Here is a 61,497-nt window from a genome sequence, read left to right on the forward strand (position 1 = left end):
TCAACAGTGCAAAGCTGAGTCTCGTGAGGTGGATGCTACAGAAGCCTCCTCTCTCTGCCGTTTTTTCTAATTCTGACACCAACTGTCTCTCACACAGCACTCTCTACTTCTCTTCTGGGTTCAATAATTCATTGCAATGGCCACACAGAACTCATAGACAGTACTCACAATTATGGGGTTTATTAGGGAAGTAACAGTTACAATTCAGGCTCAGGAGCACTCAAGATACAGTTCTTCCATCAGGACAACCTCTTCCCAACCGTGCTCACGGGCACACCTGGCCCTGGCCCAAAGGCACTCAGCTTTCTCTCTTCATGGGCCAGGAAGCCCACAGCACTGCCTCCTGCTGCCAGGTCTCTCCTGCCACCGCTTCTTACCATCTTCAGGGTTACAGCTTGCTCGCTTCCTCTCGTTCTCCTGCTTTCAGGATCTTCTCAGCACAAGGATTCTGGACCCAAAGGACGCACTCTCCGCTCCTGGCTCTTCTTCCTTGGTAGTGGTAGGATCCTCCTCTCTGCTCTGGAATTGACTCTCTTTTAAGGCACAGCTGACCAGTCGCCTTGGTGAGCGGCAATTACCCTATCACACAGTCCCATCCAATCACCTGGGTAGGAGTTATAAGACCATGGGTAGAAAGGCCACACAAAAGTAATCAATCACGCTGCAGCTGGATACAAAACCAGTTTTCAAATATCAATTACATTTCCACATGCAAGCAGATACTGTTAGAAAATAAAAATTTTAGACCAGGCTCTGGGAAGATGGTGACGTAAACAGACCATTGTTTCAATCTTCACAAATACAACAAGGACTCAGTGCTCAGGATTGAGAGACTCTGAATCAGGGAGCAGAGGAAAGCCAGTGGGGAAGAATCAACAAATCAATAATTTGTTACATTATGAATCACATATGGTAGGAAAATTGCTTTTCCCACCGTCCCTGTCCCTCCCCTAGCCATGCAGGCCACCAACTGCTGTAAACTGGGTAAGTGGCCCCAGCAAAAGAGCCTGCTTCCCTAACCACCACACTCTCTGCCTGTACAAAGAGACAGGATCCCAAGCTTCTGCTCTAAAATCAAAAAGGCAGACCTCCCTGGAGGTCTGTTTGGAGTGTGCCAGCACCTCTCCTACCTGGACACTGTCAGCTGCAAGTCTACTGTGAATTGCTACAGAAGGCCCCTGCATTGGAGTCTGATCCCATAGTCAACACTCTACCTGCCCCCGCCCCCCCCCAACCACCGTGCACCATATAGCTCAGGCCTCTGAAACCAACAGGACAGACCTTGTGGGGAATCAGTTTTAGTCTGTCTGCTCCACTTTCTTGTCAGCACTGAGAACTGCTGACTGACTCTGCTGTGTGATAGGAAGCATATATACTGAGTGGAGCCTATACCCACAGCCAACATACTACAGAGGGATTCTGATAGCAACAAGGCAGATCCTCCCTTGGGGTCCATTCTGGGTGTGACAACCCCTCCCCCACCCGGACACTGACACCCGCAAGCCATCTGTGAATTGCTACAGAAGGCCCCTGGAGTGGAGTCTGCTCCCATAGTCAGCACTCTACCTGTCTCCCTGTGCACCCCAGAGCTGAGACCTCTGAAACCAACAGGACAAACTTCCTGGGGGGTCAATTTGGGTTAGTCTGTCCTCAATTCTGGTTGGCACTGAGGACTGTTGATGGAAGCTAGGCTGCTAGGAAGCAGGCATCTTGAGTGAAGGGTACACTCACAGCCAACAGTCTATTGGGTGGGGCTCTAATAGCAATAAGGCAGACCCATGTGGGATCCTGGAAACCCTGGCAGTGTAGTGGTTAAGAGCTACGGCTGCTAACCAAAACATTGGCAGTTCGAATCCACCAGGCGCTCTTTGGAAACTCTATGGGGCAGTTCTACTCTGTCCTATAGGGTCTCTATGAGTCAGAATCGACTCAACGGCAACGGGTATGTGGGGTTCTGACCAGATAGTGGCACCCCCTCCACCACTTGGTAACTGTTGATTGACAGGCTGTTGCAAACTACTACAGAAGGTCCCTACAGTGGAGTCTGCTCCCACAGTTAGCACTCTGCCTATCTCCCTGTGCACCCCATAGCTCAGGCCTCTGAAATCAACAGGACAGACCTCCCTGGGGGTCAGTTTGGGTCTGTCTGCTCTTCCTTCTGGTCAGTGCTAAGGACTTCTGAGTGAGGCTGTTGTGTGCTAGGAAGCAGGCACCTTGAGTGGAGGCTACATCCACAGCCAACATACTATGGGATGGGCTCTGATAGCAGTAAGGCAGACCTCCCTGGGGGTCTGTTCGGAGCATGACAACCCCTCCCCCACCCGGTAACTGTCAGCTGCTGGACTGATACGGACTCCTACAGGAGATTTCCTACAGTGGAGCCAAAAGGTGGGTCACCTAAGTGGAGACTACTCCCTCCACCTCCACAGGGCTGCTGGAGCTCTGAAACCAAAAACACAGATCTCTTGGAGATCCTTCTTGGGAATGCCAGCCCCTTCTCCTCCAAAATAGAGGCAAGTCTGCCTCTGCTTCCCCTGAATGCCAGTTCAGTTATATTCAGCCCCTACAAAGCAAGGAAGAAAGCCTCAGGCAAAACTGGAAGGCAACACCCAGCCCCAAAGGGAGCTTGCTGGATGTGGGTTTTCCGACTCAAAACATAATTGCAGAAACAGAGAAGGGAAGGGAGTAGCAACCAGAAAGAGGTGATTGCACCACCTGGTGGGCAGATTAGTACACAATATCTTGCCTGAGTGACAGTACCCACTGGTGGACATATTGACCACAGTGTGTTCTCTGGTGTGTTTGGGAGACAGTTGAAAACTAAGATGTGGAACTTTCAAATCTTAATTAAAACAGGGAGGGAGAGGGAATTATCACAGAGAAGGAGAGGAAACAATAAGCAAAGGCCAGAGGCTCTGCCTGCCTAAGATTTTATTGCTAAAAGTAGTGCAGGCAAAAACACCAAACAATGGGGAGAACTGAGAAAGTTAACACCCTTGAAGATTCCAATGCCCCAACAAAAAAATCACAAGACACCCAAAGAAAAGATAAACATCCCATCAAATAAACATGATGAAGGGAGCGAAAGCAAATCTAGGGAAGACCAAATAATAAAAAAAAAATGGAAGAATATAACACAACAACAAACACTTAAGGGAAAACAGACAAAGAGCTAGAAGAAATAAGGGAAACAATGCAAGGACAAAATGAGGATCTAAAAAAAGAGATATTGCAACTGAAAGGGACAATAACTGAAACAAGAAACACAATAGGAGTTACCAACAGATTTAATGAGGAAGAAAAAAGAATCAGCAAGTTAAAGTATAAGACAGTCAAAATTACAGAGGCTGAAGAGCAAGAAGAACAAAGGCTTAAGAAGGCTGAGCACATTTTAATGGAATTATGGGAGAACAAGAGACCTAATGTACGCATCATGGGAATTCCAGAGGAGATAAGAGAAAGGGATGGAAAGAATATTCGAAGAAATAATGACAGAAAATTTCCCCAACCTGACAAAAGACATGAATCTACAAATCCAAGAAGCTCAAAGAACTCAAAGCAGGATAAATCCAAAGAGATCTACACTGAGACATCATAGGCTCTCAAAAGGTAAGGATAAAGAGAGAATCCTGAAAGCAGTGGGAGAGAAGCAAACAGTCACATATGAGGATTCCAATAAGATTAAGTGCCAATTTCTCCTCTGAAACATTGGGGGTCAGAAGGCAATGGAATGATATATTTAAATTGCTAAAAAAAAAAAAAAAGAACTGTCAACCAAGAATACTATAGCTTCTTGGTTCTTCAAGAATGAGGCTGAAATTAAAATATTCCCAGACAAACAGAAGCTGAGAGAGTTCATATCCACCAGCCCAACCCTAAAAAAAAAATAAAAATAGTGAGCAGAGTTCTGCAGATGGAAGGGAAAAGACACTAGAAAGTAATTCAAAGCCAAACATAAAAAAGAAAAATTCCCAATAAAGGAGATTTCATTGACGATTATAAGGGCTAATTTAAGGCATACATGCTTGATAATTCTAATTGTTTTGTCCTTAATGTTTTTTAACAACAAATGTATAAAAAGCAAGGATAAAATTATGTTACAGGGCACATGAAATATAAAGATGTAATCGGTGATAACAACAACAAAAGCAAGGGGAGAGGAATGATATAGGTATGTTACTGAAGTTAAGTTGATACCAACTTATCCTAGGATTTTATAATTAACCAAAAAAAAAAAAAAAACCCACTGCCGTCAAGTCAATTCCGACTCATAGCAACCCTATAGGACAGAGTAGAACTGCCCCATAGAGTTTCCAAGGAGAGCCTGTCGGATTCGAACTGCAGACCTCATAATTAGCAGCCGTAGTTTTATAATTACAAGCTGTTAAATATAATATTCATGGTAACCACTAAATGTAATATTCATGATAACCAATAACAAAATATCTAAAAATCATATACAAAAGGAAAGGAGAAGATAACCAAAATATCTCACTAAAATAAACCAACAAAACACAAAAGCAGGTAGTACTAAAGGAAAAAAGAAAAAGAAGGCTTAAGACACACAAAACACAAATGACAAAATGCCAGAAGTAAGCCACTTCTTCTTGGTAATCAAATGAATGTAAATGGACTAAGTGCTTCAAGAAAAGGCAGAGAGTGGCAGAATGGATTAAAAAAAAAACATGATCCAACTATATACTGTTTACAAGATACACACCTTAGACTCAAGGACACAAATAAGTTGCAAGTGAACAGATGGGAAAAAAAATATTCCATTCAAATAATAACCAAAAGAGCTGGGGTGGTGATCTTAATATCAGATGAAGTAAACTTTAAGACTAAATCTGTTAGAAGATATAAAAATGGGCATTATGTAGTGATAAAAGGGTCAAATAATCAAGATTTAACAATCATGAATATATATGCACCCAACATTGGAGCACCTAAATATATAAAGCAAACACTGATAGAATCGAAAGGAGAAATAGATAGCACTACAATAATAGTAGGAGACTTCAAAACATTGCTTTTGATATTGTACAGAACATCTGGAAAGATCAAAAAGGAAACTGAATGACACTATAAACCAACTAGACATAACAGACGTATATAAAACACTCCACCCAACAACAGCACAATATACATTCTACTTCAGTGCACATGTATTATTCACCAGGACAGACTACATGTTATGTCGCAAAGCAAGTGTTGATAAGTTTAAAAAGATTGAAATCATACAAAGTGTTTTCTCTGACTGCAATGCAGTAAAGCTAAATAAAATATAATATATTTTGCAGTAAAGCTAGAAATCAATAAAAACAAAAAGCCTGGAAAAGACCCAAAAGTATGGAAATTAAACAACACGCTGTTACAAATTTGTCAAGGAAGAAATAAAAAAAGAAATCACAAATTTCTTAGAGTCAAATGAAAATGAAAGCACAACATACCAAAACTTATGGGTTGCAGCAAAGGAAGTACTCAGAGGGAAACTTACAGCAATAAATGCCTACATGAAAAAAGAAGAAAGACCTCAAATCGACAGCCTAACTCGACAACTCCAGTAACTAGGAAGAGAAGAGCAAAGTAAGTGCCATGGATTGAATTATGTCCTCCCAAAAATGTGTGTATCAACTTGGTTAGATCATGATTCCCAGTATTGTGTAGTTGTCCTCCATTTTGTGATTATAATTTTATGTTAAGAGGATTAGGGTGGGATTGTAACATCACCCTTACTCAGGTCACCTCCCTGATCCAATGTAAAGGGAGTTTCCCTGGGGTGTGGCCTGCACCACCTTTTATCTCTTAAGAGATAAAAGGAAAGAGAAGCAAGCAGAGAGCTGAGGACCTCATACCACCAAGAAAGCAGTGCCAGGAGCAGAGCACATCCTTTGGACCCAGGGTTCCTGCACAAAGAAGCTCCTAGTCCTCGGGAAGACTGATCAGAAGGCCGACGGAGAGAGAAAGCCTTCACCTGGAGCTGACAGCCCGAATTTGGACTTTTAGCCTACTTTTCTGTGAAGAAATAAATTTCTCTTTGTTAAAGCAATCCACTTGTGATATTTCTGTTATAGCAGCACTAGATGACTCAGACAGTAAGCTTAAACCTATAGAAGTAACTAAAGATCAGAAGAGAAATAAAATTGAAAACAGAAAAACAATAGAGTGAAACAACAAAACCAGAAGTTGGTTCTTTGAAAAGATCAATAAAATTGACAGACCTTTAGCTAGACTGACAAAGAAAAAAGGAGAAAAAATTCAGTTAACCAAGACAAGTAATGAAAAAGGGACATTACAGATGACCTGATAGAAATAAAGAGAATTATGACGGAATATTATGAACAGCTCTTCAGCAACAAACTGGATAACTTAGATGAAATGGACGAATTCTTAGACTCACACGACCTACCCAGATTGACGTAAGAGGAAATAGAAAGTCTCAACAGACCCATAACAAGTGAAGAGATTGAATCAGTGATCAAAAACCACCCCAAGAAAATAAGTCCTGAGAGGGTCCAGGAAAGAGCAGGAGAAAAATGTAGAACAAAATTCAGACTCACAAAAAAGACCAGACTTACTAGTCTACAAAAACTGGAGGAATCCCTGAGACTATGGCCCTGCTAACTCAGAACTGAAGCCACTCCCAAAGTCCACCTTTCAGCCAAAGATTAGACAGGCCTATAAAACAAATGATAACACACATGAAGAATGTGCTTCTTAGTTCAATCAAGTATATGAGACCAAATGGGTAACACCTTCCCAAAAGCAAAGAAGGCAGGAAAGGACAAGAAAATTGGACAAATGGATACGGGGAACCCGGGGCGTAAAGATAAAGGGGGAGAGTGCTGACACATTGCAGAGATTGCAACCAATGTCACAAAACAATTTGTGTACACATTTTTAAATGAGAAAATAATTTATGCTGTAAACTTTCACCTAAAGCACAAAAAATGAAAAAAGGAAGATTCCTGGACCAGATGGTAGAATTATACCAAGCATTTAGAGAAGAATTGATACCAATACTGTATAAACTCTTTGAAAAGATGAAGAAAGAAGCAATACTCCCTAATTTATTTTATAAAGCAAACATAGCCCTGATACCAAAACCAGACAAAGACATCACAACAAAAGAACACTATAGGCCAATTATCTCTTATGAGTATAGGTGCAAGAATCCTCAAACAAAATATCAGTGGATAAAATCCAACAACATATTAAAAGTCATACACCATGATAAGTGGAATTTATTCCAGGAATGCAGAAATGGTTCAACAGAAGAAAATCAATCAAAGTAATACACCACATCAATAGAACAAAGGAAAAGAACCATGTGATTAACTCTACGGATGCAGAAAAAAAACCTTTGACAAAATCCAACACCTACTCTTGATGAAAACTCTAAAGAAGATTGGAATAGAAGTTCCTCAATATGATTCAGACATACATGAAAAGCTAACACCCAGCATTATACTTAATGGAGAAAGATTGAGAACTTTCCCATTTGAAATCGGGAACAAGACAAGGGTGCCTGCTCTCACCACTTCTATTCAATATTGTATTAGAAGTGCTAGCCAGAGCAATAAGACAAGAAAAAGAAATAAAAGTTTTCCAGATTGGAAAAGAAGTAAAATTATCTCTATTTGCAGTTGTCATGGTCCTATATATAGAAAATCCCAGAGATTCCACAAGAAAGATTCTCAAGCTAATAGAGGAATTTGGCAAAATTTCAGGGTACAAGGTCAATGAACAAAAATCAGCTGGGTTTCTATACACCAGCTATGAGTAATCTGAAAGGGAAATTAGGGAAACAATTCCATTTATAATAGCATCTAAGAGAAAAAAAAATACCTAGGAATAAATTTAACCAGGGATGTGAAGGACTTATACAATCAAAATTATAAAACACTGCTGAAAGAGATTAAAGAAGACTTAAATAAATGGAAAGATATTCCATGTTCATGAGTTGGAAGACAATATTGTTAAGGTGTCAATAGTACCCCAAGTGACCTAGATTCAACACGATCTCGATCAAAATTCCAAAAGCCTTCTTTACAGAAATGTAAAAACCAGACTTGAACTTTATATGGAATGGCAGGAAGCCCTGAATAGTTAAAGCAATGTTGAAAGAGAAGAACAAAGTAGGAGGACTCACGCTTCCTGATTTTAAAACATGCCACACAGCTACAGTAATCAAAACAGCCTGGTACTGTAGACTCATAGACCAATGGAATAGAATTGAGAGTCCAGAAATAAACCCATACTTCTGTTGTCAACTGATCTTTGACAAGGATGCTAAGTCCATTCAATGGGGAAAGAAGAGTCTCTCCAATAAATGGTGTTAGGAAAATTGGATTTCCACATGCAGAAAAATGAAATAGGATCCATGCTTCACACCATACACAAAAACAAATTCAAAAAGGACCTAAATGTGGAAACCCAAACCATAAAACTCTTGAACACAAAATAAATAAATGGGACTTCATAAAAATTAAAAACTTTTGTTCATCAAAAGGCTTTACCAAAAAAACAAGCTACCCACTGGGAGAATATCTTCGGAAACCATATACCCAATCAGAATCTACTAACCAAAACATATGTAAAACTTTGACAACTTAACAACAAAAAGACAAATAGCCCAATCATAAAATGGGCAAAGAACTTGAATAGACATTTCACCAAAGAGGACATTCAAATGGCCACCAAACACATGAAAAGATGCTCAGAGTCATTAGCCATCAGAGAGCTGCAAATCGAAACCACATTGTACTTATACAAGAAAATGGCTTTCTTTTTGAGATGCATACTTAAGTTCTTAGTGTCCACCTACATTTTCGGACTCTCATTTTTATTGGGAAGCTATGTGCCACCAGCAGGCTAGGGCCTGTATAACTGTTTGAAATGAAAGAAACTGGTGTGTGCCACTAATTACTGTTTTATAGGGTATTTATTGTATGAGGTGGTGCATCCTGGAGATGTGGTTGTGCAAAACTTTTGTCTCTTTTGTCTTTTCTACGATGAGCTAGACCTTGTAAGTATATTTCCAGGTTCCTGTGTGTTATTTGGAAGTTGCGTTTCTCACGATGATTCTGTCTTTGCATGACTACCTCATTTTCAGGCGCCATACAATGTATGTGCCTGTAGGGATCTAGAAGTTGATGCAGAGAATGCAGCACTAAGAAGATGAAGACTCGAACCACAATTATGTGCCAGCATTGCAAGGTGGCTTTATGTGTTATCCCATGTTTTGAAAAGTTTCACCAAATAAAATAAAATTGCTAAGATAACAAGATGACACAGTGGCTGCAACGCTGGGCTCAAGCATAGCAAGTATTGTGAGAATGGCGCAGGGCCGGGCAGTGTTTTGTTCTGTTGTACATAGGGTTGCTATGAGTTGGAACTGACTCGACAGCACCTAACAACAACAAGATAACATGATATTTTTCCTTGCCGTATCCCCCGCCTCTACCACCCCCCAGAGTCCAGAGGGACATTTGTCTCCCACATAATATGTGTCAAAACCTACCAAAAATTCAGACACACTCAGTGATTCAGCATGCATTCCATTAATGAAAAAACATTATATCAACAAAAAATTAAGAGCAGAAAATAATTTGGTCATGAAAGGGTTAAAATATTCCAAGAAAGAGGAGGAGGGAGGAAGAGGCATAGAAAGGAGGAGGAAGGGATGGGGAGGGAGAAAAAGATGTGAAACAAATATGGGAAAACACATTCATGGTTTTTGAAGCTTGATGATGGATACATTGGGGTTTTGTAGCCTGTAATTTTGATTACATTTAGAAATTTTCATAATAAAACATTTATAAAGAGAAAAAAGCTAGGAAGTCATTAATTCTGGTCCGGGGGAGGGAGTTGTCATCAGGAAAGGGCATGTGGGCAGTTTCTTCAGTTTTGGTAATTTTCTATTTCTTGACAGGAGTGGTGGTTACACAGATGTTTGCTTTTTTTGTGTTTGTTTACACATAGCCTTTGTGATGGTTAAGGTTCTGTGTCAGCTTGGCTGGGCCATAATTCTTAGTGGTTTGGCAGTTATGTAATGATCTAGTTTAGCAGTTATGTAATGATGTAGTTTGCAGTTATGTAATGTAGTCATGCTCCATTATGTGATCTCATGTGATCAGCCAATCAGTTGTAAGGGGAGTTTCCTCAGGCGTGTGGCCTGCATCTAAAATAGATATGGACGTTCTAGCAAAGCTCACTTGCTTGCTGTTAGGGATTGAATTATGTCTCCCAAAATGTGTGTCAGCTTGGCTAGGCCATGATTCCCATTGTTATGTGATTTCCATCATTTTGTGATCTGATGTGATTATCCTATGTGTTGTAAAACCTAGCCTCTATTGGTTTTATGATGTTAATGAGGCAGAACTCAATCTACAGGATTAGGTTGTATCTTGAGTCGATCTCTTTTGAGATATAAAACAGAGAATCCAGCAGAGAGGAGAGGGACCTCTTACCACCAAGAAAGAAGAGCTGGGAGCGGAGTCTATCCTTTGGACCCAGGGTTCCAGTGCTGAGAAGCTCCTATACAAGGGGAAGATTGATGACAAGGATCACCCCTTAGAGCCGACAGAGAGAGAAAGCCTTCCCCTGGAGTTGGCGCCCTGAATTCGGACTTCTAGACTGTGAGAGAATAAATTTCTCTTTGTTAAAGTCATCCACTTGTGGTACGTCTGTTATAGCAGCACTAGAAAACTAAGACACTTTTTTTGATCCTGCATCTGGCTCGACATCATCTGACCTCTGCTTCTTGGGTCAGAGCCAGTGACCTGCCATATTACCTGCCCATCTTGGGATTTGTTAGCCTCCACAGCCTGTGATCCAGTGGCCTGTCGTCTTACCTGCCAATCTTGAATTCGTCAGCCCCTGCAGCTATGTGAGTCAGGAGAAGCCTCCAGCCTGACCCCTGACCCCCAGACATGGGACTTGCCAGCCTCTACAACTGTGTGAGCCATTTCCTTGAGATAAATCTCTCTCTTTCTATATATATATTTTTATATATATATGTATATACCATACCCGTTGCCGTCGAGTAGATTCCGACTCATAGCGACCCTAAAAGACAGAGTGAACTGCCCCATAGAGTTTCCGAGGAGCACCTGGTGGATTTGAACTGCCAACCTTTTGGTTAGCAGCCGTAGCATCTAACCACTACACCACCAGGGTTTCCATATATGTGTGTGTGTGTGTGTGTGTATTTATATACACACACACACACACACATATGTATACATAAAAACCAGTAATTTTGCTTTTCTAGAGAACCCAGTCTAAGACATTTGATATTGAGAATGGTTCTAGACAAACAAAATCATAAAGATAAGTTTTCTAAATTGGTTCTCAAGCCTGACTAGTCTTGAAGACACGGATGACTCTGTTAGTAAAGAAAAAACACCAACCTTGTTGCCGTTGAGTCGATTCCAACTCATAGCGACCCTATAGAACAGAGTAGAACTGCCTGGAGTGCCTGGTGGATTCAAACTGCCAACCTTTTGGTTAGCAGCTGAACTCTTAACCACTACACCACCACTGCTAATCCATGGCATGAGGTGCCAATATTAATATGCAAAATATCACCACCACCATCAATAGATCAAGTATTGGTGAGAAGCGAGGCTCTGGGTGATCACATGTTTTATACTTTTCTACAATTTTGTCAGAATGAGAATTATTAGGAAGCTGGTTGGTTGGTCCTACTTTTGCTAGACAAAATGGTGAAAGGGGTGAGCTCAGGGATTGGACTATAAGACAGATAATGATACTGGTGAGGTGTGAGCTTCTTGGCTCAGTAGACACATGAGACTATGTGGGCAACGCCTGTCTGAAGGCAAGATTAGAAGGAAGAGGGGGACAGGAGCTGGTTGAATGGACATGGGGAATACAAGGGGGAGAGGAGGAATGTGCTGTCTTATTAGGGGGAGAGCAGCTAGGAGTACATAGCAAGGTGTATATAAATTTTTGTATGAGAGATTGACTTGATTTGTAAACTTTCACTTAAAGCACAAAAATATTAAATAATTTTTAAAAAGTGTGGAATAGTGGTTCAAGTTACAAAGTTGGATCAGTCTGAGTTTATTGATATGGGCCCACTAAGCACAGATTCTTCATTCAGTGTTTCAGCTCGAGAGGTTAGGAAAGGATCTAATAGTTTATTCAATTGGTTTGCTGAAGTATGGATTACATGGTGGCCTACACTAAATCAAGTTGAAGTATCAGACCTGCCTGGGTATACTTAGAAGAAGGTATCACCAAAGGCTTAGGGAAATTGTCATCGAGTGGATTTATCAGTTTAAACCCACAGACCCACACATGGAGTGCCCAGAGGACACACCTTTTACCACAATGGTAAGGAACAAATTTGTGACGGGAGCCCAAGCTACCTTGAAGACTGCTATAATTATTTTATGTAAATCAGATTTGACAGTGGGAACTGCCCTAACTGAATTAGGACACCCAACTACAATGGGGCTGATTGGACCTCATTGTAGTAGGGACCAAGTGGCAGCACTCAATTGACAGAGACATGGTGGGTGTGGTTACTGCAATGAACAGCAGAGTCAAAGCAGTAATCAGAATAGTCTGACTCATACAAACTTATGGTTGGCCACTTAGTCATGTTGTTTGTAGGAGTGAAATAGGTGGGAAATCTACTAAATATTTACTTGATCTGTACAAGCAGAAGAATTCTAGGGCAAGTGAACAGCAGTCCAACTTGAATCGCCATAATAGAAAGTCACGGCCCCTCAATCAATTCCCAGACTTGAGTGAGTTTACAGACATACAACCCCTTGAATGAAGGGGAGGCCAGGTCCCCTTGAGAAAGGGCCCCCCACTTACACTGCCAAAAATTTATACTGTTTATCTTTCTCCCAGCCTTCTCCAAAAGGATCTATGGCCTTTTACAAGAGTGACTGTTCATTGGGGAAAAGGAAATAATCAGACTTTTCAGGGATTACTGGATACTGCCTCTGAACTGACACTAACTCCAGGAGACCCAAAATGTCACTGTGACCCAGCAGTCAGGGTGGGGACATATGGAGGTCAGATTACTAATGGAGTCTTAGCTCAGGTTCATCTCACAGTGGGTACAGTGGGTCCCTGAACCCATCCTGTAGGGATTCCCCCGTTCCAGAATGCATAATTGGAGTAGATGTACTCAGCAACTGGCAGAACCCTCACACTGGATCCCTAACAAGTGGAGTTAGGGCAATTATGGTAGGAAAAGCCAACTGGAAACCATTAGAACCGCCCCTACCTAGGAGAATAGTAAACCAAAAGCAATACTGCATTCCTGGAGGGATTGCAGTGATTACTGCCACCATCAAGAACTTGAAGGATGCAGGGGTGGTGATTCTTACCACATCCCCATTCGACTCCCCTATTTGGCCCGTGCAAAAAACAAATGGATCTTGGAGAATGACAGTGGGTTGTTGTAAACTTAACCCGGCAGTGACTACAATTGCAGCTGCTGTTACAGATGTGGTTTCATTGCTTGAGCAAATTAATACATCTTCTGGTACCTGGTATGCAGTAATTGATCCAGCCAATGCCTTTTTCTCGATTCCCATTTCAAAGCAACACCAGAAGCAGTTTGCCTTCAGCTGACAATGCCAGCAATACACCTTCACTATCCTACCACAAGAGTATATCAACTCTCCAGCCCTATGTCATAATTTAGTCCACCAGAAACTTGATCACTTTTCCCTTCCACAAGACGTCACACTGGTCCATTACATTGATGACATTATGCTAATTGGACCTAGTAAAGAAGAAGTACCAATGACTGTGGACTTATTGGTAAAACATTTGTGTGCTGGATGGAGGGAAATTAATCTGATAAAAATTCAGACACCTTCGACCTCAGTGAAATATCCAGGGGTCCAGCAGTGTGGGGCATGTCATAATATTCCTTCTAAAGTGAAAGATAAGTTATTGCATCTGGCCTCTCCTACAACTAAAATGGAGGCACAATGTCTGGTAGGCCTCTTTAGGTTTTGGAGGCAACATATCCCTCATTTGGGTGTGCTACTTGGCCTATTTATCAAGTGACTTCAAAAGCTGCTAGTTTTGAGTGGGTCCCATAACAAGAGAAGGCTCTACAACAGGTTCAGGCTGCCATGCAAGCTGCTATGCCCCTTGGACCATGTGATCCAGCTGATCCAATGGTGCTTGAAGTGTCATTGGCAGATAGAGATGCTGTTTGGAGTCTTTGGCAGGCCCTTATTGGTGAATCTCAGCGCAGACCCTTAGGATTTTGGAGTAAAGCCCTGCCATCCTCTGTAGATAACTATTCTTTTGAGAAACAGCTTTTGGCCTGTTTCTGAGCCTTAGTAGAGGCCGAATGCTTAACCATGGACCACCAAGTCATCATGTGGCCGGAGCTGCCCATCATGAACTGGGTGTTATCTGACCCACAGAGTCATAAAGTTGGACGTGCACAGTGGTGTACACGAAATCAGGCTTGAGTAAGTTGCATGAGGAAGTGGCCCAAATGCCCATGGTCTCCACTCCTGTCACATTGCCTGCCCTCTCCCAGTCTGCACCTATGGCCTCATGGGGAGTTCCTTATGATCAGCTGACTGAGGAAGAGAAAACTCATGCCTGGTTTACAAATGGTTCTGCACGATATGCAGGCACTCAAAAGTGGACAGTGGTAGCACCACAGCCCCTTTCTGGGACCTCCCTGAAGGGCAGTGGTGAAGGGAAATCCTCCCAGTGGGCACAACTTCAAGCAGTACAACTGGTTGTTCACTTTGCTTGGAAGGAGAAATGGCCAGATGTGCGACCACATACTGATTCATGGGCTGTGGCCAATGGTTTGGCTGGCTGGTCAGGGACTTGGAAGGAACATGATTGGAAAATTGATGACAAAGAGGTATAGGGAAAAGGTATGTGGGTAGACCCCTCAGAATGGGCCAAAGAAGTGAAGATATTCGTGTCTCATATGAATGCTCAACAACGGGTGACCTCGGCAGAGGAGGATTTTAACTATCAAGTGTATAGTATGACATGTTCTGTGGAAACCAGTCATTCTCTTTCCCTAGCCACTCCTGTCATTGCCCAATGGGTTCGTGAACAGAGTGGCCATGGTGGCAGGGATGGAGGTTATGCATGGCCTCAGCAACATGGACTTCCATTCATCAAGGCTGACTTGCCTACAACTACTGCTGAATGCCCAATCTACCAGCAGCAGAGGCCAACCCTGAGTCCCCGATATAGCACCATTCCTTGAGGTGATCAGCCAGCAACCTGGTGGCAGGTTGATTACACTGGACCACTTCCATCCTGGAAAGGGAAGCTTTTTGTTCTTACTGGGATAGACACTTACTCTGGATACAGATTTGCTTTCCCCACCCACGATGCCTCTGCCAAAACTACCATCTGCAGACTCACAGAATGCCTTATCCGTTGTTATGGTATCCCACACAGCATCACCTCAGAACAAGGGACTCACTTCACAGCAAATGAAGTATGATGGTGGGTTCATGCTCATGGAACTCACTGGTCTTACCATGTTCCCCATCATCCTGAAGCAGCTGGCTTGATAGAAAAGTGGAATGGCCTTCTAAAGACACAATTACGGTCCCACCTAGGTGGCAACACTTAGCAGGGATGGGCAATGGTCTCCAGAAGGCTGTGTATGTTCTAAACCAGCGTCCAATATATGGTGCTGTTTCTCCCATAGCCAGGATCCACGGTTCCAGGAATACAGGGATGGAGATGGGAGTGGCACCACTCACTATTACCCCTAGTGACCCACTCACAACATTTTTGGCTCCTGTCCCCACAACCCTATGCTCTGTGGATCTAGAGGTCTTAATTCCAAAGGGAGGAATGCTCCCACCTAGAGAGACACAACATGGATTCCATTGAACTGGAAGTTAAGAATGCCACCTGGCCAGTTTGGCCTCCTCATGCCTTTGGATCAGCAGGCAAGGAAAGGAGTTACCATAATTGGCTGGTGTGATTGACCCTGACTACCAAGGAGAAATCGGATTGATGTTGCATAATGGAGGTAAAAAAGAGTATGTCTGGAATACAGGAGATCCCTTAGGGCATCTCTTAGTACTACCATTCTCTGGGTTTAAAGTCAATGGAAAACTACAGCAACCCAATTCTCACATGACTACTAATGGCCCAGGCCCTTCAGGAATGAAGATTTGGGTCACCCCACCAGGCAAACAACCACAACCAGCTGAGCTGCTTACTGAGGATAAAGGGAATACAGAATGAGTGGTGGAAGAAGGTAGTTCTAAATACCAGTTATGACCACGTGATGAGTTGCAGAAACGAGGACTGTAATTTGTATGAATATTTCTTTTTTGTATGTGTGTATCAAATATGTTTGTTTTCTTCACTTATAAAATATAACATGTAAATGGGGCTAGTTCATTTTTGGTTGTACACGTTAGTTGTATCCTATTAGGCACAAGTATAACTTTGTAATTGTCTTTATTTAGAGATTGTGTATGGTTTAAGTAGATGTGTACAGGTGCCAAGTTGACAAGGGGTGGACAGTGGTGGTTGTAAGGCCAATCTGTTGTAAGGGGAGTTTCCTCAGGGGTGTGGCTGGCATCTGATATATATGTATATATGGATGTTCTAGCAAAGCTACCTTGCTCACTCTGGATCCTGCATCTAGCTCATCATCATCTGGCCTTCAGCTCCTGGGACTTGAGCCAGCAGCCTGCCGTATTGCCTGCCGATCTCGGATTCGTCAGCCTCCACAGCTACGTGAGTCAGGAGAAGCCTCCAGCCTGACGCCTGACCCATAGACTTGGGACTTGCCAGCCTCTACAACCACTTGAGCCATTTCCTTGAGATAAATCTCTCTCTCTCTTCCTCTCTATGTGTGTGTGCATATGTGCACTGGTTTTGCTTCTCTCTAGAAAAGTACCCAGCCTAAGACATCTTTCCTGTATGTGATTATATTTCACAATTTTAAAAGGTAAATAAAGCAGGAGATAGTTTTGTATAAATACTGTTTAATTTTACTACATAGGACCTTTCAGGTAAATAATGTTCTTGCACCATGAAACTGTTACCCATAGAAACTAAGGAACAACAGATTGCCGCTGTTTGGAGTAATAATCAATCTTTATATCATTTGAAGTGGCTCACCTTTATATTTAATATGTAAATTGTTAAATATTTTAGAGTGAGGATGAAATGGGTCAGCTTGTACATTTTCTTTCCAATCTCTTCTAATATATGTTAAACTAGTAGGGAAATCTTTTGTGTTCATTATTTCCTTTGCTTGAATTCAAATCAAAATATTTGAGGAGAGAAACTTTATTCTTGCAATTTCAGTGCATTTTTCAACATGTCCTGTATCTTGGAACCTCAGCAACTCAATGCTTCCTGCTTTTGAAGAAAAGTGATGGACACTACATCCAGGCCTAGCTCATAAAATTCCCCCACATGGTCTTTTCCTCTTCTGGTTAGCTGAAATGGAGACGACAACAGAACAATGGTGACCGTGTTTTGAAGATAAAAGATGCCTGGGCCGCTTAATCATCACTTAGAAGAGTGTGGCCAAACTACTAACACCTGTTTTGGAATATCACATGAGCAAAAAGTAAACTTTTATTGCTAAATCACAGAGTTTTTTTTTTTTCTGTCCCAGAAGCAGCTTTCCTTAACTAATACACGAGTGTGTACTCACATCCTTAAAAGGCATTGCAATTTTTTCTTTCCTTTTTTTTATTTCTTTCCTTGTAGATCAGGGGTCAGGGTAAGCGAACATGATAATGGACTCCCTGATTTCAATGGGAATGATGCGATCACCTCCAGAGACAAAGAGGGTGTCGCTCCTATAATGGGCAGCAGAACCATAGCAGTAATCAGAATGGTTTGCCCAGCCGCTGGATGCACTTTTAACCCAGAACTGAAACCATTCCTGAAGTCCACTCTTCAGACAAAGATTAAACAGGACTATAAAATAAAAAATAATACACGTGAGGAACGTACTTCTTAGTTCAATAAGATATACAAGACCAAATGGGCAGCTCCTGTCCAAAAGCAGGATGAGAAGGCGAGAAGGGACAGGAACTGGTCGAATGGACACAGGGAATCCGGGTGGAAAGGCGGAGTGTGCTGTCACATTGTGGGGATTGCAACTAACGTCACAAAACAATATGTGTATAAATTTTTGAATGAGAAATTAACTTGAGCTGTAAAGTTTCACCTAAAGCATAATTAAAAAAAAAAAGTGGTTTGACCTGTGGGGATCTGTAGTAGTGGCTAAATATTAAAGCATAGCTTCCCTAGAATGAAAATAGTGATTGTTGTTGTTATTAGGTGCTGTTGAGTTGATTCTGACTCATAGTGACCCCATATACAACACAACAAAACACTGCCTGGTCCTGCCCCATTCTCACAATCGTTATTATACTTAAGCCCATTGTTGCAGCCACTGTGTGAATCTATCTCATTGAGGGTCTTCCTCTTTTTCACTGACCCTCTACTATACCAAGCATGACGTCCTTCTCCAGGGACTGATCCCTCCTGATAACACGTCCAAAATCTGTGAGACGTAGTCTCACCATCTTTGCCATTAAGGAGCATTCTGGTTGTACTTCTTCCAAGACAGATTTGTTCGTTCTTTTAGCAGTCCATGGTATATTCAATATTCTTCTCCAACACCACAATTCAAAGGTGTCAATTCTTCTTCCATCTTCCTTATTCATCGTCCAGCTTTCACATGCATACGAGGCAACTGGTAACACGATGGCTTGGGTCAGGTGCACCTTAGTCTTCAACGTGACATCTTTGCTTTTCAACACTTTAAGGAGGTCTTTTGCAACAGATTTGCCCAGTGCAATGCGTCTTTTGATTTCTTGACTGCTGCTTCCATGGGTATTGATTGTGGATCCAAGTAAAATGAAATCCTTGACAACTTCAATCTTTTCTCCATTTATTGTGATATTATGATGTTGCTTATTCGTCCAGTTGTGAGGATTTTTGTTTTATGTTGAGGTGTAATCCATATTGAAGGCTTTGATCTTCATCAGTAAGTACTTCAAGTCCTCATCACTTTCAACAAGCAAGGTTGTGTCATCTGCATGACGCAGGTTGTTAATGAGTCCTCTTCCAATACTGATGCTCCGTTCTTCTTCATATAGTCCAGCTTCTGAGATTATTTGCTCAGCATACAGATTGAATAGGTATGCTGAAAGGATACCACCCGATGCACACCTTTCTGGACTTTAAACCACGCAGTATCCCCTTTTTCTGTTCAAATGACTGCCTCTCGATGTATGTACAGGTTCCTCATGAGCACAATTAGCATTCTGGAATTCCCATTCTTCACAATGTTATCCATAATTTGTTATGATCCATACAGTTGAATGCCTTTGCATAGTCAATAAAAGACAGGTAAACAGGTTTCTGGTATTCTCTGCTTTCAGTCAGGATCCATCTGACATCAGCAATGATATCCCTGGTTCCACATCCTCTTCTGACTCTGGCTTGAATTTCTAGCAGTTTCCTGTTGATATACCGCTGCAGCCGCTTCTGAATGATTTTCAGCAAAATTTTACTTGTGTGTGATATTGTTTGATAATTTCCGCGTTCGGTTGGATCACCTTCCTTGGGAATAGGCATAAATATGGATCTCTTCCAGTCGGTTGGCCAGGTAGCTGTCTTGCAAATTTCTTGTTATAGACGAGTTAGCACCTCCAGCACTACATCTGTTTGTTGAAACATCTCAGTTGGTAATCTGTCAATCCTGGAGCCTTTTTTTTTGGCAATGCTTTCAGTGCAGCTTGGACTTCTTCCTTCAGTACTATCAGTTCCTGATCATATGCTGCCTCATGAAATGGTTGAACATCAACCAATTCTTTTTGCTATATATATAAAAAAAACTGTATATTCCTTCCATCTTCATTTGATGCTTCCTGTGTCATTTAATATTTTCTCCACAGAATCCTTCAATATTGCAACTCAAGATGGACAGCCTGATAAAGTCCTACTTGATCTCTGTAACAACAACAACAAAAAATCTTCTAGTGTGGCAAGTGGAGGCCTGATCTAGTCCCCAAAATGTAGAGTCCCAGCCTCTCCACCAGTTCACAGATTAGAGCCCCTTGAATGAAGGGGAGGTTGGGTACAGTTAGGAAGGAACTTGCCGCAGTTTTCAAAAGTGTGTATGGTGAAATCTCCCTCCTTGTTTTCCCCAAAGGGACCTGCAGCCAGGGTAATTGTGCTCTGGGGACGGGAAAATACTCAGACCTTTTGAAATAACTGGATACTGGCTCTCTGAGTTAATGTTAATCCCAGGTGAACTAGAATGTCACTGTGGTCCACCAGTCAGAATGGGATCAGAAAATACATGAAGTCTGAGCCCGACTCCTTTTCATATACGGCCCAAACCAGAAAACCAAAGCCGTTGCCCTCGAGTCAATTCCGACACATAGTGACTCTACAGGACAGAGTAGAACTGCCCCATGGAGTTTTCATGGACTGCCTGGTGGATTCAAACTACCAACCTTTTGGTCAGCAGCCATAACACTTAACCAACTACACCACCAGGGTTTCCATATTGGGCCCAGGGGATCCCAAACCCCATCCTGTAGTGATTTCCCCAGTTCCTGGATACATTATTGGAATACATATGCATTAATCTGAAGAACAAAATAGACCAAAAAGAACAAAAAGACCGGATTGAGACGCTCTTCTGGAAATCAACAGGAAAGAATAAAGAGATCAAAATGTTTTTTAAAATACTAAAGAAATAGAGGATAAAATTGTAAGTGGCCTCACTGAGATAATAGGAGTCCCAGAAGCAGAGAAAAATAAAAACGGTAAAAAAAAAAAAAAAAAAAAAAAAAGATCTAGTTTGTGAATAAATAGCTGAGCATAAGTGACCTGTGCAACCTGAGCTACTTAACGGTGAGCTGTGTAACATGCCTTCATCAAATAGAATAGGTTTATACATGCAGGTCTAGAAAAGCAGGTGGATCAGACTCCCACCTGTTTCAGTGCTATCCCTTTCTCACGCATGCCTAAGGCCTCATGGGGAGTCCCTGACTAAGGGATACAGTATTCAAACTTGGTTTACAGGTGGTTCTGCTGGCACCAGCTGGAAGTGGCTAGCTGAAGCATTACAGTCCCTTTTAGGATAGATCCTGAAGAATAAATAGTGGAGGGAAATTCTCCCAGTAGGAAAACTTCCTGGTCAGAAGTATAAATCTCTACTGATTCATGAGTAGTCACTAATTTTTTTGGCTAGTCAAGAGCTTCAAAAGAACAGGACTGGGCCTGGCTCTTTTCTCCGAGTGTCGGGCGCCACCCATGGCCAAGGTGCCCGAGCCCAACACCAGGGCTGCTAAAGGCACCGCAGCCAGAGTCCTGGAGGCATTGGGCTGGGACGGCCCGGAGTTCACTGCCCCCAGCCCGGGAGTTATGAGATCCAATACTATGGACCAGCCAAGTGGGTTAGCACACCTGTTGAATCTACAGACCATCCAGACTAGCTTTACAAAACTGAGCAGCTACATCGAAGGCAAAAACGAGAGAGATGAAAATAAAGATGACAGCTCCAGTGACAAGCTACCTGGAGCCAGGTTCAGGCCCTTTCAGTGAGTCTACCATTACCATTTCCCTGTATATCACCTCTGAACAGCAATCTGATCTGCCCAAGCCTTCACAGTCAGATGTCTTCATTGAAGACAGAGCTGAAATGACTGTGTTTGTATGGTATGGAGAACAACTTTTGACATTAGCAAACATTTTGAAGGAAGAAGGAAAAGTTTTCAATGAAAAACTTTACTACACTGTAGGCTACAATGTCCTTTTAAGTTGCTTAATAGAAATAATCAAGTGTGGTTGATTGAGAAAAATGTACCCTCCAAAGAAAATGAATGAGAGAATGAAGAAAATTCCACTGCAAGGGGAAAAACTTCTGCTTACTACAGACATCAACACTAATTGTGTGTGTGTGTCTAGTATCTTCTACCTGAAGGTACTACTATGAACTGAGGTTATTTCCAATGTGCCTTTTTAATGTCTGAAGCTTTATCTAGATACACAGATAGAATAACAGGGGACAGTATTCTGTAAGTATGTATATTTGTCATCTTTATTTCTATGAGGATCCAGGGAAATATGTTGCTTCCTCCCTCTTTACTTCATCACAGTTGTGTTGTCCTTTTTCTACTTGGATTTGTGCCACTTAGATGTTACCCCCTCCAGATACTAATAAAAATTTTAAAAAATAAAAAAAAGAGAAGGATTGAAATATCGTTGATAAGGAGGTCTGGGGAAGAGACACACAGATGTCCCTCTTGGATGGGAACAGAGTATGGGGATATTCATGTCCCACATAAATGAGCAGCAGAGAGAATCCACTGTGGAGGAAGATTTCAATCAGGTGGGCAAGATGTCCTCTTCTGTGGATGTCAGCCAACCTCTATCCCTGCCAACTTTTTCCTTGTCCAAAGGACTTCTGAACAAAATGGCCACAGTGGCAAGTATGGAGGTTATGCATGGGCTCGACCGTATAGGCTGCCACCAAGGCCAATCTGGGTATAGCCACTGCTGTGTGCCCAACCTGCCAACAGCAGAGATCAACAGCCCTGGTATGGAATTATTTCCTGGTGACAGCTGATTACAGAGAGTACAAAATGAGAAGAGGTTATTGACCCGTTGCTGTTGAGTCAATTCCGACTCATAGCAGCCCTATAGGGACACAGTAGAACTGCCCCATAGGGTTTCCAAGGCTGTAATCTTTATGGAAGCAGACTGCCATATCTTTCTCCCAGAGAGCTGCAGATGGGTTTGAACCGCCGACCTTTTAGTTAGCAGCCAAATGCTTAACCGCTGCACCACCAGGGTTCCAAAGAGGCTATTAACCAAAACCCATTAGCATCGAGTCGGTTCCGACTCATAGCGACCCTATAGGCCCCCAAAATTCTATCAGGAAGCAAGCTCAAAATTCTACTATCAGGAAGCAGGCTGAGACAACTACTCAGCTGCAAACATCTACTGCCTTTCAAGAAAAAGGAAAGAAGATATAGAAAATGGAACCAAGAGGCCAGAGTGAACCAATAGCCACAGAGAATTATTCCGTCCTTGAAACTTAATCAAGGAACTTCCATTTACCCAGCTGGATTTCAGAATTGCTACAGACTTGTGATTACTTTGTGTCTCCCATTTTGCTCCTTTTTGAACTGGAATGTCTGCAGCAGTTATCCTATGCCTAGCCTACCACTGTGTGTTAGGTGCATTGGGGGCAGATAACTTGTCTCTTTAAGTTCACAAATCCTATAGATGGAGAAAAATTGTACTCAAGGAGACATACTTAAGGAGTACATGCAAGGAGCCTCATTCACATATGTACTTGATTTAAATGCTGTAATGGGATGAGACTTTTAAAGAACTTGGGAAAGAATGAATGTATTTGCATGTGGAAGGGATGTTTTAGCGGCTGTAGGATGAACTGTAGTAGTCAGTCTCCAAGATGGCCCCCAATGATCTGTTTCCTGGTATTCACACCCTTGTGTAATCTCCTGTCCTTGAGAACAGCCTGGACCCAGGGATTTAGTCTAATAAATGGAATATAGCAAAAGTGATGTCACTTTTGAGATTAGGTTATAAAGACTGTGACTTCCATCTTGTCTGTTCTCTCATCTCACTTGATTGCTCTGATGAAGCCAGCTGCCATGTTGTAAGCTGCCTATGGAAAGGCTCACATGGTGAGGAACCTGAAGGTATCCTCCGGCCAACAGCCAGCAAGAAACTGAGGTCCTCAGCCCAAAAGCATGTAAGGAACTGAATCTTGGCAACAACCATGAGTGAGCTTGGAAGGAGATCCTTCTCCAGTCAAGCCTTGAGATAACTGCAGCCCAGCTGACAACTGCAGTCTGTGAAAGGCCCTGAAGTAGAAGACCCAGCTATGTCGTACCTGTATTCCTGACTCACAGAAACTGTAAGATAAATATTAAGCCACTACGTTTTGGGGTAATTTGTTATGCGGCAATACATAGCTAATATAGGCCAGCATGGAGGTTCTGCATAAGCTCAGCAAGGCCAAAGTGCTATAGCCACTGCTGAGTTCCCAACCTGCCAACAGCAGAGATCAACACTGTAACTATTTCCTGGTGGCAGGCTGATTACTTTGGAGCCTTTCTGTCATACAGAGGGCAGTGATTTGTCTTCACTGGAATAGACACTTATTCTGGCTATGTACTTGCTTTTCTTGCCTGTGCTTCTTGCAGGTCTAAGGTTCACAGAGACTTAGTGGAAATCCCAGTTCCGCCAGGCTGATATGCTGGGCCAGGTCTGTTTTTCTAGGGGTCCGTTTTGAGGGGGTGCTCCCTTACCTGGAATGTGAGTGCCCCAGGGGAAAGAGCCCTCTCTGCCTCCCAACCTCTCTTCTCCCATCACAATTTCAGGACTTCCTGGGAAGCATGGTTAGTGTCCGCTCCTTCAGGGACCCATGAACCTGAAACCCTACCCCCATGGGGTGATAATCTGTATCAGTGAGTTTTTATGAAATGCAAAGTAAGAGTTCACATGCAGGGTGAGGCCTCAACTGCTACTCCTGTCTCCCCTCCTTCCAAGCCCAGATTGTGCCCTGGCCTACAAGTGTGGACAGAGAAGACTCTGGCCTGGCCACTTCCTCCAGGAGCTTGGGAGTGGGAGAGACAGACCCATTAACCCTAGAGTATTTCAGACACCATGCAAGGCATAGTGGAGGCACTAGGGAGGTCAGGTGGGCATGAGGAAAAAGTCCTTAGAAGTGATGCTTCTCCACATCCCCTTGTCACCTGTGGACCCAGTTGACACCCTGAAAGGATGTGGTAACCTCTGGGAGGATGCAGCACCAAGGTAGTGCCCCAACAGCAGAAAATGACATTGAAATAACAAGACACCCTTTGCTTCCCCAATCATTCCCTCAACCTCTATGCCTCTGGTGCACCCCCTGAGCCAATCACTCCTCCCTTTCTAGGAAAGTACACAGGGAAAGGGAACAGATCTGGAAATAAACTTTCTGGAAGAGGCGAGATTGACCTGGGTCTTGCAGGATGGGGGCTAGGACCTTTCCTGCAAAGCTCATGGGATGCTACATCTGCTGTGACACGGGCAGAAAGTGTGAGGATGGGGCAAGAAGGCACCTAAATGGGAAAGGCTGTCTGGAAACTGGTGAGAGGTGGGCCCATACCTTGGAGGACCCCTACTCCAACCCTAGTAGTTCTCGAGCCTGAAGATTTTGGGCACCATCTCTTCCCCCAACTCTGGCCAGTTCCGGTGGCTGATTGCCTTGGGGTAGAGATCAGTAGTGAAGTGCTGAGGTTGAGTCCCTGCTTCTTCCAGCTCCCAGGCCCCAGTCTCTTCTGATGTCTTCTCCTCCATCCCCCTTTTCATGATCAATTCCAGATAGGTGGGCAGAAAAAAGATTAAGTTTTTCCCTTGGACTGGGGCCTGGGGTTAAGTTGAGCCCAGGATAGGGCTGTCCACAGACCCCTGCCTCCCGTTGTATAGCCCCAGTGACCCTTAACAGGAAGACTGGGTGAGGCAAGGCTGGGCCAGACCTTCTACCAAACAAAGCGTGGGTTTTCTCACACATCACTAGATTTCTATCAAACGGAAATCTTCGCGGGGGGTGCGGAGCGGAGCAAAATGAACCCACTGAAAATTCAGAAGAGGAAGAAAAAAATAGGGAGTGCTGAGCTCCAGGGCTAGAGATCAGAGCTTGGCTTTTAACTTCTCCATGCAGTCCCTTGAAGGAGGGAAACCCTTGAAGAGCTGGGCATGATGTGAAGCTGGCTGGCTTTTACCAGGGCTTCAATACTCCCACTTCCTCCACTGTATCGTTCCATCATGGGCAGACTCTGAACACAGAACACTCAGGACCACAAAGGAGGGTCTAAGATCCCTTTATGAACGTGATGCAAGTTGGTTACGCTTCCTGCCAGAAAAAGATACACATGCAAACCCCCGTTAAGATATGTAAACCATTTCAAGTGACGGTCCCTGATACAGTCCAACATCCTCGTTTTAAGGACTTTGGGGTGTAGCAGGGACTCTGTCCAACTGCTATGAGACCATTAATATGTACATTTAAAAGTGAACTCAGCACTTGAAACCATTATGCTAAGCGGAAGAAGCCTGTCACAAAGGACCACATATTATATGATTCCATTAATACCAATGTCCAGAATAGGCAAATCCATAGACACAGAAAGTAGATAGTGGTTCTCTAGGGCTTGGAGGCTTGGGGGACAATGCCTAAGAGGTACAGTTTCTTTTTAGGGTGATGAAAATATTCTAAAATTAAAAATATGGTTGCACAACTCTGAATATACTAAAAGCCACTGAACTGTACAGTGATTTGTATGATATGTGAACTTTATCTCAATAAAGCTGTTTTTCATTAAAAAAAGTGAGCACAAGCATTTTGGCTTTAGTCTCCCTTCAGCAGGGGCAGAAACTCTTTAGAGTGGAGAAAATAATGCGGGGAGGATCCCTGAACGTGGCATATGGGTTGGACAGTAACACGTTCCTACAACGATTAAGTATATGTATCTTTATATATATTAAGGGCAATGAAGCATCTTAGGTTTTAAGCAGAGTAACATGATCATATCTGCATTTTAGAAATATCCTCAGAATCACTGAATTGTACATTCAAAACAGGTGAGTTTTACGGTATGCAAATTATACCTCAATAAAGCTGTGGAAAAAAAAATCCCTCTGGCACCTTGATAAGGATGAAATGGAGGGCATGAAGTTGGAGGAAACTGTTGCAGGACTTTAGATGAGAGGTGCCAAGGTCTGTCTGTTGGGAGTTGGGGAAAACTGGCTTGGGGGTGAAAGGTTGGGGTCCAACGTTAAGAGAGAACCTGGTGGAACTCAATTCAGATCCCCGAGCACCCTGGCTTCAGCCTTAGTGCTCCTGCCAGCACTACAGCTGCTCTACTGACAGGTGATGGAGGCACTGTTCTCCCCCTTCTAAGAGAAATGCACTTCAGAAACGTGTTTCCAAAAAATGTTGCTAAGGGTTTATTTCTAACAAGAGGAAAATAATAAAATAAAATTAACATAGGCTTCAGTTGAAACCAAGCTTCTTTTGCTTTTTTTCTTTTGAACAAATTAATTACACACCAACAATCTTCTTTTATTACAACATGAACCCAGGAGGAGGAAAGGAGACAGGGGAAGACCGGGAGGGAGGGCTGAGGTGGTTGTGAGGACAAGCACCAAAAGCTTTCTTCAGATTACAGGGAGCCCTGTTATGTTCAACTCCTCAACCAAATTTATTTAAAATAAAAAAAAACTGTGAGCACAGCTATGTGAAGTTTCCTCCTCCTGGGTGGAACAGTCAGGGGAAGGGAGGAGAAGGGAGAGGGAAGAGAATGGGGGAGGGAAGAGAAAGAGGGAAGCAAGGTTAGTGTAACATAGCCGGCCAGGGCTGGAACCAGGGAAGAGAAGGGAGAGGAGATTCCCCAGCTTGCATATGCACTGGCCCTGTCTCTGGAATGGTGCTGGCACGGCCTCTGCCACCCACCCTGCCCACCTACCCATCCATTGATCTGCCTCAGGTGTCTGGGAATGCTGGTTAGAGGCTACCAGGGAGGGGGACTCCAGGGGCCGGCCCCCAGGAGCTGAGGTCTGAACGATACCTTGGAGTCAGAATACGAAAGTCAAAGGACTTCGGTGGTAGGCTGGGGGAGTGGCCATCCCCCCAGCCCACCTGCCCACCTCCCAGGAAGCAGGCTTGATGGTCAGAGAAAGGATCCTTGAGGCCAAGGGGGGGTCTGTTCTAGGCTCAGCCACTGTCACAACTGTTGCTGAGGCGGCTGTTGTGAGCTGGCCATATGCAGCTGGGGAGTCAGAGTGGAGAAAGTGGCAGAGAAGCCTGAACTGGCCGCTAGCCCCGGCTCCAAGCCATTCTGGTTCTCCTGGGGGATGGGGCTGCCAGTGGTGGGGAGGGGAGGGATGGGACCCTCACCCCCAGTCTCCTCCTCCAGCTCTTCTTCCTCCTGGGCCTCCTCAGCCTCTGGCCCTGAGCTCCGTACCCTCTTTGGCTCTAGCTCCTCTCGGGCTGGGTCATCACCCTCCCCACCCCGATCCACCTTCCTCCGCCGCCGCTTCTCCAGGGCCCGGCCCCGTGCCCGACTCCCATGATGCTCTGCCTTCTCCAGCTGTAATCAGAGATAGGCAGAAAGGGATTGTGGGCCACTGGTCAGGCCTGGGCTTCTTGCCCAGTTGGCTTGACCCCTGGCCATACCCATGACCCCTTTCCTCACCTCCAAAAGTGTGCGGATCCGCTCCAAGTCAGGAGGCTTCCCAGCCTGTAGAAGCTGCCAGATGCTGTGGTTCTCATCCAGAGTCACCTCAAGCAGGTCCCCCTCCATCATGAGCTCTTCCAGGGGGGCCCGGGTTGCCTCAGGCAGCTCCAACATGGGCCCAGTCAACTGTGGTAACAGCGAGGACAGCAACTCCAAGTCTGGAAGGTTGTGGGGACAGGCTGGGTTAGAGGCAGCCCTGGTCTTACCCCAACCACCATGACAGAGCAGAGGATCACATGGGTCACTCTGATGACATCCAGTCAACAGTATACCCACACCCAGACCTACCTCTCTTACCTGAGCCCTCCCCCAGGGCTACCTTCTCAGGACTGGTCACACTGTCTCCGTTTTCTAGCAACCCCTGGACCTGCCAACGGGAGCAAGAATGGGTAGGGGTAACTGAACTGAAAACCCAACTCACTGCCGTCAAGTCGAATCCGACTCATAGCAACCCTACAGGACAGAGTAGAACTGCCTCACAGGGTTTCCAAGGCTGTGACCTTCACGGAAGCAGACTGCCACATCTTTTTCCCATGGAGCAGCTTGTGGGTTTGAAGAGCCACCTTTTGGTTGGCAGTTGAGTGCTTAACCACTGTGCCACCAGGGTTCCTCCCAACTGAACCGAAGAAACAGACCCTATTCTTCCTCCCCAACTCCAAACTTGGGACCTTCCACCTCCTGAAGGAGGATGGAGACTCAGGCTGCCAGCAGGGAGCATCATCTGGAGATCTGGACAGGATACAGAATGGCAGGGAGGCAGGGTCAAGGGAGACTGAATGCTGGAAGACAGGGACAGGACTGGAGCCTCCTAAACAGGGGTAGGGGCTAGGGGATAGGGATCTGAGGACAAGTACTGGGCTGGCAGCTCACCTTAGGCATATCCTTGCCACTGCCCTCTCTGAGAGGGTCAGAGGCAGGGACTGAAGGGTAGGTGGGGGGTTCCTCCGGCCTGGGTTCAGATGCAGAATGGCAGGGAGGCAGGGTCAAAGGAGACTGAAAATTGAAGGACAGGGATAGGGCTGGAGCCTAAACAAGGGTAGGGGCTAGGAGATAAGGATCTGAGGACAAGTGCTGAGCAGGCAGCTCACCTTAGGCATATCCTTGCCGCTGCCCTCTCTGAGAGGGTCAGAAGCAGGAACTGAAGGATAGGTAGGGGGTTCCTCCAGCCTGGGTTCAGCTTGCACCAACTGATGAAGCTCAGCCAGCCGTCTCAACAAGGCAGTCACATCCTCAGAGGCCAGAGCCTGCCTGGCACGGCCTTGCCAGCTGATGGCCCTCTCTGTGAGGCACTGTAGAGCTTCACCCTCAGGCAGCCGCACAGGCAGTCTCTGCAGGGCTACTAGCAGTGCCAGGATGGTCTCTAGGCGTGGGCGCCGTGAGCGCATGCACAGTGGACACAGGAATTTGGTGTCCCACTCCCACCAGGCCAGTAGTGGGGATGAGATGGGACTGGACCTCGGGGAGCTGAGGAGGCGCGGCACCGATACACATCGCCCATGGAACCAGTCCTGACATAGGTCACACTGCAGAGCTCCCACCCCAGCCGGCACCTGCCCACACACACAGATGGAGGTTGCAGAGGAAGCTGTGGTCAACGATGACAGTGGACTGGGCTTGGCTGAGTTGGTGCGACGCAGCTGCAGGATACCCTCCTTCTCCTTCTGTTCCCCCTCCTTGAAGGCCACAATCTGCCATGCCCAGGGCAGGGGGAGATCAGGTTACCACCCAGTCCTCTCCCTTCTCTCACCCCTTTAACTCACTCCCAAACCGGGAAAACTGAGGCTCAGGGGGCAAGTGGTCACCCATGGTCACCCAGCTCAGACACGCTATCATAATCACCAAGCATCAGTCATTGCAGGGAGACACCGAGAACCCAACTTCTCTCCAGCTATGCCCAAGCTCCTTACCACAGAGCCTGGGTCCCTGAGGTCCTGCGCAGACAGCCCCAGCAGCTCTGTGTCAGATTTGTACAACCCCAACTCCTTCTCCATCCACCGGCTTCGTTTGGTGCTGTCTGAGCCAGCGTCTGCACATGGGCAAAGAACCTGAGGCAGGCAGAAAGAGAGGGAATGAACTGGCATCCCCTACCCTCCACGCCCTTACCTCTATCTACCCTGCCCACCCCCCGCCAAAAAAAAAAAACCCATTGCCATCAAGTCATTTCTGACTCTCAGTGACCCTACAGGACAGAGTAGAATTACCCCCCAGAGTTTCCAAGGAGCGTCTGGTGGATTCAAACTGCCAACCTTTTGGTTAGCAGCCAAGCTCTTAACCACTATGGCACCAGGGCTCCCCTCCCCTCTCCAGACCCCTCAAAAAACCTGTGTTCTCATATGAGTCACCTCACAACAGCCAGGCCAGGGGCAGGTGAGGCTGTGGGTCAGGGTCCTAGGCCTCACCTCCAGCAGCGTGTAGCAAGAATTCTTCTTGAGGAAGGTCTTGGAGGCCTTCTCCCTCCACGAGTGTGCTGTCAGTACCTGCAGCTCTAGCTGTCTCAGCTCCTCCAGCCCCACGGGTAAGTCCCGGCCCACAGCCACCAGGCCTTCCAAGTCATCCAAGCAGGGATAGTGGTCACCATTCTGGGAACAGGGGCAAGAGAAAGCTCAGTTCAACTTGCCAACATCCACTAATACTTACTCTTACTGGGAAGTTGGACTGGATTCACAGTCTTGAGGCAGAAAAAAAGAGGGATCATCCTAAGGAAGGGAACACCTACCTGCCCCTCTCCCCAAACTCCTACTACATTCATGAGTTCAGCTCCAAAATATCCAGTCAGTCTCCAGGACTACCAGATTAGTTATTCTGTTATGCTTTGCGCCTCTTCTATCCTCCTCCATGCCAATAGCCCCTGCCTAGCTCCACTCCTCCATCACCTGCCTCCCTGCCCCAACCATTCTCATCCTCACCAGCTCCTCTCCTCCCCTCCTCCCTCAAGCCAGCTTCCCAAACCCTCTTCACACTGCCCACCAGGCACATTTGTACTTCTTTTTTATGTATCATGCCCTTTTCCTCTCTAACCAACCCAACCCAGTATAACCCAACATATGTGTCATCTCTTCCCAGCTGGACTGAAGGCCTCGGCGGGGGGAGAGGACAGGGTCCTCACTTGGATCTCATCCACATCAGCAATCCAGGCCCGGGCCTTAGCAAGAGCCTCCTTGAGAGCCTGGATGTTGGGCAGGTGAACAGGGATGTTTTCTGCCTCACGGATTATGGCCTCCAGAGTGGCCGGTGGATGCTTCTGCCTAAAGGTAGGGGGAAAAAAAAGAGACTCGGTCTGGGGGTGGTTTGCCTAACCAGAAGCTGAAACCTGGCCACCAGATCTAACTGCATGGGCTCCTGGGGTGCCTGTTATTCCTGCTGACACTTGGGCTTACTTGCTTGTATTCTGCCTATGTGTGGCTGCCAGTCTCTGTCCCAGATTGCATGCACCCAACTTCATCCTTCTGCCATAACTCCTGCACCTCTGCCTATCCACCAGTCTGTCAGCCTGCCCCGTGTGTGGTGTCTTTCTACAGAGATCTATCTGCCTGAATGTGTACATGTCAGCCAGTAAGGCTAGTCCTCTATAAATCCCTATCTGTCCACCTCTGCATCTCTACCAAGATAGGGAAAAAGAGGGCAGGAGAGTCAATACATCAACGCAGGAGTCTAGTCCCCAAGGTTACCCATGGGAATCATCTTCGGGTTCTCCACTGTACGTTAAAGGATGGAGTAGGGAAGGGAAGGGAAGAGGCTCAACCTACCTGGCCTCCAGACAGAGATGGGCCTTCTCCTCCCAGCGTTCAGCTATGGTCAGCAGCTCCTGCAACTCAGCCCGGGCCTTATCCACAGCAGGGCTAGGGGCTACACTGGCGCCCGCAACCAACAGTCCCCGCATGACAGCCAGGGTGCCCCTTCGGGCTGAGGGGGCCAGCGTGCGTTTCACCTCATCCAGCCATCGCGCTTGTTCCACCTGCCTTTGGAGCTGCTGGGTCTCAGGTACCTCTACCCCCAGCCTCTGCCCCCTCTCCAACAGGGACTGCAGCAGCCCTGGACTAGAGGGCAGTGAGGCCAAGGCCTCACAGGCTTCAGTTTGGTATGCTTCCACCTGTTCCAGAAAACCCTACCAAGATACAGAAAAACAAACCCCTCAGCTGGGCTCGCTCAGAGGTCCCACCACCAGATAGCCTTGTCTCACCTACCTTCTTACCCTCCAGTCTTTTTGGAAAAGAGAGCCTACCTTGGGCTGGGCTTTCCTCCTCCATGCCCTAAAACAGTGGTTCCCAAAACTGACTGCCCATTAGAATACCCTGAGGAACTTGTTAAAAATGCAGTTTCCTGGGCCCCCCTTCTAGAGATTCTTAATAAGGGTTGGTTAGGAATCTGTGCTTTAACTCCCCAGAGGATTCTGATGTATAGCACCAAGAGAGCCTCTGCCCAAAAATGCTATGCTTAGTCTTCTCACAAACCTTTTATGTTCATACTAGTGCCCACTGCCATCTCCATCCCACTTCTCCCCTACCTTTGTAAACTTCACAACTTGCAGGCCCCCCACACACCATTTTCACTTCCTTCTCCTCCCTCAACTTTCACATATGGGGTTTCAGGTTCATATCCAGTCTCTTCCCCCATCTCTTCTCCTAACAGAGTTAACATTCCCTTAACTCTGCATCCTGTATTCATACCCTTGCCACCTACCCCTCAAATCCCATTTCTAAGAGGCAGTCACTAGATGCTCTGCCTCATACCTTTCATTATTTTTTCACATGTGCACCCTGTCTTGGCCAAATACTAAGCTATTTAAGGAGCTAAGAGAGCCCTGCTGCTTAGCTCCCCTCCCCACCCCCCGGATCCCTCAGCAGCACTTCAAACCCACCCCTCCTCACCTTGACATCCCCAATCTGGTGCATGGCACAAGGCAGGTTGTTCATCTGGTCCAGAAAGGTCCGGAGCTCAGCCAGGGTCATTTGTAGACCAGCCACCCTGTAGGGGCTACAGAGTTTCACATATGGGATTTCAGGTCCAAATTGAGTCTCTTCCCCAATCTCTTTTGCTAAGACCCAACACTTTTCTTCACCACACAAGCCTGCCTCGATTTCTCATACCTCAGAGTTCTCCCAGCTGCCCCAATAGAGGGAGGGTTTTAAGATAATGAGTATTAAATTAAGATTTGAGGGAAAAGAATCAAGAGAGAATATATTTGGGGGGAGGTGGGGAGGCCTTGGAAATTAACTGATAACAAGCTTGACTTTTCAATCCATCCTCTGCTGAGAACTCTAAAGCTGTGTCGCTATGATCAAGTTTATGCTTCTGTGTCCTTGCCCCTAAACCTTGCACAACTTCTCCCTGCCTGTCCCTCAAATCTCCTCCAATCTCCTCTAGGTACTGATAAAAATAAACATTTTTAGGTATCTTATCACTGAGGCTCTCCTCTCCATTCTATGTTGCCTAGTCTCCTTGTCTTCCCCAATACCTTCCAGGCCACCACCTTACACTCCAGTGCTTGTGTCAGCTTCCTGCTGATTTCCAGTGTACCCAATGGTGCTCACAGTCCACCTCTTGTAGCACTTTTCCAAGATGCTAAATACTCAGCAGGCTATCTCTGCCCCAACATCTCATGCTGCCATACCCAGCTTCCTGGCCGCTGACCAGTCCCAGAGCCCGGGACACGCAAGCCTCTGCTTCACTCAGGCAGTTCTTCAGTCGTTGTAGCAGCTCACTGTTAGGAAATCTTCGCTCACGGGCCTCAGACTCTAGTGCTCTCAGCTCTTCAAGGCCTGGAAAGAGAATGAGAGCAGCAAGGAGTAGGCAGTATTGAGGAAAGGCAAGAAGGGAGTTTGGGAATACAGGAGAAAAGGGACTAGAACTTGCCTGTGGAGTCCCTCCGTCCCCCCATCACTCACTGCGCTTCCGCCCATCCTCCACCTCCAGAGCCACTCGCACTTTGTTGGCCCAGGTGTCAAAGGACTCAGCCCGAACCTTCAGCTTATGGAGCATGGCAGGCAGTTCATCTAAGGTATACCGATACCTAGAGGAAGAGGAAACGGAAGAGCACATCTGGCCTAATTCTGCATCCTCCTCTTTGCCCCACTTCCTCCAGGTGGGTCCCATGCTCACCGCAGGTACTGCCGGCTACTAGAGCACTTGCAGAGGTCATTGATGTGGGAAAGGCAGACGAGGCCATCTGGGCAGTCATAGCAGGCCAGGGCTGATAAGAAACAAGTGGTCTTGCACTTGATGCACTGGCGCTCATCATCTGGGAGCAGCTCAAAAGCCTCTCGTTCAGCCTCCGTGATGCCCTGGGAGTGTTCAACCGACATACATTATACAGGAGGAGAACAGGGTTATGGAAACCCCATCTCAGCCACCACTGAGCCCCACTTTAGACTACAACCTCTGCTGATGGCTGTGGGGAAGACCAAACCCCACAGGGCATACCTGCCTCTGTAAAGTTCAGACTCTCAAAGCTGGGGGGATCAGATGAAGAAGGACAAGATCAGTTTGTGCTGAGGCAAGGAGAATTTTATAGAGAAAGGAAAATCAGGTAAGATTCAGATAAGCAGAAAGGACCTTTTGGGCAAGAAAAAGCAAGGAAAATGGTGGACCAAGGCATGGAGAGTCAGCAATGTGTGGGAGTGGCCAAGAGATAGGCCTGGCTAGTGTGGAGGGCACATGCTGAGTAACCATGTTAGCTTCCAGTTATTCAGTGCCCACTGTGTTCCAAATGCTGTAATGGTTATTTACTAGACAAGAGACACTGCATACACCTATCTAACATAAAAATTCAACTGTATGTGCTTCCATCTAGTCTTTAAAGATATAAGCTTTTCCCAATGATGCTGAACAACAACTAAGCCAATGATGGCATCTGTTGCTCAGATGAAGAAAAAGCAATCTGTTCCAAAAATGGAGGAAAAGCTGGCTGTGCTGGAGTAATTTCAAGACAATACAATGCTATATGGGCAATTTTAGGGATTTTAAAAGGAAATTTTGACTATAACAATTTTGTCTCATATACTGACTTGTCTAAAACCTATCCCCTACAACCTTACTTATATAAAAAGACAAGGACAGGCAAATGTACTGAGACCAAAAATTATTAGTAGTTATAAAGGGAGGGAGGGAGGGGAAAAGGGGGGGGTGTTATTTCTTATGGAATACTGAGTTTCGGTTTATGGTAATGGAAAAATTGCACACAGTAAGGGTAGGCCTACGTAACTGATTAATGTAATTGCTGTCAATATGCTGAATACCTATAAAAAGTTGAATTAACAAAAGTTGTGTGATATATTTACAACGACAAAAAACAAAAAAGAATAGCAACTGAGGCTGCTTAGGTACAACCAAACACCTCATGGGATTTGGTTCCTTCGTTTGGTGGGTTAGGGTCATGGTTTCATGGGACACCCCAGTTAACTATCCTAATAACTTGTTCAATGCTTCTCTTCTACCCCCTAGTTTGTTGTGTAGGGCCTGAGGTCTTAAAAGCTTGCAAGCAGTCATCCAAGGCACAACTGGTCTCTATTTGCCTAGAGCAACAGAGAAAGAAGGAGAGCAAGAATAGGAGGAGGAAATGGAATGTGTGGCTCACTGTCTCCATGAACAACTGCCTCCTTTGCCATGAGAACCACTTGGAAAAGGAGTGAGAATGGTTGCACGACTCAATGAATGTAATCGATGTCACTGAATTGTACATGTGGGAACTGCTGAGTTGGTGTTTATGTTTTGCTGTGTATACTTCTCAACAACAACAAAGGTAATTTAAAAATTACCCACATAAGATATGAAGAGTCCACTGCACATTAAAACTTCAGCTCTGCCACTTATTAGCTGTGTAATCTTCAGTAAATTATTTAAACCTTTCTCAGTTTCCGTTTCCTTATCTTGTAAAATGGAGACAACAGTAGCAGCCCTCATTGGGTTGTCATGACGATTAACAAAGATAAAGCAAGTAAGGACTTAGAAAAGTATCTTAGCACTTAGAATAAGAGTTCAACAAATATTTACTGTTATTAACTTTAATTTTCAGATAAGGATTACCTATTTCATATGCCTATCTCATTTTACTAAGGAGGAAACCAAATCTTAAGAGTCAGTAACTTACCCAAAGTAGGAATTTGACTGCAGTCAATTCTGTCTCCAAAGCCAGACAATGCTCTTTCTTTTTTTATTTTGGATCATGGACTCCTCTGATAATTGGATGCAAACTATGAGCCCTCTCCCCAGAAAAGTACTCAAACACAATCTTTTATAGAATTTCAATATTAGGGAGGATCCCAAACCCTCCTCTAAGATAAGGCAAGGGCCAAGTGTAAAAAATTCTGAATGTCAGGATAAAACCAAAAAACCAAACCCACTGCCACTGAGTCGATTCAGACTCATAGCAACCCTGCAGAACAGAGTAGAACCACCCCACAGGATTTCCAAGGACATAAATCTTTGCAGAAGCAGACTACCACATTTTTCTCCTGAGGAGCGGCTGATTTGTACTGCCAACCTTTTGGTTTGCTTAACCACTGCGCCACCAGAACATCTAGTCCCCCCACCTAGCTCTGGGTCCTTTCCACAGCCTGCAACAGCCACAGAGTCACCATTTAAGAACAGTGCTAAACGGCTCTTAGAGAGCTAATCCGTTAGAGAGAGAGAGAAAATGATGCCTGGAAAAGCCCAGCACCTCATCAACTAACACCACAGACTGAGAGGCCCCAAACTTCCAACACTTCCTGTAGCTGCAATTCTCCTTACAGCCCATGCTCATGGTAGAGTTATAAATGAGCTTTAAAATAAGTATTACCCAAACAGGCAGGAAAGACCAGCATTGCTCTGTAATCTTATGGAGTACTCTCACTAAGTTGACTCCCTAACTGGGCAAGCACAGAGCTTTAAGAGAAAGGTGGAAATGACTTAAGTGGACTTTATAACTGCAGCAGCCCTCACTCATCTACACACACAACTGACATATGTTTATGAGAAATCTATTAAAGTAGCACCTCCTTCTACTTGGTAATATTACCCTAGTTCGAATTGTTGAGCCATTTGAATGAATTAAAATGGCATTTCCTAATATTCCACATTTCAATCATTTTCTTCATGTATTAATATCAATAATCATAGCAGCAGCTACACTGCAAGTATAGTAATAGATGCTCTGGCATAAACCACCTTGCTCAAGCTTTACAACCACCTTGCAAGTTAGGTACTTATTCCCATTTTACAGAGTGGGAAAGCGAGATGATGAATGGTTAAGTAACTTGAAAAGGTGCCCAGCTAATCATCGGTGGGGATTTCATATGCTAGTCTGTCTTGTTGGGTTACGTAAATAATGATGAATAGCAGCTACACTAGCACCTACCGTTGGCCACTTACTTAACAAACATTATCTTTAATTCACTCATCTATCCAAAAAGATAAGCATTATTATAATCCTCATTTTTCAGATGGGGAAACTGACAGTGAGGTAAACAAACTTGCCTAAGGCTGTTGGTTAATGGTAGAGCAGAGAATGGTATGCAGTTTTCAACCCAGATGCATTCAGTTCTTTTCACTACATCCTAAGAGTACAATCTACATCTTCTACTTCTTGGTGCTGCTTCTTCCTCCCCACCACCCATGTCTCCCCCCGCCGCCCCCACGCTAGGGTACCTGACCCAAGGTGCTCGCCCCATGACCCACCTTCTCCAGCAGGGCCTTTCGTAGACGCCGCTCTTCTTGCACCATGATGAACATCTCCTTATGCACAGCTGCTGCCAGGTTCAGGTCCAGCTTCTCTGGGCAGGCAGCCATCTTGCAGATGAGCTCCTCATGGGAGAAGACGCAGTATCTGCGGAGCCGGCGGTAGTGCTCAATGCACTGGCGCCCAGCAGGCAGCTGTGGACAGGTTCAAGGTTGAGTGTGGCCAAGTCTGGAGGCCGTGGAGCCTCAGCTGCACCGTAACACTCCTGTTTCTGCTTGCCAGTCCACCAACATTCCAAACTCACCCAGTCAGCAGTGCAAAAGTTGACAGCCTCAGCAAAGTTGTAGCCTTGGTTGAAGCCACTGTGGTAAGCACGGGGGAAGGTGATAACAAATTCTCCTGCACACTGGTTTGTGCGGACAACCTGAGGAGGAAAAGCCAAAGTTGGTGAGACAGACGTTTTTCACAGCCTGCATAAACCTGATTTAAGCGCAGGGTCCTTAAAGAGACAAAGGAAAGCCTCAGGAACACATACAGTCTGACAACAGAATCTCAAATCTTCCAACACTTAAAGGACTATGGTCTTTGCTCACAAGTTTCTGATTTGTATTTCAGATGACAGTAAGATTTGAGGGTCAAAAGTAGCAAGTGTACATACCAAAATATTTCAACTTCCTCAGTAATTTTTATAAAAATACCACTTCTCATTAAACTGGAAACCCTGGTGGCATAGTAGTTAAAAGCTACAGCTGCTAACCAAAAGGTCGGCAGTTCAAATCCACCAGGCGCTCCCTGGAAACCCTATGGGGTAGTTCTACCCTGTCCCATAGGGTCACTATGAGTCAGAATCAACTCGACGGCAATGGGTTTGGTTTTTTGGTTTTCTCATTAAACTGGCAACTTTTTTCACTAAGATTTGTTTTTATCAGTCATATACACAGTGTCAAGAATCAAATGGTTCTACAAGGTTTATTACAAAATCAGCAGGCCCCGACTCCTCCCTGCCATTCTCTCCCAACAAAGGTGATCAGTTTCACCTCTTCCAATTATTTCTGTAGTCACCTTCATGTTACCTAAATAACATACTTCTAGACTATGTTAGAAGTCCCTGGGTGGTACAAAGAGTTAATGCATGCAGCTGTTAACCAAAAGGTTGGAGGTTACAGTCCACCCACAGGTGCCTCAGAAGAAAGGCCTGGTGATATAATTCCAAAAAATCAGCCATGAAAACCCTACGGAGCACAGTTCTACTCAGGAAACACTCCACAGCAACTAGTTTTTTCAGACTATGTTAAAAATAGCCGGTTTCTCAATTTGCTTCCTTTTCTATGTATGTATTAATAGTTTAATCCTAAACTTTCTAACAAGTATCCAAATCTCCTTCCTATCAATTTTCACCTTTCTGTAGCAGTCTCTTGGGGAGTCTTCTAATCTCTTCCAATCTGGACCAGCTGCCCTCCCTGGACCATCACTCTCCTGGGACAAACCTGTTCCCTAGATCCCATGTTTTCCTCTATTTCTTTGTTGTGCTCTAGCTTTTTCCAACAGCTTCCTGAGAAATAATGGTAAGAAGCTTTTTTTGAAAATCTCTCTTTTCTATCTCACACTTGACTGATAATTTGACTGGATATGGAATTCTACATTGAAAATCATTTTGAAGTCATCTTCTAGTTTCAGTGTTGCTGTTGAAAAGTCTGAAGCCATTCTGATTCCTAATGCTTTGAATTAAACATGTTTTCTCTCTCAGGAAACTTTGAGGATTTTTCTGGTCTCAGTATTTGATATGAAAATTCCTAAGATATATCTTTGGTGTGGATGTGTTTTCATCCATGTATTAGGTGGGCTCTTTTGATTCTGGAAACTTATGTCCTTCAGCTCTGGGAAATTTTCTTGAATGATTTCATTAATGATTTCTTCTGCTTAGTTTTCTCTATTCTTTCCAGAACTCCTATCATTTGAATTATTTAACCTCCTATACAGATCCTCCAACTTTGTTCATTTCTTTTTATTCCATCTTCTGTGGGATTTCCCTTTTTTTTTTTTATCTTCTAAACTTTCTTTTGAGCTTTTCAATTCTGCTACCATAATTTTAATTTCCAAGAGCTCTTTTTGGTTCTAAGTATGTTCCTTTTTAATAGTATCTTCTTATTTCACGTTGGCAACATATGCTTATTCTGAAGGTACTGAGATTTCTTTTCCTTTTCTTTTGAAGTTTACTTCTCCCTGCCTAGTCTGTTTTCTAAATTGATTTCTTTCTGGTTGTTTGGTTCTCTTTCGCTTTTATAGGTTTTCCTCAGTTGTCTCTTCATCTGTGGCTGTCTGCTTATATTTGAGAGAGAAAAAAGCTGAATGAAATCTCTGAGTACATAAGCTCGTCAACTGTGAGCTTCACTACAGGGTGATTTGGCTGGGCCATTCAACTTGGGAAACTCTAATTCTCTCCTCAGACTAGTCAGATCCCCCAGAGAAAACTACCAATTTCTTGCCTTTAGGAAAAAGGGGTGGCTGCCAGTGTTCTAAGACCCAAGTGCAGGGAGATGGCTGGGAAGCTCAACATCCACTATGCATACATTGGTGAATCCTAGCTATTTGCACTGTAACTTCATCCTCAACTGTACGCAGAAGACCTCAATCTAGAGACTGTTTTAACTTCTTCAAAAATAAATCTCCAGTCTTTTGTTAGAATGAGGGAGGGTCAGATTCCCAGCTGCCCAGCACGGGAAGAGATCTCAGTTTCTTATACAGACTTGAACCTATTCTTATTTTAACCCTATCCATCTTTACCCCCAGAATGCCTAGGGCCATCAACTCCTGAACCTTTGGGGGTTTCTGCAGTGTAAACCAGGTTGGTGCTCAGATATCCCAAGACTGGTTTAAGATTCAGTTTTCTCACCTATTTTCTAGTTTCAAGATTTTTGTTTTGAAATCCGTGATTCTTATTTTCTCCATCTCTGTAATTTTTTTTTTTTAAGGGGGTTTCAGTAAGGAGTAGAAGTGGCCACGTGTATGTTTCTGTCACCATTTTTACTGAGAGATCTCACAAAGCTTTTTAAGATGAATATTCAATGCTAGTGAAAATCAAAACCAAACATGTTGTCACTGCGTCGATTCTGACTCGTAACGACCCTATAGGACAGGGCAGAATTGCCCCATAGGTTTCCAAAGAACGGCTAGTAGATTCAACCTGCCGACCTTTTGGCTAGCAGCCGAGCTCTTAACCACACCACCAGGACTCCAATGCTAGTGAAGATACAGTGAAATAAGTACCTTGCTGATAAGGGGATCAATAGATTCTACTCTCTGGAAGGCAAATGTGTTAATATGTTCCAAGAACCTAAAATGTTTATACCCTTCAACTCAATGATTCCTCTGCTAGGATTCTAGATTAATTTGGAGAAAATTAACGTTCTAATAATATCGAATCTTCCCATTCACAAATATATCTCCACATTTATTTGGGTCATACATCAGCTCCCACCCCCACTATTTTTTCTCAAATCTATCCCTACTTAGAGGCAACATAAGCATTTCTTGCCTATATTATTGCACTAGCCTCCGTTATCAACCACCAGAATGGTTTTCTAAAACCTGCAAATCTGACCATGTCATGCCTCTCCTGAGAGCCCCTTACTTGAATCCCCATCCCTGACAAGCACACTTACTCTTCCCCTATAAAACTTTTCCAACTGCCCCTTCCTTAGTGACCCAGTCTATTGTTCTTTTGTAGCACCTCTTACACTTTATTCCCCTTATTGACTCATCTCTGTCTTCCACTCAACCATGCATACACACTGAAGGCAGATACTAGTTTATGTATCTTCAGGGTGCTGACCAGAAGCTTTGTATACAGAAGTAGCTCTAGAAATACTGCAGAATTACCTAGTCCCAGTCTTAATTTTACGATGTGAAAACTAAGTTCCAGAGAAACCTCAGACAGAACAAGAAGTAGAATCTAGTGCTCCTGACTCTTCATCTCAACCTGTCCCCTCATTTTGGCCATGTCACTTTATTGTTTTCTATGTGGGTGTTTAGAAAAGCTCGCCTCACATTCAACAGCTGTTAAAAATGGCAATTACGAATAGCCAAATGGAAAAAAAAACACCCAAATGTGCATCAACTGGTGCCCAGATAAACAAAATATAGTATATTCATACCATGAAATACTATATCCAGCCATAAAAAAGAACGAAATACTGATACATGCTAAAATGTGGATAAACCTCAAAAACATTGTTCTAAATGAGAGAATAACAACAAGAAAACTAGCTCAATTATTACGTAGCTTATTTTAAGTTTTATAGCAATTGGAAATGTAACTCCTTTACAAGAAGATGCCAATATCCTAGTGTTAGAGAAGAACCGAGGATTGCGGTTTTGTTTTTAAATGATACAATTAGTGTGACTTTAGAAGTCGTTATTATCTACATGGGGGCAACAGTGGTTCAGTAGTAGAATTCTCGCCTTCCATACAGGAGACCTGGGTTTGATTCCTGGCCAATGCCCTTCAAGCACAGCCACCATCCCTGTCTGTCAGAACTGGATTCAGCAGAGCTTCTAGACTAAGACAGACTCAGAAGAACAGCCTGGTGATCTATTTCCCAAAATCAGAAAACCCTACAGATCACAATGGTCCAATCCTGTTGTAAATGGGGTCGTCACGAGTCAGACGCCAACTTGACTGCAACTAACAGAGAGAAGCCAGACACAAAAAAACATATATTATATGATGTCATTTATATGAAATGTCCAGAAAAGGAAAATTTAGAGACATAGCAAATTAGTGGCTGCCAGGGACTAGGGTTAGAACTGCAAATGACTACAAATGGGCATGAAGGATACTTTTGGGGTGATGAAAATGTAAAACGATTGTGGTGATGGTAGTACATACCCAGTGCCGTCGAGTCGATTCCGACTCATAGCGACCCTATTGGACAGAGTAGAACCGCCCCATAGAGTATCCAAGGAGCACCTGGCGGATTCGAACTGAAATTCACTGAATTGTGCACTTAAAATGGGTGAATTTTACAGTCTGTAAATTATACTGCAGTAAAGCTGCTTTTAAAAAAGGATGGTTATAAATATTACATAATAATGAAGTAAAAATCATTCTAGATCAACACTGTCCAATATAAATATGTTAGCCACATATGTAATTTTAAATTTTCTAGTAGCCATATTGAAAAGTAAAAACAGGTGAATTGATTTCAATACATTTTTAATTAATATATTCACATTATAATTTCAATGTATAACTGGTATACAAAATTATTAATGAGATAATTTACATTCTTTGTTTCGTACTATCTGGAAATCCAGTGTATACTGGATTTTAGCACATTTCAGTTGGGACTAGTCACATTTCAAGTACTCAGTAGCTGTTATGTGGCTAGTGGCTACCAAACTGGACAGTGCAGTTCCAGGCCATGAAACTTACAAAACAGATTATAAAATTCATACACCGATTACTGCTATGTCAAAATTTACACAGAAAAGCAACAGGGAAACATAACGAGGTGTTTAGGGTGGGGGGGAATAGGGATAACGTCTCTATTTTCCATTTTATGGAAAGGGGTCATGTTTCTTTTTAACAAAAATAATATTATGTACCTATAAAAAGAAATGGCCTCCTCCCACCAAAGGAGGCCCCAGAGAGGAGGTTAAAGATAGCTCTGAGGGAGTTCCAGCTGGCTAAACTGCAGCATGCCAGCATGAGAACATGAAAATCACAGATGCCTTGGATTAGGGGGATACTGCCAAGGCCAAAGAGCCTGGAGATGCTGGCAACTACCTATAGAAGGGGCAGGGCAGATAGAGGGCAGGGTGATGAAGCAGCAGCTGGCCAGAGAAGCTGGTGTGCTGAGTGGGAGAAATGATGTGGAAGTAGAAGAGCATGTGTTTAAAAGTCTGTGATAGTTTTTTGTTTATTTTTTAAAAAGGTAAGAAGTGAACAGCTCCATGACTCTCTTGGAGCCCTGGTGGCGCAACGGTTAAGCGTTCGGCTACTAACCAAAAGTCGGCAGTTCGAATCTACCTACCGCTCCTTGCAAACCCTATGGAGCGGTTCTACTGTGTCCTATAGGGTCACTATGATGACACCTTAGATGCCCAAATCCTTAAGAGATTCCTTTTCTACTCTTCCAACTATCCTTGGCATTACAGGCAAGGAGCCCTGCTGGCGCAGTGGTTAAGAGCTCGGCTGCTAACCAAAAGGTCTGCAGGTCGAATCCACCAGCCACTCCTCGGAAACCCTATGGGGCAGTTCTACTCTGTCCTATAGGGTAGCTGTGAGTTGGAATCGGCTCCACAGCAATGGGTTTGGTTTTTTTTTTTTTTTTGATGCTGTGCTACATAGGTCAGGAAAAGAGGAGTATGAGTAAAGGTCAGACTAAACGTCCACTTGTGAAACAGCAGAAGTGGAAGGCAAGATCATTTCAACATCTTCAGTCTAGTAATTCTTAAATGCGTAAAGAAGGAAAAGGATATCCCCGTTCTGAGTGGAGGAGGGTTGCCTCGACTGTTGTAGGTTGCGTCTCCCTGTCCAATTCCCAGGATATCCCAAACCTCAGTTAAACATCACTCGAGTGTACAATAGAAAAAAAATCGGTACTCACAGGGTGTGTAGTACACATCAAAACAATATTGCTCTAGTCGAGGCTCTATTATACGGATGTCCAGGGCTATCTCAGACAGTAATTCAATATTTACTGATTGCCTACCATATTCCACGCATTAGACCAAGTGGCAGGGTGGCCAAGGCCGGGGGGGAGATGGGAATAAATAGGGAGATGTAACACAGAGTAACACTTGAAGCAGAGATGGAGAACGTACTAATTACTACACCTTCAGGACTGTGGATCAGGCTGTTTTAAGATCCATGTCAAATAAATTGGCTGATGCTTATCAATACTAGAAATTACCCAACGGGTAAGCCAGGTTGTCTACCCAGCATACATTTTATAGCGTAGGAGAAAAGTACACAGAGAAGGATAGGCCGGGTCTCCGGGTTCGACTTTTGAACTGTTAAATAAGTAAAAAGACCTACCGACTGCTCTGTGAAGGTAAACAGCATGGCAAGTGTGACAGAGACTGGTAGTTGTCCCCTAATATTCATTCTCGCTTTCTTTCATAATAACATGACCTCCAATTTTTTTTTTTTTTTTTTTTAATTTACATGACCATCCAGATTAAAAATCAAATTTCCAGTTCCCTTGCAGCTGGATGTGGCCATGTGACTATGTTTTGACTAACAGGAGATGAGCGACGTGTGCCCTTATAAGTAAGGGCATTCAACTAGCGCTTCTATATCTGTCTTCCACTGGTTGGAATGTGGATGTGATAATAAGCCATCCTTAAGGTGTTACCCACAATCACATTGCCCAGAGGGCTCACCACCACACCGTGTAACTAGCCACTATTATTTTGAGTATCTTTTAGAGTGGCAAAGGTTCCTAGGTAGTACAAATAGTTTGTACTTGACTACTAACCTAAAAGTTAGCAATTCGAACCCACCCAGTGGCACCACAGACGAAAGGCCTGGCAATCTGCTTTCATAAAGATTACAGCCAAGAAAACCCTATGGACCGGTTGCACTCTGTTTAACTCATGGGGTCGCCATGAGTCGGAATCAACTTGATGGCAACAGGATTATTAGAGTGGTCAAACATACGGTCCGACTAATACAGAAAGGGAATGAGAATGGGGCAAGACTCCAAATGACAACTACCATCACCACAAAGGACAGCACTAAATTATTCCTACCTGTTATGAATTGAATTGTGTCCCCTAAAGAGATATGCTGAAGTCCTAACCCCTGGTACCTTCATTGTGACCTTGTTTGGAAATGGAGTCTTTGAAGATGTCATCAGTTAACATGAGGTCATACTGCAGTAGGGCGGATCCTAATCCACTGAGTGGTGTCTTTATATAGAGAAGAAGAGACACCAACAGACACACAGAGGGAAGGACACCACGTGACAACAGAAGCAGAAATTGCTGCAGCTGCAAGTCAACGTATGCCTGGGACTACCAGAAGCTAGGGGACAAGAAAGGATCTTCCCCTACAGCCTTTAGAAAGAGCGTGGCCCCGATGACACTCAAAATTCGGACTTCTAGCCTCTAGAACTGTGAGGCAAGAAATTTCTATTCTTATACATCACCCAATTTGTGGTACTGTGTTACAACAGCCCTAGGAAACTAATACACTACTCCTTGTCCCTGTTTCCTGGGCACTCACCGGCACACCATGGGACATGAGGGTGTTGGGATTCATGAGGGTGACAAGTTGGTGCAAGAGGTCAGGCTGGCTATCAAACAGCTCAGGTGTCAGCTTCTTCATCACTTCTTCCAAATGTTCAGCTGCAAGCGAGGGTACCCCATACCAGGTCTTTGGCTCACCCCTGCCCAAGGAGAAAGGGGATACATAGAGTGGTCACACCCATGGTCATGCAAGGAGCCTGCCCTGACTGCCTCCCTGGCTCCTCAGGGCCCCTCTTACCAGTGGAGGTAGTTAATGGAGTAACTCCAGTGATCTTCAATATGCCAGCAAAATGCTGAGAAGACCATGCCCACATAGAGCCAGGGCACCTTCATGCCTGAGATATCTGCATTGATGTGGCACAGTACAGACTGCTCCAACACCGGCATAACATTCAGGTTCCAACCACTGGTAGCATACTCCTGTCAGGTCAGGTATTTGCAAAAAGGGGATGAGGATCATCCTAAGGGAACTAAGATCTTAAGTTATTTGCGCTAGCCTGAGGAACCTTAATTCTGAGGTCACAGATCTTTTTGAAACACCGAAGAAATATTATAGGTTTTCTCTCCCCAAAAGTATACACAAAATTTTACCTTCAATTTCAGGGAGGTTACAGATACACTTACCATCAAAATACCTACAAATTAAAAACCCTTGCTCTGCAACTTGAAAGATAGGAACCTTAGCGGGCAGTTCATAGGGACAACTCAGAAAAGGAGTGTGAGAATGTTTGCACAACTTGAAGGATGCAATCAGACACTGAACTGTACGTGTAGAAACTGTTGAACTGGTGCATGTTTTGCCGTGCATATTTTCAAGAAAATAAAATAAATTACAATAAACAAACAACAAATAATAGTAACGGAGCAGATGCCCCAAACCCCCCCACCCCCGACCCTTGCCATCTGGAAAAAACAAAACAAAATCCTGCTCTAAACCAAAAGGCACCTTTCCCTTGAGGTAGACCTGGGTCCTCACTTTTTCTTGCAGATACAAACCCAGTCCCTGAACATTTCTTATGAATGCAGCCAGGCATGCTGCCAGACATTTCCTATACCTTCTCGTTTAATTTTTATAACAAATTTGCAAGGTAGATATTATTCCCATTTTGGTGAAAGAACCAATCTCATGTCGGCACATACCAGGTCCTAGGTTGCATTCTTTACACGCAACATTTCATATCTCACCACAATCATGTAAGGCAGGCATAATTATCCCCACATTACAGCAATACGGAGTCTTTCATATATTAAATGAGTTGCCTAAGCTCACCCAGCTGACATATAACCATAAATCATCCACTCACCTCCTCCTCAGGAGTTAGATGCCGCTTACTGTCACTGACAGGGAAACCACTGCCAAATTCTTTGGAATGGATGTCAGCCCCATACTCAACAGTCACATCTTCTTCAATGCTATTCACCAGCCGCCAGAACTCTTTCTCCACAAGTTCTGTGGGCACCATCTGGGGGGACAGGGGTAGCAGATAACCGTGGACTATCATATCCTGGACCCACTGTCCCAAGAGGACTGAGACCATCAGGCACCAATACTTACAACCCTAGCCCCAATACTACCCCAGCCCTCCATCACCTACGTGCACGGGCATGTTGAAGTAGTCAGCTTTAAAGGAGTCAGCCATCTCGCCAAAGCTCTGCAGAGTGTATTCCCGGGTAGCCTGCTCAAAGCCAAAGGCTTCAGGGGGCCGCTTACACTCCTGAAACTCAAAGGAGAACATCTCATCAAGGCAGAAGCAAGAAGTGGAGAATCCTTAACAGTGGAGCTGGAATATGGGGTAGGAGTAGGGAGGGAGAACAACCCTAGGTCTGTGCTAGGATCCTGGGCAGCCTTCAATTTATAGCTCCACCTTTTTCTCCCGTCACAATGTTAAATTAGTTTTTTCATTCCCCACATGCATTTCTACCACGCTTTTGCTCATACAGTTCCTCCCTGGTGGAGTGTCCTCTTCCACTTTCTTTCATTGATACTTCAAATTCCAACTCCAGTCCCATAACCTCCAGGAAGCTTTCCCTCATCACTACAGCCCATGACCGTTCCTTCCTTTAGGACTTTAGGGTTTGGTTTTGTTTTTTTATCTAAACCATGGGTTCTCACTTAAATATGCTATCCTATGCTCTTCTGCCACCATTTTTCTGTCTAGCTAAAATTTGAGTTCATACACAATGATTAGGGAAGCATTCCTACGCCTAGACTGGTACTACAGGCCTGGGAAAATGAACTATGGCACCAGATTCTATGGTGTTAAACCCCACACTGTCCTTTTAAATTGTCTCAGAAGACAGAATGTGGATCTAATTCAGTCTCTGTTCGTAGTTTTAAATAAGAATTGTGCACACCCCAGACTAAGACACACAACCTGCTCGTTTCTGAAAAATAAATGCCAATCTGGTTCATTGGCCCACGACCACTTTAGAGAGTCATGGAAAGGTGGCAGTCTTCCTCGTACACGGTACAGTTTGTATACAAACTCCTCCCACTGGAATGCCCACTACCAAGGCCATTACGTACTGCTCTGATCTCTTTACTCATCTGTGTATGTGTGTTTACATGTGCGCTTGCACACTCAGTCTCTATGACCACAGCTAAGTCCTTAAGGTTTCTGCGTCCAGAAACCCAGAGGCAAACGTAGAAGCACCCAGAATTTGGATGAAGGAAGGCCACCCTGCCAGATTTCCCAGGCCTCTTAGACCTCACTGCTGCTTCAGCTGCTCTCCACATGCCCCTACCCACACTAGGTACGTTCTCCTGTGTACCGCTGCTCCTGTTGTTTTTCCAACCCCAGTCTGGAATATTCCTAGTTAAAGTCTGTTGTGTTGTTGTTAGGTGCCATCTAGTCAATTTTGACTCATAGTCATAGCATGTGACAGGACAGAATGCCCGATAGGGTTTCCTTGGCTGAAATCTTTATGGAAGGAGATCGCCAGGCCTTTTCTCCTGCAGAGCCGCTGGTGGGTCTGAAATGCTAACCTGTCGGTTAGTAGCCGAGTGCTTAACCACTGCACCACCAGGGCTCCCTAGTTAAAAGTCTACATCATTGCAAACCAATCCAAATATCATGGTTAAGAAGGAAACAACTAAATAAATACTATATCCATGTGATGGACTATCCTGTATCCCCTAAAAGAAAAAAGTCATACTTGTGAATAAATTTAGTAATATAGAAAAATGACTATGAAATAACAAATGAAAACATGTAAGATCCCAAACTTGTTAAAGATAGTTATGAATACACAACAGCAAAAAGATTAGAAGGAAATATACCAGACTATTAATAGGTGCTTTTTAGGATGATAGGTAATTTTTCTATTTTCTAAGCTTTCTAAAAAATAAAAATATGTAGCAATCAAAAGAACAATATTTTCTTCATATTCCTATCCTTCAAACCTCATTCCTGACATCTTCTCTGATTATTGCCCTTAGTCATTTTCCTCTCCTCTGAACTTCTACACCTCAGAATTTGCAATACACAATTTAGCATCTGGTTGTACGTCATCATATACAGTCTATCTAATCATGAATCTTGCCTCCCTAGGTGGTCTGGGAGCTCCCAGAGGACAGAAGAAGCAATGGCTGCGTCAACTCCTCCTCTTTCCCTGAAAGCTCTGCCCAGCCTAGCCTCCTCACCCCAGGCACCCAAAACTTAAGACTGTGACTAAGCTAGAAAGCGGCCCTCAACAAGGCCAGATGAAGAAAGACAACTACACCCTATGAGGTATATGTGGACTGAGGCTGGGGAGGTCTTACCGCCATGACACACTTTGGGCACCGCCAGACACCCTTGGGGATCTCAGGTAGAGGAGGCAGCAGGCAGAAAATGTGGTAGTTGTCATCACAGCCATCACATAGCAAGAGCTTGTCATCTTCATCCCCTCGGGAACACATCCGGCATATATATGACTCGATCTGCCAGGGGAGGGAAGCAAAAGTTCATCAACCGAAACCCTGTCCAGCCTTCAAACATCAGGCCCCTCCAGACAGTACCCCGGTTCATACAGCTCTCCATTACAAACCTACTGCGTTTGCTGGTTGGATCAGCTGGATCATTCATGGTCCTTGGACAGGCTATTCATACTAGGTCTGCAGTTTAACTGCAGAGCTGTGAGCGTAGGCCCTTTATCACACGATCATTTGTTCAACAAATGCTTACCGAACACCTAAGTGTTAAGCACCATGCTAGACTCTGCGGTCATAAAGATGTGTAAGATGTGGTATCTGCCTTCTAAGAATATACAGAACTCTAGAGATACATGCTCATACAAGTTAAAACCTCAGTGTGAAAACTGCCAATGGCGGCCCATAAAGTGCACTGTAGGAGCCTAGAGAAGGAAACACTCAAATCAGCTGAAGAAAGGGAGAGACAGCCTTGAGAAAAGACTTTATTGAAAAGGTAACGCTTGAAACTGGCTGAAACCTGAAGGCAAACTGAGGTTTGGCAATGGGGCAGAGAGGCAGGGGGAAAGTCTTCGAGGCAGAAGAAAAAAGCACGTGCAAAGTGTGAGGGAGTGAAAGAGCATGGAGTACCTTAGAAGAAAAAATGAACACACCTATAAATAGTTCAGTGTGGCTACAGCAGAGAAGTGAGGTGCGCAGTGCTGGGAAATGAGGCTAGAGGTCAGCAGGAACTAGCTCACAGATGGTAATGAGGAGCTTAGCCTTTATCCTGAAGCAATGGAGAGTTGAGTCTCCTCCGGACCCTTCCAAGCACTTCATGTTGACAGCACTTGATCACCCTTTCCTATTCTTTGTTCCATGCAAGTTGGCCTTGTTTTCCCCAATTAAGTGAGCTACATGAGGGCAGGGCCCATCAGGCCTGCTTTTCTGCTTAATGCAACCTGGTCCAGTGCCATGACATGGAAATGTTTGTTGAAGGGACCAGAAATGGGTCCTTGAAGGGTCCTTACAAATTGGGCATTGCTGTGGTTCCTCCGCAGTCTCATCGTCATTTTGGTGCAGGGCTCTGGGCTGTGACTCAGCTCCTCCTTGCTCTCCAGGAAGGTCTTAGGTGAGGTTGACTCCACCTTCACATCCCCTCCAGGCTCCTCCTTCACCACCACAGTGGGGGGACACTCAGGCCCTTCCTTATCTGGGAGAGAAAAGCAGCTCTAAAGTACAGGTCCGAGACAGTTACCGCCCTGCCTCCTCTCCCCAGGTGAGTCCAACCTTCACACTGGCTTAGCCTGTTAAGCCTCACCTTTCTTCCGCAGAGTCTTATCCTTGGCCATGAGGCCCAGGCCCATCATCTTGGGACCGGCCCCATAGATCTGTAGCTTCTTCAGCTCTGGATTCTTTTCAATGTCTTCCTCTGTGGGTTCCGGCTAGGAAGAAAGACATGAATGTATCAAGACTGCTATCTGGGGCAGACTGCCCCATCATAAAAAAACAATAGCTAGACTATATATCACCTGGGCTCATGCCAGGGGCTGAGGCATAGGCAGGCCAGGGCAAAGTGAGCTCCCTCTTCAGCCCTCTCTTGGAAAGGAATTTGGACGAGATCTCAGTTTTCTCAACTGTAAAATGAGAACATTAACCCCTACCTTACAGAGTTATGAGGGGACTGAAGATAATATATATAAAAAAATGTAACAGTGCTTGGCACAGAATAAGCATTCAACAAATGGTAGTGACTAATATGATCTGCTAAATTACATGCTTTAATGAGCCCAGGGACAGTGTCTGTCTTGTCCTGTTGTATCCCCAGTGCCTAGAAAATGCCTGGCATACAAGCCTCTGCCTAGAGGTAAAATACAGGTATAAGGAGAAAGAAGAGTTTTACTTCTATGAGCACAGTGAGCAAGGAATGGAACAAGACAGGCAAGAAGGACAGACATGCAACAGATATTGTACTAAAAGATCAAGAGCCAGCTCAGACACTCAGCTGAGGGCAGAAGAAAGAGCAAGAGTGACGGAAGAGAGGCACACTAACGCTCAAAACTCAGAGAACTGACAAAAGGGACACAACCTTGGCCAGAGGGAGGGAGAAAACTCACTCCACTCCCAAAGCCCTAAGATAGATGGGGGAAGTACTCACATCAGGCTGCAATCTCTTGGCCCGCCGGCCATAGCTGTTGAACTTGGAAGGCTGCACAGACTGTCGAAGGGGGATGCTGTGGGGTTTGTATTCCTTGTCCTTCTCCTCATTATCAAATGGACGTGTGTTACACTGCTGGGTAAAGATGAGGGGTAAGGGTTAGGGCATGGGGCTCCAGCCTCCAACAGCGAGGGCTTCCCTTTTACCCTCACCCACTGACAAAGCTGTGGTTCCACTCAACTAGCCCGTACCAACAGCCCCTGCTCAACTAGTCTTCCTCATTGACACCACATACACTTTGGGAATTATTCTCAGTGCCTTTGCTTATGCCATTCTTTCTTCCAAACACCTCCCCCCACAACTTTCTCCCCAACCACACAAGACTCATCTCTTCCCAGATCTCTCCAGCCCGAAACATCTCTCCTTCCTCTGAATTTCTCTATTATTTAAGGTCTTATCTCATAATGGATAGTAGGCTGGCCATACAGACCAAAAAACTCTAGGACCTCTGACCCTGAGCAGTACGGAAAGATTATAAGCATCACTAGGAATGGATAAAGTCTAGGTCCTAAGTCTCTAGTCCACAGAACCAGTTCCATTAAGAAAATGTATCTGGGGGTAAAGCCTCCCTCCACTTCAGCCTAGTGTCCTTACCACAAGGTTGGCTCCAGACTGGTACATCTCATAGGGATAAATGATGCGTTCATAGTGGGAACGCAGCAGGGAGCCAATGTTTTTCCCTGGTGGGTAGTTGAGGCGCTGGGCCACACGGGCCCACCGACGGTCCTTGCAGATGGCTTCATAACCACCTTCCTCCACCACGATCTGAAATGACAAACAGGAAGGGACATGGATATGTTGTGTGTATATACAACAGGGAACAGGCCTGTAGAAAAGGCAATGAGGACGACTCTAGCTTCTCACATCACTGGAGGCTATCCCCCTCTTCCCAACCACCACCACCCAGAGTCAGCAAGAGACACTAAGAAGTTCTGACGATAGCTTGTATGTTGCCAGGCTATGCTGCTTCTACTGCAGCACAGCAACCCAATATCCAAACCAAGGGGGGCCCCCAAAATGCCAAGGCTATTTGTGTGGGGGGTGGGTGGGGGATTGAGAAAAACCTATTCTTACTTTGCTGAGGCTGTAGAGGTCCAAGATCCGCCGTTCTACATTGGGAATCTTTAAGGAGGAGCCCTGGATTTCCCAGAATTTGGCAATCTGATCCAAGTAGTTCAGCTTCACTCTTGTCTGGGCCTGGGGAAGAAATGGCTCAAAGAGGCTGGCCTCCTCACTGGGAACTGACTCCTGCCTGTCTCTGGCCCAATCTCAGGGGAAGAGAAAGGGTACAGCCCACCTACATTACCCAGGGCCTCTCCCAATGAACTGGACTCCAGGCTCTACTGAACTAGGTAGTGCTTATCCCCACCTACATTCTCACCTCTGGCACCTTCTAGTCAATTAGGTAAGCCCAAGGTCTCAAAACAGGGGAGGGTACAACATTCAAAACTTTATATACATTCTCTCTCAATCTCCCTTACAGGATTGTATGAGTATTATCTCTTTTACACACGAGGAAACAGAGACTCACACAGCAAGTATTAGGAGATTTGGGATTTAAATAACTTAAGTTGTGGCTTCTCCTCTGCTACTAATTTGCTGTACAGTCTTGAACAAATCAGTTCCACATTCTGAACCCTTATTTTCTGATTTATAAAAGGAGAATAAAATAACTGCCCAATCCACTTACCCGAGAGGGGTGGATTTAATGAGAAAAACAGTGAAGACCCTCTGGAAGCTTCAAAATTCTATCTAAGCTCTAGGCATGTTTTAGAGAACAAAGGCTCCAGAGAACGCACTCATCTTTTTACGCGCCATGAAACTTGGTCCACAGTGGCTGAAGACTAAGAATGCGTACTATAAACAGGTTGGCCTAAAGGACTAAGAGATAGTACACCAAAGCAGCACTGGCACCTGGCCAACCCAGGACCCAATGTAGGCCAAAGATCCCAGAACAAGGCACGTACCATGCTTCCTTGAAATCTCAGTAGCCCAAAAAGGGCTCCCAAAGGCCTCAAGCCTATCACCTCACCCTGGTCAGAGGGTCTGTTCTAGGGAAAACTAGATAGTCACCACGATTCACTATCTTGCCCTGGTCCCTTTCTATGTCATAAATGAGGAAAACTAAGATCTACTTGTGGAAATGACCTACGACTCCTTGGCTGTGGGAACCCCTAAGGGTCCAGAAACCCTATTCCCTCCACCTCAGCCCTTAGTTTTCTGGCCTTGGCCTCATCCCTGCTCTTCTCCCCCCCCCCCCCCCCCCCCCACCATTAGCCACTACCATCCCTCTGGAAATCCTGCCCCTGTCTTGTCCTAGGCTATACCTTGACCAAACTATACCACCACAGGCTTGGTCAGATACATTTCTTTAAGGAACCTGTACCGCCCCCCCCCACCAGAGGTGACTTTTGCCCTTACCAAAACAGCACCTAGACTGAGTCTAGGACAGTGGCTACCAATGTGCGGCAATTTTGTTCCCCTGGGGACATTTGGAGATGTTCTGCGACAGTTTTGGTTGTCATAACCCAAAGGGGATAATACTGGCATCTAACAGGTACAGGTCAGGGATGCTGATAAACATCCAACAATGCATAGGATATTCCTTACAACAAACAATTGTCTGGCCCCAAAGGTCAATAGTGCCGAGGTTGAGAAACTCTAGTCTAGAAGACAAAGAAGCTTTTAAGTCGTGGATGTTCAGCTGGGCCTAATTCCATCCCCCACTCCCACGAGCACGCCAGAACATCTACTAAAGCTTGTGGATACAGAATAATTAATTGGGGAGGAGGTGGTAGCATTCTTCTATCCTGCATCTTCCTTGGAAAACTCCAGGACCTCACCCGGAACTGGCTTTAGGGCACCTACTCTCATTATCCCAGGGCATTCTTAAGCCCTTAGTGGAGAACCCCACCTACTCATGGAAAGGGCCTAGACTTCCTACATATAACAAGAGGGAGAAGGCATGCCCTACTTGCCTGATCCCCTGCCCAAGTTTTTAACTATTCCAGCCTCCACATAGACTAGTTCTTGTACTGTTCCCATCCATCTACCTCACCTTCCATCTTACCAAACAACACAGATGGAAGGTAGATAACACAGTTATGAATGAGTTGGATAAATGAGGCCACATTCAGCTGGCCTAGCAAGAAAGGGTCTCAGCTGGCACCATATTTCCCTTTCGTTGAACCAGGTATGATAGGCTGGTTGACAGGGGAGCTTCAGAAATAGCAAACCTTCGTTCAGAGAAAATAAATGTCACTGCTCTTGGTTATATTCAGAGCTCTGAAGATTCCTTCATGCCCTGGGTATGCAAAGGAGATGCAATTTCATAGACAAGAGGATAAAAGCCTAGTTAGGTAAAGCACCTTAGCCAGGGAGGGCATGAGGGAAGTGGGATCAGAGTTCAAGTACTCATTCTCCCCACCCCCACCACCAGCTGCTAGTCTTCTCACCTCTAGTTCATTCAGCCTCTGGATTCTGGGGGTAAACCTGAAGTTGTCTACTTCCACAGCAAAGGGTGGCTGCCAGTCCTGAAAGGGTAGAGAAGGGAAAGAGACTTGGGTCACTCCAGCACAGTGCAAGACTATAGGGTACCAAAAGCAGCTCAGCATCCCATTCACACCTTTCCAGACCTCCAGGCAACCTAGACCCTTTCATCTGGCAAAAGCCCAACCCACCATGCAGAACTCACAACAGGGCCGAGCAGCCCCTCAAGTCCATATACAAGGCCCCACGCACATGCCCTGGGAAATTTCTCCTGAGTCCCTCCCAACAGTACAGTGCCAGGCTCTCAAGAAATAGAGAGATGGGGCCCCAAACAGTGAACTCTAAACATTCCCTACACTCACATTAATCCCTCGTCTCCTAGCCATGCACTATAAGACACTCAGTCTAAGAGTATTGGGAAGCACACAGAATCTGCGGTCAGAGTCCTGGCTTCATGTTCTAGCTCTACTACATACTACTAGCTATAGGATTTTACCTTTCTAAGCGTGTTTTCTCATCTGTAAGGTAGGAATATGAATTCTTGCCCTGACTTCCTCACAAGACTGACATGGAAAATTAAACTAGCTTCAAACAAAAGTGTTATTCAAAGACATCATCATTAAGAGTTGATATCTAAGGCTGATCTCACCACCTAGTACACATGCAGAGTAGCTCAGCTCCAATTCTGGCAGGATTTAAAGGTTTGCGCCTTTAATGTCTGTTCTCTCAGTTTAAAGGCCTGAGATAGATATTGGAGGCAAGAGCAAGGAACAGGGAGCAAGAATCTGCATTACTCACTGGGTCTGGAAGGCTTCCTGTGGGTTCTCTTACACACCTGCCATGTACAGGAAGAGGCAGGAGAGCAAGTCCAGTGGGGGAGGGGGGTGGTGGTGGTGGGGGTGGTGGTGTATGCTGGGATGCCTGACTGTGGTGGCAAAGAATGGGAAGATTTGGGGAAGCGGGGGAGGGAAGTCAGGGAAAGGTAATAAAAGTGGGGGAGACTCTGCTTTGACAAATTGAAGCTTGTTCTGTCTTGCCCAAGGGTAGCTGTGGAGAGTTCCCTCCCTAGCCCCCTCCGAGCCTCCCATGTGTTCCTCTCCTCCCCCGAGCTCTGGCTCCTGATGGGGTGGGGGAAAGAACCTCGAATAACCTAGACCAATGCCCTCATTTTACTAAGGAAAGTGGGGCCCAGAGAAAGAAAGGTGCTTTCTCTAAAATCACATGCTCAGTTAGTATCTTCTGACCTCCAATCCAAGGCTCTGCATTATACCTACCAGTGATATATATACACACACATGCACACATCCATACGGGTGGGGGTGGGGGGGGGTGGGCAACAGTAAAACAGAAGAAAAAGCTGCTGTCCTCCTCTGCACACACGTTTAGAAACGGGGCCAGACGACTCACTTACATGCACGCATACTCCTCCCCCAACCTGAAGCAGGCAGAAAACACCTGGTGCACAGTGAAACAGGGGCAAAAAAAAAAGTATGTAGGCTAAAATGGTATGACTCAAACTCAGACAAGCTCCCAAAAGGGTTCCATGTCCTCTTGCCTTCCATTAGAGCATAGCACTCCCCTTAGGGCAGGTAACCCCGGTAAAAAGGTGCTCATACCCAAAACTCCAGGCACCCTTCTTTCCTGCTGAATCAAGTTCTAGACAAGAATAAGTGCAACATCAAGGAACTCATGACAGGCAATAGCAGAATTGAGATTTCTAGAGCAGGAGCTGTGGGTGCAACAGACAACTGGGGAAGGTCCAACAAATCTTCCAGCCTGGGACCTACAAGCTCCCTTACCCTCCCTTTAGTCCCACACTGTTGTCTATCAAATGTTCAGTATTATCAGGATATGGTGATAAAAAGGTTAGCTACCTTTATGCAAGATGCACAGACCAATCAGCTTGGAGGTGAGCTATGAGTCCTGGGCCTGCTCCAAGGTACCAACACTCTCCTCCCACTTATTTTCCCCAAGTACAACAGTCACCTGTCCAGCAAGTCGGATTCCAAACCTCCCTTCCACAGGCAAACCTCCAATTCCCAGATACTCATCTGCACAAAGGCTCCCACTCTGGGCCCATGTGCCACTTTAGTGAATTTCAAATTCCAGCCAGAAGAAGGTTCAGCTGCCTAAAGGAGTAGCCCCGGACAAGGAGAGAGAGGAAAAAAAAAAAAAACCAGAGAGCCAGGTCTCTCGGATTAGAGGAAGCGGACTGCTGAGGTAGATAAGTGTAACAAAGGACGGCCCCCTGCTGGCCACACACACCTCCTTCCTGGTCCCCCAAGGCAGGGTAACGACCACCAGCTCAAGGCTAGCCTGCCCAGCTAAGCCCAACACAGAAAAAAATCAATGTCAGGCCTCAACTACCTACTGTTGTCAGATAATGCCTCTTTCCTACAAGTGTGCCCAGGACTCCGGCCTCTCCCTTCTGCTAGCCTTCCTGACATCTCACTACCCACTGCCACTCCCTTACCAAGGACAAGGATACCTCAGAGGTCTGTGGCCAGGCTCCAACAGGGGAGAAACTGGCTTACCCCACACCCCTCAAAGGATCCATCTTAAACTAGCCTAGACCTGTGGCTGAGCACCAGAAAGTATCGAGGTGAAAAAGGAGGTCTGCGGTGCCCTCCTCCAGTAGGAGTGAGGCTTCCCATCTCATTCCAGTCAGGAGACATTCACTCAAAAACACCCTGTTCCAGCCAAATCAATTCCTGTCCTTGGAATCCCAAGTGGTCACTGAACACCACATATCATCATTTGTCCCCCATGCCAGCAAGGCGTCAGTTGTCCTAGCCCCTGGGGAAACTTCTGGTCTGAAGCCAGGCCTAAGAGCAAAGATACACCCTTTGCTGCTGACCTCTGGGAATGAGGTGTTCCAAAGGCACCCTCTTCCATAGCTTCATTCTGTTTCTGGGAGCCCAGGAATGCCCTATCCTCTGGGACCTCCTACATTCTGGGACAGAGCAAAGTAGACATCTTCCAAGGACTGGTAACCCACCCCCAAGCTGATTGGTCCAAGACTCTCTATAAGAAATCAAGTTGGGGGGGCGGAGGGTGTGATATGCAGGAAAGGCCCTGACAATGTCTTCGACCCTGATTAGGAAAGGAGATAATTCCCTGAACCCATCTCAGAGGAAAGAACTGTGAGACCAACTCTGGTCCACCAGGCTATTATCACAGACTGGCCTGGAATGGGCAGTGTTGAGTAAATATGAGTCAACTCACTTAGGGGAAAATCAACAGCCACATCAAACACCTTCACAGTCACAATAATTGTCACTTATCTAGTGCCTACAACACACAGGCACTACCTAGCTTAATCTAATTCTCTCAATAACCATTCAAAGTACACGAAACCCATCTCACAGGCTCAGAGAGATTATGTTACTTGCCCAAGGTCACACAGCTAGCTAGTAAGCTGCAGAGTAGAGTTTTGAACTCAGGTCTGTCTCCCTTCAAAACTGTGATCTTTCCACTACATCAGGCTGCCTTCCTTAAGAGACGTGATTGACAGCAGATGAGAGAACCGCCTTATTAGCGCAGCCCTGACCTGGGTGGTCGGTGGTAACTAAGAAATGTGTGGGGTGCCTCTCTGTGAACTCTCCCCCGCCCACTAGGCATCCCTGAAGACTGGGGTGGGGAGGGGGGTGTGCCTCTGATCCAGGTAACTATGGACTTCATATCACGAGAGGACCCCCGGCCCCAGCATTCTTTTTCCGACCCGGGCAGCATCCACAACAGTTCCAGCGCCCCCACCCCCACCCCCACCCCCCGCTCCCCCACACCTTGAGCTGCCCTCCACCCGACTTCTCCGCCAGGTACCCTAGTTCCCCGCCCTCCCCCCGCCGCCCTCCATCGCCGACCCTGTCGCCGGCGACCAGTAGCCCTGGGCCTTACCGCGGGTGGGCGGATCTTGCAAATGCCCGACTTCTCCGCAATGGGCCTGATTTTCGCGATGTAGCCAAGCGGGTCTCGGAACTCGGCCCAGCTGGGCTCGAACACCGGGCACTCCGGCGGCGGTAGGAAGTCGTCGGACCCTGGCTCCATGGTGGGCCCTACAGCTGGGCCAAGTATCAGGAGGGCTCGGACCGCCCTTAAGGACTCATGGCGCCGCCGCTGTCTGAAGCCAAGGCACTGCTCGGGGACTAGGCCCTAAGCAGGGCGGCCGCCGCCCGCCGAGGGCCTAGGGGGCGTGTGGCTGCCGTGTTCTGAGAGTCTCAGGCTGCCGCTACTGCTACCGCCTCTTCGTTCCACTCCTTTCCTTCCAAACTGTGCCAATGACTCCCAACTACCGCAGCCTTCACCGCCAGTTAGCTCCCCATCGCGGCGGCCCTCATCGCTACCGCAGCCATCTTAGTTTGTCAGCCTCTTCCCCCCTCCCGCTCCCTCCACACCACAACAAACCGGATCCCTCCGCAGTATGTCCCTCCTAGCCTCGTATGCCTCGTATTAGACCAAATCCTAGGAAGCCTTCATCCCTTGGGGAGCGAGCTGAATCAGCTGGCGTGGATTCCCTAGGTGAAAGCAGAAACTCAAAAGTACCGCTCCAACTGAGAGAAAATAGTCCACAACAGCGGCGGAGGAGCAAGATTGTAATTACTAGGTCTTCTTTCCGGATGGGTCGGCGGTGCACGTTTAAAGGCCAGTTTTGCGCATGCGCGTTGTGGAGACAGACCGGAAGAGGAGCTGGAGTCAGTGGGTGGTGGGTCAACTGGCACCCCCCCACCCCGCCGTGCACCTCAGCCCTGCAGTGTTTCTCGCCCCCATGCTCTTTCCCTTTTCATTCAGGTCTTTCTGATATGGGCAACGGAAGGCGGTCTCGGGTACCTAATTGCAAGGGACCCCTTTTGGTGGCCGTGACACCCCTGGGGCTTTGAGGTTCTACAAGAAGTAAGGAAGGCGGCTGCTCACTCCCCGGGGATTGTGGATTTTTTAGAATCCTGGGCCCCAAGGAGAGGAAGAAAGTATTTATTTTGTCCAAGGTCATGTAGAGGTCTCTCAGAGATGGGTTCTTAGCTCAAAGTCATTGCCAATTAGCATTTTAATGAACATTGTCAACTGATCTGTGTGTACTTCTGATGTGTGTACATTTGTGGGGTGCACTACTACGAAATAAGCCTGGGCGTATGTATATTTTAATTATGGGACGTTTAGCGACAGCGTATTTATCCATTGCTTACCAGTGCCTGGAGTCCCTGGTGCCTCGTAGGGTTTCCAAGGAGCTGCTGGTGGATTTGAACTGCTGACCTTTTGGTTAGCAGACAAGCTCTTAACCATTGTGCTACCAGGGCTCCATTTATTGTATATAGTTCCTGTCATATGCATCCGTGCTCCTAGTATGTGTACATTTACTTCTATTGTGTGTATGTTCTTCGAGTAGTTTCTGAATAGGTTTATTTCTACTATTTTGAATGCATAGCAAAGTAGTACTTTGTCCACATATATCAGGCATCTACTGCATTTGATAATCTATATTATTCATCAGTTATGGGCCTACTGTATACAGTTTAAACACCTACTGTATACATATTAGAATACTTGTGTACACACTGATTAAATGTTTATTTTGTGTTCCTCCACCAGATTGAGTTCCTTAAGGGCAGGGACATGTGGCCTTATACATCCTCAGCACCTGGTGTGGTAAGCATTGAATGAATGCTGAGTGAACGAAAGAACAAAT

The 61,497-nt window shown here is 45.3% G+C and overlaps 1 protein-coding gene and 1 pseudogene across 10 annotated transcripts; one reads left to right on the top strand and one right to left on the bottom strand.

Moving 5' to 3' along the window:
* The first annotated feature begins 21,251 nt into the window (after positions 1-21,251).
* LOC111747759 (heme-binding protein 2-like) lies at positions 21,252-22,199 on the top strand (annotated as a pseudogene).
* A 4,872-nt stretch (positions 22,200-27,071) lies between these two features.
* KDM5C (lysine demethylase 5C) lies at positions 27,072-60,428 on the bottom strand. Of its 10 annotated transcripts, none has more exons than XM_064278304.1 (27): positions 59,715-60,428; positions 55,784-55,861; positions 53,403-53,525; positions 52,923-53,093; positions 52,269-52,400; positions 51,432-51,555; positions 51,142-51,323; positions 49,985-50,143; positions 47,817-47,936; positions 47,526-47,684; positions 46,460-46,641; positions 46,199-46,361; positions 38,270-38,389; positions 37,965-38,159; positions 34,410-34,591; positions 34,196-34,320; positions 33,922-34,069; positions 33,179-33,284; positions 32,057-32,415; positions 31,417-31,555; positions 30,710-30,889; positions 30,218-30,355; positions 29,399-29,998; positions 29,181-29,303; positions 28,599-28,677; positions 28,269-28,468; positions 27,072-28,163 (listed from the first exon to the last, which is right to left on the bottom strand). In XM_064278304.1, the coding sequence occupies exons 1-27, from the start codon at positions 59,862-59,864 to the stop codon at positions 27,798-27,800; spliced, it is 4,803 nt and encodes a 1,600-aa protein (XP_064134374.1). In that variant the 5' UTR covers positions 59,865-60,428; the 3' UTR covers positions 27,072-27,797. The 10 variants fall into 10 exon arrangements, with proteins under 10 accessions (XP_064134374.1, XP_064134373.1, XP_064134375.1 ...); XM_064278303.1 differs by having other exon boundaries at positions 52,269-52,403; positions 59,715-60,427; XM_064278305.1 differs by having other exon boundaries at positions 28,608-28,677; positions 52,269-52,403; positions 59,715-60,426.
* Between the last annotated feature and the right edge of the window lie 1,069 nt (positions 60,429-61,497).

This window comes from Loxodonta africana, chromosome X (assembly GCF_030014295.1).
Source record: "Loxodonta africana isolate mLoxAfr1 chromosome X, mLoxAfr1.hap2, whole genome shotgun sequence".
Lineage (NCBI taxonomy): Eukaryota > Metazoa > Chordata > Mammalia > Proboscidea > Elephantidae > Loxodonta > Loxodonta africana.

Coding starts and splice junctions, on each gene's coding strand:
- KDM5C (XM_064278303.1), bottom strand. CDS start 59,864: ATGGAGCCAGGGTCCGACGACTTCCTACCGCCGCCGGAGTGCCCGGTG. Junction 34,070..34,195: donor GGAGGATGGGCGGAAGCGCA/GTGAGTGATGGG, acceptor TTCTCTTTCCAG/GCCTTGAAGAGCTGAGAGCA. Junction 28,678..29,180: donor GTGGCAAGGATATGCCTAAG/GTGAGCTGCCAG, acceptor TCCCGTTGGCAG/GTCCAGGGGTTGCTAGAAAA.